The 60,948-nt window shown below is 36.7% G+C and overlaps 1 protein-coding gene across 1 annotated transcript; it reads right to left on the reverse strand.

Annotated features, from left to right (window-relative positions):
* Positions 1–32,089: 32,089 nt before the first annotated feature.
* LOC149302774 (contactin-1-like) lies at positions 32,090–60,706 on the reverse strand. Its single transcript, XM_089481947.1, has 22 exons — positions 60,655–60,706; positions 56,679–56,805; positions 55,636–55,808; positions 54,764–54,859; positions 53,478–53,684; positions 51,975–52,074; positions 51,400–51,581; positions 50,343–50,467; positions 49,438–49,555; positions 49,201–49,351; positions 47,811–47,938; positions 47,075–47,250; positions 41,310–41,445; positions 40,961–41,119; positions 39,920–40,069; positions 39,360–39,430; positions 37,800–38,034; positions 36,967–37,070; positions 36,170–36,356; positions 35,520–35,632; positions 34,586–34,742; positions 32,090–32,169 (listed from the first exon to the last, which is right to left on the reverse strand). The coding sequence occupies exons 1-22, from the start codon at positions 60,704–60,706 to the stop codon at positions 32,090–32,092; spliced, it is 3,027 nt and encodes a 1,008-aa protein (XP_089338073.1).
* Positions 60,707–60,948: the final 242 nt, after the last annotated feature.

Raw genomic sequence — 60,948 nt, forward strand, 5'->3', positions numbered from 1 at the left:
CCTAGGCATATTACTTAAGACAAATTAATTTATATTTTGAGTGTTTTTTGCATTTGCATTAGCTGTTGTATAATGTATAATATATATAAAATAACTAAAATCCATACATTTTCTCAATTTTGTTAAAATGGTGAAAATCCTTTTGTTCTCAAGCCCTCATTCTTAAAGGGCTTAAAATATAAAAATCTATGCAAATTGGGTTTATGTTACTAATTTAATATAATTTCATAGGACACATTTCTTTGTAGAAAAAGTATGAACCGAATAAAACTGGCAGGAGTTTACTTGACCTAAAACAAAACATCTATACTTTGATGAAAGTTGCCATCATCAAAGCAGACTTTTACCGCTTTGAAGTTACAGCTGTCTCAGGTCAGTACAACATATTCCAAACATCTGACTTGGAGCTGTTATCTTTTTTGTTATGCTTACTTGAATGATTTTTTTTTTATTAAGGTCAGCATTTAAATTTTCAGAATATTTTGTTCAAGAACTTTGATAGTAGAATGAAAATGTATCTGCATTACCTTTTGGCTATATAACTTATAAATATAATTATTTTATATGAGACTCATTATTTTATTAAAAACAAACATTCATATGCAACCATTTTTTTCACCTTTTTATATAAATGAATAAAAATGGATGTATGGTTATTGCCTCCCCCCCACACACACACAATTGTTCAACATTCTGTCTTTAACTCTTTTTTAAACACATCAATTTCCAAATTTTCTAAGGTTTCTAAGAAAACTAACATTCTGCACCTGTTCTGGTACATTTTTATTATGCATCCCATTCATTTAACCTAAAATATTAGGTAACTGTTGAATACAGTACAATAGCCCATTTTCATGCTACTTTAATATATATATATATATATATATATATATATATATATATATATATAAATATATAAAAATTCAACTTTCTTCTGTCAATACAGGAGGACCATAAACTGTATTGAGAAAATCATGATGATGTAATTTTATATTCCTTCCTATGTACCATTGTCCTTTGTTGTCATTACCTCACTTTTCACCCGAGGGCACAATATACACCAAGAAAATACAATATATTCTCACTTCCAAACTTAGTGGTCTTAAATTGGCATTTGTTACCTCCTCTGTCCTTCACATGCAATTTATTTTTTATTAAATTTTACACCCAAGAGATACATATGTCTGTACTTCCAACAATTACCCATACTGTATAAGCAGTATTGTTCAAAAATATATTTTTATAATTTACTCTCAACAATTGCGTAAAGAAACATTTGGCAGCCTGCTATATATGCTTGATGCATTTTGACTTAGAAAATAATTTTAATTATTGTAAAAAATATTAACTGACATCAGGATTCAGGAGCAATGATATGATTACATAATAACCAGTATACCTAGCATAAGGTAGAGAGATTTATTAAACACCTGAGACAGAAGATAATCAACCCATATGGTATGCTCTGAATATAGAAAAAGAACTCAAAAAATTGTATACTAAGCAACCCCTTTGGCAAATGCATTACTAATCTTGAACTTTAGAAATTGTTTTACCACAGTTTGTTGGAGAGAAAGCAGAGCAGGCAGGAATAATAATGGAAATGCATTGTGGGCGTTAGGTGCTACTGTAATAAGCTTAGCTAGTTACATGTTAGCATTTTGCTAGGGATCATTTTATTTCATAAAATAAAGACATGACACAAGAAAATGAGCAAATAAAATGCAGCAACAGGTTATACAAAAAAATCCAATTAACATTAAAACTGTAATTGTATACAAACAATGCATACAATCATAAATAATCAAGAGCTACACCACACAATCATAAAGCCCCATAAAAAAACTTGCCCATATCAGATGTGAGCTCCATTTAATTATCTACGAAAGAAAATACACTTTATCCAGGCAGAAATTTCTGAACTTCCCTATTAGGTTTCTTTTTAAATTTTTCCAAAGGTTTAAGCTGTCTAACTTTTAACCAGATAAGCCTTGGAACCACTTCTGAATACACCAATATTGGATTTTGAAAACCCATTTTCAAGTGATCCAGATCCTGTTTTAACAAGTAAATCACTTCTATAATTCTGAATGAATAACAATTACTTCTGGATCACGAAATGTATTGCTACACTTTTTCTGGAATCCCTAGTTTTCATTATAAACCCTACACCCCATGCCAACATACCTGAAATGCTAAGTTAAAAGAAATACAAACCACAAGGCCTTAATCTTACCCTGTTAATAAGCCAAAAATGAATGGCTTATGATCCACACCATGCAATACACAGATAAATAATCTTGCAAAAGTTTAGGCCTAACATTAATATTATTTATATTAGAATCTTATCCACCTAACTTCTTTATTATGTCCTCACCCATACCCAGCTTTGCTGCCTCAGTAGCGCCCCCAACCCAACAGGGATGCAATGAAAACCTTTATAGTGTGATAAATTCAATTTTGTCAAACATGTTTGATTGTCTTACTAAACTCAAAGCTTGTTTCTGGTATTCCATTCTTTTGAACTAGCAATTTGCCAAAACCCTAACCCCCTTGAACTAATAAATTGTTTCCAGGGGCATAACTAGAAACCACGGGGCCCTGGTGCGAAAAATTGCCCCTGGCCCCCCAACTTCAACAGCTAGTCTTTACCATCATTGCCCCCACACAACTGGTCTGTGCCTTCTTTGCCCCTTGCCCCCCCCTTACAAAATACAACATATTTAAACACACAAATTACACACGCTTACTCATACTCACTAACACACACTCCATCTCACCCCGCTACACACAATTACACATCCATGCTCTCACACACACACAAAGTACACATGCATGCTCTCTCTCACACACACAAAAACACAAAGTACACATGCATGCTCACAAACACACACACATACACACAGAGTACACATGCATGCTCACACAAACATACACACACACAAGTACACATCCATGCTCACACACAAACAAGTACACATCCATCCATATATACCATATTGGCCCGAACATAGGCCGCACTTTTTCCACCCACTTTAGGTCTTTAAAGTGGGGGTGCAGCCTATATACGGGGTTTAGCGCAGGACTTCCACCTGCATTGCACAGATGTCCACCGGCTGGCCCTGCTAGACACCAGGGACTCTGGGGGTGCATTGGTAAGTCGGGGGGGAGGAGTGGCACTTCTAGGAAGCAGAGTGGCATTTTAGGGGACAGAGTTGCACTTCTGGGGGGGCAGGTGGGCATATCTAGGGGGCAGGTGGGCATATGTAGGGGACATAAAGCATATCAGGGGTTATAAAGCATATTAGGGGCAGAGTGGCATATCAGGGGGCATATCTTTAAGTAAGGTGTTAAAATACATGTATGCCTGTTCATTAGATAGAATACTGTTTTAAAATTCCACTAATGTGTATTTTTTCTTTAAAAAAAATTTCTTTAAAATAGCACCAAACAGTAAGCCTATATTCGGGTGCGGCCTATATTTTAGCCAATACTGTATATATATATATATATATATATATATATATATATACATATATCCCACCCCCGCTTACCTCTCACCGCTCCTGCAGCTTTCCCTCTGGATGCTCACGCACAGTGTGCGAGCAGCCTCGATTTCCCCACCGGGTCATGTGACGTCACGTGACCCTGAACACGTTTCTGGCTCCCTGTGCCAGTTCAAAATATTTTAGAAAGGGCCCTTCCGACCTGGATTGGTGCGGTCCAGGTCAGAAGGGGCCTTTCTTAACAATTTTGAACCTGTACTAGGAGACAGGAAGAAGGGATCACATTGGTCACACCGGGCCCCCTAGGGCTGCGACCCCTGTAGTTATGCCAGTGATTGTTTTGTTACTTACAATGAACAAATTACAACCATAGGATTTGTAGCAAATTATAGACCCTTCCATTTTTGATCAGTATTATATTTCCTTTTTTAGCAATTACCCCTCACACACACACACACACAAATCTTATATCTGATGCTCCCTGCAGTATCTGTTTAGACCCTGCTGGGATTTCCGATTGCTCCTCTACTGGCACTGTATGATCAGCACAGGGGAATTGCAGGTAAGAGAGTGAGAAATAATGTATCCATATTATCCTATTGACCTAAAGGTTACTATGTAAGACATGGAGCACTCACAATTATTAGTTTTTGCATTTTTTTCTATGGTTTTGTATGAAAGCCCTATTTGTTCTGAACAAATGATGAGTAATTTGTGTGGGTGCACCAAACAGAAAAGAGCAATTTTAATGAAACCAACATAAAGTAAAAATGGCAAAATAGCTCCCAGACTTGAGGTACCAGATACCCTTGGGAATGAAGGAGTTAATAGGATTCAAACCCCACCACTGGTATATACTTTCAAAATCTGTACTAGTCCTACAACATTGACAATATTGGGCCTGCAGGACATTTAATAGTTACTACACTACTTCTCATTAAAAAATGAATGTAGTGAGATATGAAAGAGAGAAAAGTCGATTTTTTTCCAGGAAATGTGGAAAGAAAAATACCAGACAAAAAGAAATGGTAAACAAACAATGTTCATCTGCCAAAGAACTGCTAAAGTCCGATGTCATGATCTTGTCTAGCATGTGATAATAGGAAAGACAAAATTTAGGGATTCCTGGAAATAAAATTCACTGCTTTTTCTAGAAGCCTTTAATACTGGATACCACGAGATTTTTTTTGTTCTTTCAAATTGGTTATGGAACATTTACAGACTGATTTTTCTAAACTGGTTGGACTCTGTAGTATAGTAACATCTATCATCTCTCTAATGTCTCGTGAGCCTTAGTTCTGTACCCTATCCACCGTTTCAAAAATATTAACACACCTCTTTTAACTTTAAAAAAACAAAAAACAATAACTTTTCAGATTGAAACCATAATATAAATTATATGTGGTGCTGTATCTCAAAACAGCCAACATGGAATAATAATGTTAATGTAAAAAATGAACATCAGTGTAATATTTTTTAAAGAAAAAAATTATCGGTCATTTGATAGATACATATAGAATAGAATATGCTAAATCTAGTCTATTGATACAGCAAATTACAACATTTAAAGCTCAAATAGGAATGATTGCCTATATACAAGTTGGCCCTTGAAATGCCTGGCATTTCACATAATCAGAGTAGTATTGTAGTTAATTTATAAACACAAATTGAAGAACATGAGATTACAAAATTAGAACTATAAAAGCTGTGATTAAATGATCTTAAGGTTTTAGAATAATAATTTTCCATTCATGAACTTTAGATTAGTGCTAAAATGTAATATTATATTCATTTAAGGAAAGTATTGTATTATTTGAAACCTCCTATTTGAAACCATTATCAAAGTACAATCAAGCCAACGTGCAACAGCTATAGCCTATATACCTATATGACTTTTTAAAACTTCTTTAATAGATTTTCTCTTTTTGTACATACATAACATAAGAAATACTTAAATAGTTTTTGGAGGACTTCTGGGCTGTATCTGAATTGTTGGCGCAGAAGAAGGTACTCAGAGTCAATTTGTAAATTAATGTAGAATCTGCTTTCCACATACTATCTTACACTTCTGGATATTAGCATCTCAGATACCCTTTTTACATAAGCATGTGAACATATTTCAAGATACAAGTTGATTTCTCCGTTTCAGAATACCTGGGAACCAGTAGAGAGCTGGCACCTAATGGCTTGGGGAGCAAGTACAGCTGATTGCCCACCTGACCTCCCCTAAAACATATAGTACACACACACACACACTCAATATAACACAGACACACATTAGCAAACACATACCCCTATCTTGCTCAACGCTCTTCCTTTTTTGTCCACTATATGGACAAAAATATTGTGACACACCTTTTAATTATTGAATTCAGGTGTTTCAATCAGACCCATTGCCACAGGTGTATAAAATCAAGAACCTAGCCATGCACTCTGCATTTACAAACATTTGGGAAAAAATGGGTAATTCTGAAGAGAACAGGGTTGGAGGAGTTTGGTATGGAAGAACTTTACAGGCCACAAAGCCCTAACATCAACCCCATAGAACACCTTTGGGATGAACTGATTGCGAGCCAGGCATTCTCACCCAACATCAGTACCTGACCTAACAAATGCTCTACTGAATTAATGGGCAAAAATTCCCACAGAAATGCTCCAAAATCTTGTGAAAAGCCTATATATTAATGTCTGTGTATTTAGAATGCAATGTCATAAAAGTCCCTGTTGGTGTAATGGTCAGGTGTCTCAATACGTGACCCCACTTTGCCCCACCTCTGCAAATAGGCCGGTCCAAGTCAGATTGGCCCTGCTTTAAGAATTTTAGGCAATTGCCCCCTGTCCCCAGGCTAGCTCTCCCCTCCTGAGAACATCTGCATTCCACTTGAATTTCTAGACATGACAGCGGTATTTGGTCTAAGTTTTAGTGGTTGCAAGTTTACGAGCCTTACATTTAATTATGGCACAATCCTTGCAACAGAGGTGTCTCTTGAAGTATTTGAAAAGGTTTATTGGCAATTAGAAGAAAGCTGCAGGAATCACTAGCCGTAATTATTTTGAGAATCCAATAATGCTGTTTGATCTCTATTCTCTAGATACAATAAGCTTAAAAGAATTGGATGTGCTCTGTAACCTACAGCAATCTAAATACACATTTTGCAATATGGTTTCACAGTATGTATTCCTGTTCATGAAACTGCTATCTATATTATGTAGCTGTGTATTTTTTATTCATGTATTCACCGATATTTTACTAAATTTTTGGTTTTAAGCTACATATAATAAGATTTTCCATTTAATATAAAATACATAAGGGGTCACTTAATAAACACAAGACTCCATATTCTTCATTATTACAATTCAAATGCATAATTGCGAGAGACAGTTTTGTAAAATCCTATAAATAATGACATACAGTCCACTGACATGACAGGGCAACCGGGCCAAATGACCAGTGACAATCCAGAAGAACAGCAGCTTCTTAACTGCTAGAGGCACAGGCCATTGCTAATGGCAGCAACTTGATGGCCAATTTAAGCAAATTACAAGGATGCAATTCTATTTTGCACTTGAAAATATTTGTGATTTTTACCTATATCATAGACACAGACAATGCTGTGTTTTTCCACTGTTATTAATTTGAAGTCCTGAAAACATCTTAAGTCATAATTTCATTATATTTTTAAACATGATCACATAGTTATAAATATATAAATGTAAAGGGCTGACAAAGGCAGCAGATGTTTATTACCTCATTAGGGGAAATATGCCTATTTTGTATTAAAATGCGCAATATTTGTAGTGTGTAAGTTAAAACTATTTCTGTGTTCTAGTATATTGTCTAGAACACAGAAATAGTTTTAACTTACACACTACAAATATTGCGCATTTTAATACAAAATAGGCATATTTCCCCTAATGAGGTAATAAACATCTGCTGCCTTTGTCAGCCCTTTACCACAAGCAACAATTAATTAGAAGGTATGATGTAAATACTTTTATAAGGCACTTGAATATTTACTCATTTCTCAGTGCCATAAAGCCTTCTGTGGTATTTTTTCAGCAAAGCTAAATTAATCTGTTGTTGACATTTGGCATTTCATACCAAAAGAATAAGCCTTGTGTATTGAACTCACATGGATTGATATTTTGCTGACAATACACAAGCTATTGTGTGTAAACTCAACTATTAATAAGTGTCTGGTATAAGGATATACACATTAAATGTGTATGGAAAATGAACGAAAATGTGAACACACACAAAAATATCCTCCAAGTACCACATTGCAGTATTTATTTTATGTGTTCTATTATACCATTAGCAATACACTGACATCAGCAGGAACTCCCACCGACGTTAGCGGAACCACTCGCTGGCGACAGTGGGCAGTCTTGGCCACCTCCTGCAAGGGAAGGCTCCTGATAGCTGGAGTGAAGAAGTTCCCAGGTATGGCCATACCCCTGAAGGCAAATATAAGGACAAAGTGACAGCGTGCAAGTGCCTAGGGGCAGTACACAGGAACAGAAATGCAGGCAGGCATGGAACCGGAGAGAGCCATGAACTGCAGGAACAAAGGTGACTTCCACTGGGGTGCTGACATAATAACACCTTCATAAAATAGCCAGTCAAAAACCATACCAAGCCCAGATTTCTTGGGCCAATTTTCTCTTTCTCTGAGTAAGCATGGGAGCGGCATTTAGCCATCTGGTCATCTGGGTCTAGCTCTACCTCTACACAAAGCCACTTCCCCAGTAGACGGAGAGCTCTGCGTAATCTATCCTGGGATGCTCCTGGAAAAATATCTTCATCCTAAATCCATAGTGTAAGGCTGGAGAATTTCATGAAGCCTCTGGTTAGGGATTGTGGGGAACAGTAATATTTGCAGTTCTGGCTTTTTTATAACACTTCACATAATACTATAAAATAAAACATATTAAAGAGGCCCAAGGTAACAGTTATAAACATGGTATGATACCAAGATGTCTATCATAAGTGACACTTTCTCTGCCCTATTGGTCTAATCAGGTCAGCTTTAAAATAAAAACCTTGCGTATATTATAGATACTTCTGCTTCCGTTATTTTTTCCTTCTATTATAATTTGCTTTCAATTGTAAAATTATTTTCAGTAAATGCGATATTAACCGCAAATAGCAACACAGATACCTGTAAAGCACTGCCACTTGTTATCTATCTAGCTCTCTCATGGAAAACATTACATTGGATTACACAAAAGAATCAAAGCCAGTCTAAACAACTCAGAAGTCATCCTTGGCCTTATGGCACCGGATTTCTTCAGACCTCATGAGGCAAAGTTAGCCAAAGCCTCTTGACAAAAGCAAATGATTTATTATCGGAAGGCAGAACTAATGCATTCAGCTTTACAACTCTCCTGATAGACGGGGAAGAAGCTGCATTTATTATCTCTATAATGCCTGTGCTAGCCTGTGTATTATTCATAAAGCAGGGCTTCTTTTACCACTGTAATGTTGATAACTTATGAAAAACATACATATTGTACATCAATATATAACCTAGTTTAGTATACATATCACTATATCATGTTGAGTACGCGTTAACGTGTTCAGCCTAGACAAAATAAAGGATTACAGGAACACAACAAATATCCAGCGTCCTAGATAAAAGTCTATTTTTCCCCTGAATATTTAGACAAGGATTTGTGGAATGTCAGCTTTTGCAGAACGCAGCTTGGTGATCATCACCATTTTAAATTCAAATGAAGTGGGATGCGTTTAATCACTGGTATGTTATGAATGAAAAAAAGATGAAAAAGAACTATGGAGAGTATGAGGGAGAAATACTCATAAGCACTTCCTCATTTCTCTCCTGTCTCAAAAGAAAGATTCTACGCTGATGGGACTTGTACTAAATTAACAATATGATTGTAAACTCTGGACTGAATCCATTCTTTTTCTCTTCCAGATACACACCTGCTCCTATCTCATTTTAATATGTTAAACTGTGTTATGTGTTTGCATTTCTATAGAAAAGAAAGCTTTGCAAAACGAAGAAAACATCCAATTATGAGTGAATCTGCAGCTATGGTACCTGCTGCTTTAATAGCGTCTTCACAAACTATTCATAAAATAAATATTGGAGGGTCTTTCTTCTTTCTACCACCCTTAATTCCCATCATCACTCTTCCAGGCACTTTGTTTTTCACACTCCCCCTCCAATGTTTTCCCTCTGGCTTCAGCAAGTCTTTTTTCTTCCACCTGATTCTCCACTTGCTTCACACTTGATATGAGGGAAATTTGCTTCCATCAGCCTATCATGTGTGTGGTATATCGTGGTGAATGAGAGGTCTTGTCCCCTACACAGCTCAGGAGCAGACAACAAGCACTGGTCCAGCCCACCTGAGCCACAATCAGCAGTTCCATCTAAAAATTCTATCCTCATTCCCCAAGATAAGGATATGAAGGAATGAATGAGTGCCAGCCAACCTTTCATCACAAAATGTTATATTTTTGCAACCAAGTTGAAAAAAAAAACATGGCACTTCAAGTCCCACTATAATCTATATGATTATTTACCTATTTAAATGTTCATGTGTTCCATTCTGCAATGCTCCAGCAATGCTCAGGACCAGTATTGGCTTGTATGAGACTTCCAGGAGGACAAGGTCCCCACACCATGCATACTCTTACAAAAGGAGTATGTTTCTGTCAATTATTGACTGCTTCAACCAGACAAAGCATTGGGCATTATGCTGCAACTCTAGAGCTGGAGGTAGACTATATAGACAAAAGTATTGGTCAGACACCATTACACTTACAGAGACTTTGATGACATTACATTATAAATAAATAGACATTACTATGAAGTTGTTCCCCCTTTGCAGCTATAACATCTTCCTCTCTTCTGGGAAGGCTCCCACAAGATTTTGGAGTCTTTCTGTGGGACTTATTGCCCATTTATCCAGTAGAGTATTTTGTGAGGTCAGGCACTGATGTTAGACAAGAAGGCATGGCTCGCACTCTCTGTTCCAGTTCATCCCAAGGTGTTTGATGGGTTTGAGGTCATGCTGGAATAGAAAAGGGCCTTCCCCAAACTGTTTGTACAAAGTTGGAAGCATAGCATTGTTCAAAATGTCTGTCCTCTTCAGTAAAAGTGTGGAAAAACCTGACTGGCCTTCACCTTTGGGGTGAACTGGAATGGAGATTGCTAGCCAGGCCTTCTTGTTCCACATTAGTGCATGACCTCACAAATGCTCTACTGGATGAATGTGCAACAATTCCTAAAAAAAAACGCTCCAAAATCTTCTGGAAAGCCTTCCCAGAAGAGTGAAAGCGGTTATAGCTGCATAGGGGAGACCAACTAGATAGTAATGTCTATGTATTTAGAATACAATGATATCAAAATCCCTGTTGGTGTAATGGTCAGGTGTCCCAATACTTTTGCCCATATTTTTTTTTTAGGTATTTTAGGTAAAATAACTTATATTAAAGTAATCACAAAATATATTATTGGTGGGACACTAAACTGTCCCTTTAACGCAATTCATACATTATACATGGAGTACCATATTAGTATGGACACCAGCTGAAAACAGAAATAAAAGCGATGCTGTGCTCATTATTAAAAAACACTTTTATTTACAAGCTGAATATTGTAGTTCTCTATAATAAAATATCCAGTGCATCATAGGTATCTTCTGTGAAAGCATATTTTACTATGGTTTGCATACAACAATAGATTTACAGCACAGCCAGAAATAATAGAAAATAAAGTCCACAACCTAACATTTTATGCAGTTTGTGAAACCACCGCTTAAGGCACTAGAATAGGCATTGTGATTGCTTTTTCTTTTTAAGTTTCCAAAACAGTTATCCATGATGTTTTGTTGTTAAAAACATTTTATACCTAAAATAAATTAATTCACAAATAAATATGGAGGAAGAAAATTCTCATGACAAATGAATAAATTATATGTCATGACATTTGCAATAAAGCATTAGTCTTCTTTTCCTTTTATACTGTACATTTCATTTTTAACACAGTGTATTTAAAACAAGGCACATTTGATCATGTTCACAAGAAGACATATCCCTTTTTATGCCATAACTGCTTTAGACCAGAGTATAGAACAAACCCATATTCTCTCATACTCAGTACTATACTAAGGACAATGTAGAAGGCTGAGACATTCTCAGTGGGGGGGGGTGGATGCCAGTGCTTGGTAATCAAAACAATAAGGCATGTACACAGTATATAGAGGAATAATTAATTTTTAAATTAAATATGGCATAAACAAAACATTCCTTTGAGTCTATATATGGTGGAATACCCAGAGCAGGGTATTTTCTCGTTTTTATTGTATTAGCTGTTGGAGCCCTAGCTTCTCTGCACACCACTTCCACTTCTGCATCTTCTTCTCCTTCATCTTCTTTCTTCTATATATTCTTTCTTCTATATTCTCCCTTCTCTACTCTGTTCTCCATTCTATCTTCAATAATGAATTATCTTCTTTCTTCATCTGCATCTGCCAAAATGCTGGCGCTGTAGCGACATCTTCCCCAATCCGCCAATCGGGGAAGAGGACGTCACTGCAAGTGCGGTCATTTTGCCCTCAGGTGAACTGTTACAGGGTTATATCCGCAGAGATGCGGATAAAGAAAGGAGATACCAGATTAAGGATTGAAGATGGAATGGAGACGATAGAAGGGAAGGGAGATGATAAAAGACAGAAGATGAGGAAGATGCAGAAGTAAAAGTGGTCGGCAGAAGCTGAAGTGGTCAGCAGAGAAGGTAGGGAAACATTTAGAGAGCTTGAGAGAGAGTGAACAAGAATGAGAGTGTGAGAGAGTGGTTGTAACAGTGTAAGATATTGAGTGAGAGTAAATCAGAGTGAATGTGGGCACTGGGCAACAAATTTCGTTCCCGTATTAAAAATGCTTCAAATTTTCTGCACAACCGAATGGGCAGGGAACGAAATTTGTTGCCCAAAAACAAATCGGCCAAAAAGGAACCGTAAAAAATTGTCAGAATCGTTTTTTAATCTATTTGCACATTTTGTTACCCCTTATATTGACACAAAAAGTGTGTGGATACATATTTGATAGTATATCTGGAATTTAATCACATTAGGTGATTCTTTCTTCGAGTATATTTGACATGGAAAGTAGCATGATACTGAATTGAAAGTAACTTCAGCACTATACTGCTTTACAAATGATAACAAGGTAGAATGTCTTAGTCTGTTTTTAAAATTACAATCCTTGTTCAAAAATATTCCCAATGGTTTATCCCCTCCTACCACGCTTAACAGCTGTATCATTTGTGATTGATATGCAGTGCTGTTTCTGTGAGATAGATTAACAAATACATAACCCTGATATTCTAAATATGCTAAACTAAACATCAAAAGACTGCAAGTGGAAACATAACACTTTTTGTGTTGGGTAGTTGTTGTTCAATGCTGCCATGGTGGTTTATTGCTTTGCTCAACTCAACTGATATTTAACCCTGTATGAAGCACTGCTGTGTAGTATAAATGACTAATTCAAATGGTAATGTTACCCTATTTCATTGGTAAGGTGATAGAAAAACAGAAGCAGGCCCACCCAGGTCACAGCACTATATTCAGTATAAGATCATTTCACAGGGAGGGGAACAGAGACGGGAAATAACGCATTACTGGAATGAGTTTAAACATTTAAACACATCACAAATTAAACACATACGAAATATTTATCCAATTTCTTTGGACACTGCCATTTTAATTACCCTTTTATTAATGCATTTAATTTCCTCTCTAAGACAAATTTTCATTGTCTGATTATTAATAAAAAAAACCCATATTGTTTAGGTAAGTGTAAACCTTTCCTTGACCTCTTCAGACAGTTCAGCTCTGCATTAATAAGTCTATTTCATAGATACACCATGACACCGATGCTCCAATCGACCTTTACCATATTAAGATCAATCCTTTCATTACTTCTCATACGTTATGTTTACAAACCCCAGCCACATCAAGTTTCTCTTGCCAGTAGCATGCTTGGCTGTTTCTTTACAATTGTATACATTTATTATTGAACGAAAACAAGCTCTCTACAGTTTTTGTTGTTCTTTTTCCATGGTTTCATTGTGTTCTGCTGTAACAAACAATGTCATAGAAAAATGACTACGTAATAGTATTAGCAGGATCTCTCTTGTCGCTTATCAAAATCTTTATGACAACCTATCAGCATACCTGGAAACTAGCCAGGTTTTACCAGGAGTCTCCTGGTGATCCCTTCTTCCCTGGGAAATCTTTCTCTGGGTAGGGGAGCTATATGTGGCCATGCTCATTTCCTACCCATGTTTCCTCCAACTAAAAACCGTCATAGGCCATAAACAACCCTGGGCACAGCTAAACCTAAACAAAGCATCTCCTCTAGAACAGGGAGAAAAGGGGTAACCGGGCTAAGCAAAAACTGGCAAGGCTAGAACTGGGGGCAATTGCTCCCTGGGGTGATCTGATTCAAATATTTTGGGCCACTATCTGAAGCTTTGTATTGTACTTGCAGTTGTATTGTACTCAACTAGGGCAAATCAGCATTTATATCATTATTGGCTTTCTATGCATTCTCTTTCTGTAAGTCATTCAGACTGTGCTGATGTGTTATCTTACATACTGTAGCTGTCTTGGGCTGCTGTATTATTCGACCACTTGGTCAGACTTGTCCACCTCAGTGTAAGTGCTACCAGCCCACCTCTGCTTCACAGTATTGATGCAAATGGTATGTCTTAGTTTACTCAGGTTATAATATAACCTAGGATAGTGGTTCCCATATTTGCTCCCCTAGACCATCCCCTAGTTGATGATTCCATGTCAACTTTTTTTCTGACAAATACACTTTCACAAATCAAAAATGAACCTAGAAATTTGGGAAGTCCAGTTCTGTCAAAAGTTACCTTAGATGTGGTTAAAATTAAAGAAATATTCAAAGATCTTTTTCTTTGCGTCACTCTTTGTTATTACATAATAGTCATAGAAATCTTACTATAATGGTAAACATCACAATTGTAATATAAGTAATTATTTCACATGTTTGAAGAATATTTCATGCATGCCTTATAATTTATAATTTGTGCTATCATTCGACTGTAAAAATAAATACATAAAGAATTGGGTAAGATTTAAAATAAAGTTTATGATTTAGTTTTCTGCATAAATTACAACCTCCCACTCAAAGAGGGTTATATTTGAAAAGTTCAGATGCATTCACTCCCCTGCAACTTATACTTGGCCATAAACACTCCTACTTGACAGTGTGGTAATTTAATTTCCAAATGTAAATGCTCCAATAACATTTTGGTTACAGTTATATTCTGGATTAGCATATGTTCTATTGCTGTCCACATGTAAAAAGTCTGCTCCTATAGATACTAGTGCATGTAAACCATTTATTTTGAATATGCCTGCCTTACAATACACACTGTCAACCATACAGCTACACCATATTTGACTAAAAGAAAACCAAACAAAACATTTTGAGAAAATTAATTTGAAAGCACCATGTTTTTCACAAACTGGTCTATTCTGCCACCTGGTGGAAAACACTACAATAGTCCTGCTTTGTACAATATCTGTGTCCATCAGTTACATTTTTCAGTCATTAAGTACCCTTTGGTACCAATCAAATGTGGTCAAAACAGAGATAGGCATAGACATGGTTCATAGCCGACATTTTTTAAAATTACCTGACTCAGTGAAAGACACTATATTTTAAAATGTGTTAGAATTAATCATTCTGTTCCTTTTACTATGGTTCAAAACAGTAACAGATAGACTGTCAAGATACACACGTCTCCTTACATACACACACACAGTTTCTGTCGGAATTGAACTCCAGACCCTCTGGCACACTGCCAACTTGCCACAAGAGACTATTGAGTCTATTGCTAAACTCTAATTAGGGATTCTACAACTGATCAGAGAATTAGCCCCAGCTGCTCACCTTTAAATAGCCAGTAAAGACTGCTCAGTGCTCGGTTTTAAACTTGCTGCTCGGGGGACGCCCCGCCTCCGAATGTGACGTCACCCGGACGTGTTCCCTGCCGTCTCCAGTCGGGGACGCATAAAGCTGTGTGAGGGCGCGCGCGTGCCCCCAGAGGCAGCCACGTGGGACACGGAGGAGAGGACCAGAGATGTAGCTCTGGACCCAGTACCCGCGAGTAGCGGGTACTCAGGTGAGTCAATGCGTCGGGGTCTGGTACACGGACCCTGACAATATGGCAGTGCTTGCGGTGACATCCTCTCCCGATCCTCCAATCAGGGGAGAGGACGTCACTGCAAGTGCCACCATGATCTCCTCTTCCCTGACCATATTGACAGTCTATCTGTTACTGTTTTGGGCCTTTATAAAGGGAATAGAATGATTAATTCTAACACATTTTAACCTAGGGGAATTAAAAAATTAAAAAAAATTATAGTAACTTTTCAGCGCTTACAATGATTGGAGGATCAGGGAGGACGTCACTGCTGTGCCGCCATTTTGACAGAAGTTGCCAGGTTATGTCTGCCGAGAAGCGGATGAACTAAGAAGAAACCAGATTAAGGATTGAAGACTGAAGATAGAATAGAGAAGAGAAAAGAGAAGATAGAATATAGATGAAGAAGACAATGTGGAAGAAGATGCAGAAGCGGTCAGCAGAAGCAAAGTGGTCGTCAGATAAGATAGGGAAACATTTTGAAAGTGTTAGAGAGAAAGTGAACAAGAATGAGAGTGTGAGAGAGTGAATGTGGGCACCAGGCAATGAATTCCGTTCCCCAATTAAAAATGCCCCTGAATTTTCTGCTGAGCCGAATGGGCTGGGAATGAAATTCCAAATCGTTTTTGGCCCATTTGCAAATGTCTTAAAATAATGACTAGAGAGGTGTATGCCTAAAGCTTGAAAAATGAATAATGAAATAGGAGGCCATAAGCTCCTTTACATAGGATGCTTCTGGCAAATGCATCATACAGGGCAGCAATCATTTTTGACAAAGCCCTCTAGTATACATTTTCCAATTAGATTACAAGGTCTAACAGCAAGGGCCTTTTGACCATTGGCTCTGCTTATATTTTTATTGTTTAGACAATCAGTTAAACAGTGCTATGGAATTTGTTGGTGCTATACAAATGAAAGATATAATAAGAATGGGCCTCATTATTATCATCATCATCATAGTCTTTATTTTGTAGTTATCTTTATATTTGGAATCCGGACTTCATTTATTGCAGAAACCTCTTCAGAACTATTGTAACGTTTATAATGTCTTAACATAATTAGGGCCATAAAGCGGTAAACTAAATGCAAAAAAACAATAACTTTGGCATTCAGCAACCTCTGATTAAAAAGACATTCACTATTAATTAAAACTACAATTAGCAAATCATACAATGTTATTTTTTGAATTATTGGCATTCCTAAAAGGAAACTTAATTTGAATCCATTCCAATCTAAGGGAGGTTATGGAAAATACTACTACTTTTGGATACAGTTAATGAAAAATCCAGACGCTACCTAATGAAAAAAGGGAAGGTTACTGTATGTGTCAGATTTAGTGAATGTGCAATTTAGCAGACAAATACATTTTAAATTTATGTTGGCTTAGCTGTTAAAATATTTGTTGAAATACCTATTTAAATGCTACAGTTCTAAAATCGCAATAACACAGTGTACCACCTTTGTGATCATATCAACCAAAATAAGTAACTAATAATATAATAAATATCTTTAATATTTAACATCAGCACATTCTACAGAAAAAAAGAACATTTGTTTTCACTTTAACAATAAAAAAAGGTAGAGAAACCTGACAAATACCTATATGTAGCAATTCCAACAATACTTTCCCTTCCAGCTACAAGTATAAAATGTCGGGTTTGATTAATGTTCATTAATCACTTGAGCCAATGCAAGTGAGCACAGTTATGGCTTCCAACATGTAAGCGGCAGTTGTGATTAATCATCGCTGATTGGCATTTTAACTCATATCGCAGGGTGAGCCAAGTCACTTTATTGTTCTGTGAATATGCCGCACAGCGGGGAAAGAGTTAAGCTTCTTGCATCTATTAACAACACAGATGTGGGCTAAGAGTCCTGGAAGAAAGATGCCAAGAGTGCTTCATAATTGGCAGAAATGTACACACAAAACAGCTAAAAATTATAACAGTTTTGGGAGATGTGAAACCAATTATGCAAATGCACAGACATTTACAAAGCCAAGCACTTCTAGCAAGTGCTATACACCCATGAGCCAATTTGACAAATGCCGTTAAAGTATTGTCACGGATGTTACCGTGCATTCACCATGTGTAGAAATAGCTTAAGCTGTTTTTGTTTTTTTTTACTTTTCAATTTTATATCAAGATAAAGCTAATCTTATTTTATGCACACTTCTGTTTAAGCAGATTTGTATATTAATGGCAGCTTCCTTGTTTATACACTGTAGGTTTCTCCAAAGCTAATACAAGGATTCAAGTCAGATGAAGAAAAGTGTTTGTCTACACAGGTGCATTAACCTTGGGTTTTTATGAAGATTATGAATCTTTAGAAAATCTCTACTTTTAACGCTTGGATTGCCCAATACACAGGTCTTTAATTCGGCTTTCCACTATAAAATAAGGAAGGAGAAACAAGGCAACCGCCAATGGTCCAGAATTTGTAAATGTATTTCCAAATTGTGCACATTGTTGCTATCCAGTTATTATAGGCAGACAATGGCATGATGTTGCATGGTCTTTGTTGGAAATTACAGTCCAATGCACTGCATAGGGCTAAGGATTACTTCTCGAATTTTCTCAATTATCTCTGGGGGTAAAAGCTTTTGAGACCTGCATACCCCAACCATATAGTATTAGTGACCCACTCATCGGTAAATGGCTTTTATACAAACCTTGCACATAAGGTTTGTAATCATGTCAAACTTTAAACCTTGTGAACCATAATTTCCCTCTCTCTCCTTAAGTGTAACCCCCAAATTATATTTTTTTTTCTAGAAGTAAAGTTTTTAAGAAACCATTTTGTACAAAACGTATTTTTTAAAAAAGGGGAAATTTTAGAAAAGGGGTTTTTTTGCTTTAGTATTTGCTGTGTATGCGCTGAATTCTTGCTTTGTTTTGTGTATTTGTTGATCATTATTATTCTAGCAGCATAGTAGCAATCGGGAATCTGAATGTTTATGCCTTATGCTTTTCAGGTTGTGCGCTCCCCTTTCTGTATATTTTGGTTTTGCTGTATATATAAGTATTTGTCCTGTGGCGGGGTTAAAATTTGATCGTGTATATCCACCTTTTTAATTTGTTTTTTAGCTTAATTTTTAGGGATTTTCTACCCATAATCCATGCATCTGCACTAATAAATGTCCCTTTAAACCTGCTCTCCTCCCAACCCTAGCCACAACCAGTGACAGTAGCAGAGGACGTAATATTAAGTCATAGACCCTAAAGGCATGTTTTGTGGGGATGTAACTTTACATCATCCACCCTTTAGAGATTAAAAAACATGTTCAACATATTGAAAAATATGCTTAAAACAATAGCAGTTGACATTTTTCATAAGTGGCAAAACATCACTTTATTGAATGCATTACAGAAAATGTTATTAAAGCGTTCAGCCTTCACATTTTTATAATACCCTAGGATTACAGCTTTACATTGCATAATTCTAAGAATTCAAGAAACCCAATATACACATAACATATGAAGGGATCAAACATGGTATTCCCTTATACAATCTAATGATCCTTTTTAAATGTATGCATACTTTTAGCTTGCAATTTTATTGCATTTTCCAGAGCACCACTTTATCAATACTCAATCTGCTACCTATATCCAGATACAATCACACAGTAATAATATTGAAAAACTAATTTAAAAACACCCTTTTGCAAGCACTTTTCTTTGTACCAATGCTTTTGTCATCTGTAATAATAATGATGTGCCTTTTTGCACTTTTCTAAATTAGCTACATTATTGTTTTTCCAATTACACCCACGTAGACCTATATAGAACTACAGCCTGATTCAGATCCAAGCCACAGGGAAAGCACACTTCAATACATTATTTGACTATTCTCTGTGGATCTGCCATGTTCTTTGGTCTCATGTGCCCTAAAAAAAAGCCTGCAATCTGATTTTTTAATGTAGTAATTTCATTGAGAAATGTGATATAAATGCCATCAAGAAAAAAATAATCATAGTCCAACCTTAAGATGAATAATACAATTGCATAAATACAAGCAAATGACCATTCTAACTAATGGCACTTCTAGGCAGACAGTCCAGTTAATAAGACTTCTCACCCAATGCATACTATCCAGCCATGTCCTTATCCATTGACTGAGAATGTGGAAAAACACATAAAGAGAGCACTAAAACAAACCTACCATGGTCCTAACTGTCATCGCTGCTTTGTGGACAGTAAGAATTATGGGCTGATTGGGGAGATCCTCTGATCTTCCATGACTAACCCAGGAATCAATTAGGGTATGTACTATTGATGACACTCTGAAGCTGTATGCCCAAAGGTTGCTCTTCAGGTATGGTGGATAGGTGGTCCCATGTCCCATCATTCTCTCTGTTCCAGGTGTGGCCACAACTCCCAGCATTTGGACATCTGAAATTTTGGGTGGTATGCTGAAAGAATCCAGTCAGGATAGAAATGCCATCTAAAAACCTGGTTACTCAAGACATCCTGGTGGTTGCATGTGGAATTGCAAATGAAATACAAGATAAAGTATCAGGTAGTTTCCCTAGATCTTTAATTCATAGCAACCCGTAGAGTCATTGCCTCACTTTCCAACACTTCCCTGATAAATAAAAAAGCACAGTTCTATATATGATATTGTCTTTAATAATATAAGCTAAGCAGCACACACAGGTTGACTGTCTTTTTGTTCCTGCTTGGTTACCTCTGCTTGATATATTGATGAGCACTGGTGGTAAGCATGTGCTGGAGGCTATCTTACAAAATAATTGGATCAAGTCTGCTTTTTCAATATGGTTGGTGGCCTCCAGCAAACACAGCACAGGCTATAGTGTTATAAGCCACTGAACAGTAGTTCCACAGGCCATGAAAATGAAGATACGCTATAAAATTATCTGACAATATAACTATAGTTTATAAAACACGTCAATCAATTAAATTTAGGCCATTAATCACATTTACACACCTGACAACTGAGTGACAGTAACAAATGTTGCAATGAACCAGATGTGGACCTTTGTGTTATTTCTTGTTTACTGATGTCAAACAAGCGTCTCTGTAACCATGTTTGCAGGCTTCGGTTAATATTATATATGCATTTCACTATTACCAGATAGAAATGGATATACACAGAGCTCAATTTATGTATAAATATATAGAAAGGGTGCAGAGGCGGGCTACAAAATTAATAAAAGGAATGGAGCACTATAGTTATGAAGAAAGGTTAATTAATTTAAATCTGTTTAGTTTAGAAAAACGGCGCCTCAGAGGGGATATGATAGCATTATATAAATATATTCGGGGCCAATACAAACCATTTTGTGGAAATCTGTTCATAAACAGGACTATGCATACGACACGTGGTCACGCGTTCAGACTGGAAGAAAGGAGATTTAGTCTAAGGCAGAGGAAAGGGTTTTTTACAGTAAGGACAATAAGGATGTGGAATTCTCTGCCTGCAGAGGTAGTTTTATCGGAGTCTGTACAGACGTTTAAACTGCAACTGGATTGATACTTGGAAAAACATAATATTCGGGGATATAATCTTTAATTATGGGGAAATAGCTTATTGATCCAAGGAGAAATCTGACTGCCATTTTTCCCTGGTTAGTGCAAAATTGGAAAGAGCCAAACTGGGTTTTTTTGCCTTCTTTTGGATCAACAGCAACAGATTAACAGATATAGGAAAGGCTGAACTTGATGGACGTATGTCTCTTTTCAGCCTATATAACTATGTAACTATGTAATATACAATTCATTTCAATCACCGCATCCAAGTTAAGTGTTCACCTTCCCAATGCTTCCCTTTGCTAGTGGAATGTGCTATGGGGACACTGAGACACTGATCTGGACTGTAGTAACAGTGGGCCCCAACTTTGTATGTTTATTGGCAACGCCCTATAGTTCTTCTAAAATATAAATAGCTCAAGTGAAAGTTGTCAGAGTTATGTTTCAGATCATTGACTTCACAATACGTTATATACTCAATAATCTTCTGCTGTATGAACAGATTTGCACCAACATTTCTTAAGTCTCTTTACACATTGAATTATCCATTACACACAGCCAGGTCAGTCCTTCTTGCAGGAGAAGATTGGCAGAAGATTGTAAGCAATAACGAAGCGAGGCAGTTGAGTCAACAACTATCCTGTTAAGTCTCCCTTTAATGAACACACCGCATTGAGAGTCTCCCATAGAGGTTGCAGTTGAGATTAGCTCAACAGTTGTTGAGATGGTCATCATGTTTGTCAGTCATGAAATGTCGCTTCTCTGGGTCACTAAGGGGAAAGGCCAGATCAAGGGAGCACCTTTGCTGCATCCCACACTCTCTGCTCACTTCTGAGGCTGTTTGAGGCAAAGATGCCACAGGGAAGCCGTTTGGGGCAAAGATGGCAAGTTCTATGCTTCCGGTCTGGGTGCTAGGCAGGTCCTGGGCTGACATGATACTAAAGGGGGGCTGGCTGGGTGGCATAAATACACAATCTGGGGCTGGCTTGGAGCAATATGCAATCGTGTGGGGCATTAATTCACAAGGGGTGCTGGCTGGGGGCATCACATAAATCAGTACTATAGGGGGTTGGGATAAATATACAATGTGGAGCTGGATGGGTGCAATACACAAGGGTGTGGGAGGCAATGGGTCATTAATTCACAAAGGGGCTAGGGGCATCACATATATCAATAATTTTGTACGGGACCCCCTGCAAATAATTCAAGAGTTTGCCTAAACCGCCATCACATTGTGGGTAATGATGATGCTCTGCAGCCAGCAATTGTGTACTGCAGAAGGCAGCCTTTGTTGGATAACCAAAGAGTTACCTAGTTAAATACCGATCACGGTGCTTAGAGAGTGAACCAAGGAACAATGCGGAGGCCTCATAGTCGGAGATGTTACTGAACATACACCATGCTTACATATGTGGAAACATTCACCAATGTGCAACATTTTACAGGGAAAGGCCGCTTTTTATAATTGATAAAAAATTCACACAGATCAATATATTTGTTTTATGTTGACCGATTTGGTGGTCAGTTGCCACTCATATTTTTGTTAGTATTCATTTAATGTAGAAGCTTATGATCACGTAATTCACAAATTAGATGAAATACTAAAACATTAACCATAATAAGGACAGAGCTTTGTGAAGAATAGAGTAAGAGGAAGAGTAAGATGAAAGAGTATGAATGCATTGCCACCTACTGGTGTAATTTAATAACTACAACATGTTTTTTGCTCAACGCTTGTTTCACGGCAGCCAGCACGTTTGGGCCAAAGTAAACACTTAGCTCAGAATCTGTTTTTAATTCAGTAGCTCATTATGAATTAAATATATTGAATGAAAAATGTCAGGATTAAGGTCCAAAAGTGCTTACAGCAAAACAGATATTTTGGGGGGAAAAGAAAATGGAGTGGAAATTCTGATGTTGATGTTGCGTTTGCTTTCATGAGCAGTAGTTCTAAGCTAACAAGGTGGTGAAAGTATGTTTGGATTTAAGAGAGTCGCTGGCATTACTACAGGGGCCACAGGCAGGGTGGGCAAAGGGCCCGAAACTCCAAGTGTTTCAGGAATAGACGGTCTGGGACGTTAAAATAAGCTGCAGCCACCATATATCTTCATATATCTGGGTTAAGTAACATAATATGTATATGTAATAACGTATTTGCTCGATTATAAGACGAGGTTTTTGCAGCTGCAGCGGAAGTTGTCTACGCGAATCGCGTAGAGCTCTACACGCTGCCCGGACTAAGCACCGGGGACTCAGAAGCACCGGTAAGTTTGGAGGAGGGAGGGGGAGGGAGTGTTAAACGGGGGGCATAAGGCATTTCTGGAGCCAGAGTGCTCTGTGAAATGCCTTTTAATGCCACTGTGCCTCCAGAAATGCCTTATACCACCCAATATGCCACTCTGCCCCATAATATGCCTTTTAACCCCCTAAATGCCAGAGTGGCATATAGGGGTATAAGGCAATTCTGGAGGCAGAGTGGCACATATGGGGTCAAAAGGCGTATCATGGGGCACAGTGGCATTTAGAGGGTTAAAAGGCATATCATGGGGCACAGTGGCATATAGGGGGTATAAGGCATTTCTGGGGCAGAGTGGCAAGCCTGGGGGCAGATGTGCATAACTGGGGGGGCAGGTTGTAAAAAAAGGAAATTAAAACAAAATATTTTTCTCAATCATAGCTTTTATTAACAAACAATTGTTCACATAGTTTACATGAATTAACATTTACTGGTAAAACTTTTTTCCTATAGGGTCGTCTTATATTCAGGCTTTTTCTTTTTTTCCTAAATTAATATTCAGATTTTGGGGGGTCGTTTTATAATCCGGGTCGTTTTATAATCGAGCAAATACGGTGCTATTTTACTTTGTGTAATGCAACTTTTGCATACATTAACTTTTCTGATAGACATTGTGAATAAACCGTTTGTGATTAGAATATTGCAGCATTTCAAACATTAGTATTTTTCTGCTACAGTTACAAAGTTACCTTTTCACTTTCAGACTTAAACGGCATACGGCATTGACTTAATAGCTACAGATTTTGATGTATATTGAATGAAATCAGCAGACTATTTTTGTTCTATCCCCAGGATATACACACAATAATAGCTGTCGTCAATGCAAATTTTCCACTCCAGTTTCTGTTAATGTTGGGGGAACGACTGACAAAATATAGATTCTACCTTTGGATAAATTCACAAGAACAAACATTTAAAAATGAGTCAGCATTTTTATACTCTTTATGGCCAAGGAATGAGACTACAGGACAGAAAGAACTTAACGTTGTAATAATTTACTTGCAAGAACATACAAAACATTGGATTTTAACCCACACACCACCATACATTCATATATAACAGATGTTGCACATATACAAATCTAGAAATAGATATTATTTATACCTAGCAGTCTTTTGTAAATTAAAGTCTGCTAACAGTGAAGGCTATAGTTCCACAACCTGCTAAATAATAACCTCTGAGTTTTCCATGCAAACTGAACAAAAAACTATATATAAAGCTTTGGAAGGTAGACATGACTAGAAAGCTACGCTTTACTCAAATTTAATAGAAAGTTATTTTATGAACAGGATATTATTGTGTGGAATAAAGTTAGAATTATTTTCAGTTTCTACTTTAATAATCTTTAATCGAGGCGCTAAGATATATTTCTCATTCAATATAACTCTCTCGCAGAAGGCTAGTTGTCTGCATTCTGATATGCACAAGTCATTCGGAACATGCTGCAAAAAGGTCATATGAAAAATGTTCATTTAGTGATTAATTGCTGTTTTAATAATGCATGATAATAGCAGGATGTATATATCATTTACAGGGATTTCTATACATTTCCTGGGACGTATATTGGTAAATTATGTATTTTTAAAGATCTTACCTTGCAGTCATCATCTACATTTAGTGAATGTGCTTACCTTGCAGATATCATCTAGATTCTTGGTGATCTTAGCTATGTGTTCCATGCAGTGCCTGGCCATCATCTGGTACCTGAGAGCTGTAAGCTGCACTTCATTTCGGGCACTTGTGAGCTGAACCATGAGTAATTTCTCTCTCATGTTCCATTTCATAACTTGTTTTTTCAATTCATGTTCCAGACTGGCATTCTTACCAAGCAATGTGGTGTTCAAGGCTCTCAAGGCCTTTAAACAAGAATGGATTCCCTGGGTTTGATCTCTTTGGAGTAGCACTAGACCACATCCCTCATCACATATACCCACTGTTCTATAATCACAACTGTCTCTCACATGGGTATCCATGTCTTTTAAATGCAGCACTTCTTTGCAGCCCTTATTGTGGTATTTTTCTGGTCTGTAATCGCACATCTCAACATGCTCTGCCAGCTCCTGCATTTTAATAGTCTTCTCACAGCCTCGGCCTTGATAATCACACCTGATGTCCAGTTTCTGAATTAGGTTTCTCAGAGGAAGAACCTGGTACAGCTCTTCAGCAGTTACAGACTGGCATTGCAGTGGGCATGATTTTCGGCTCATGACCCAAGGTAAAATACAACTGGCACAGAAAACATGCCCGCAGTGTGTTGAAAGAGGATCCTCCAGAACCTTGCTACATAACTTGCATGTTAAATCAGGATCCACTGGTTCGGAAAAACGTCCCAATTCAAAGCCCATAGTTCTATGACCTTAAAGAGTTGAGCTACAAGCTATACTTCAATCTGCTTAAAATGTTTCTTCAGGCAGCAGAACCAGACAAACTGCAATGAACTGCTGGAAATAAAATTCCAAATCTCCTTGTGCAGCAAGAGAATGAAAAGGGGGGAGTGGTCTCTTGGTTTATTTCAATTGAAGTTTCCAAGTCATAAAAGTTGTTCTAAACCGCATTCCCTCTAATTTAAGCTCTGGTGTTGGTTTGCCAAAATACTATTACTTTTGTAGTTTTAAATGCATTGTTGTGTCATGTTGGACATTGTATTAGCAAATACAAGTGATATTTATTTCTTTATTAATTCTGAATAACTATGTTTAAGAAGTTACTTGGTTAATATAAATACTTTATACCCGCAGCCTGCTTTCCCTTTTATGAGGTCCTTTGTGACACCTAATGTGAAAATAATAAGCATGCATGAAAAGTCTTTTGGAAATGCAATATAGCAATTACTCGGCTTTCTGGTACGTGATTATCAGACCTTGATTTCTATAATGAATAAATAGAAGGCCAGCATGGGCTGTGAGGCCAATAGATGTGTGTGAGGTTGAGTGTGAGCTTGAGCCCAGACAGAACCAACTATGAGCAAGACCTTCCCTCATGCCATTGACCCTTGTGGCGATATTTCATACTTGCACAGGGACCTGTGTCTGCCAGTGGGATTGGGTTTGTCTTGGCCCAACTCCATAAACAAACCTAAGTCTTTTGGTGGTCTGATCTATCATCTAATGAATACTTAGCAACACAGGGCATACTGGGTTTGCCAGTCTCGTTAACAAGTTGAGCCTTAGTTACGTTTTTTATTACCCCACAGTTGCGATAATCATTCTAAACATTTTTCACTCAGGTCAAAACCTAAGCACCAGAGCTCTAGTATATTGAAGCCATGGGCTTCCTGTACTGTGTATTAATCCTAATTAATAATTCACATTTTGTGTGTTTGTAAATTGTTTTGTATGTAAATGGCCACTTGGCAATAAAGCATTAAATAGCAGCAACACAAAACTATATAGCTGTCTTTGAGGAGTTGCTGGATGTTGACCTTTGAGAATTCTTTCCTCGTTGGCATATGATGACTTGGGCTGATAAAAATGCAGGAAGGTTATTCTTAAATTACACCAGAACATTCTGAATGAATACTGAAGGAAATAAAATTGAAGGTGAATAGTGTGTCTAATAATGGAAAATAATCCTTAGCTTAAGGCTGACTGCCAAATAAAGCTAAGAGAGTAAAATAACATTTGTTCATATAGCAATGTCGATTGACCACCTACATGGATCTTGAAACATAAAACTAATGCAACAGAATACGGAATGCTCTCAGCTTTATTTTTGCAAAATAGAAATTGTACTAGGGCTAGCTTAATAGAGAAATTCAAACTGCTTTCCTTAGTGTTATTACGTTGACCTTGATGTTCACGATCTATCTTATTTGCCCAGCTAAAATGCGGTGCCATCTTTTGTTAAAAACTATACCCTTAGTAGACTTTGAGAATATTATCATTTCTCTAACCATACCCTCAGTTGTATTCCAGTTTATCCCTGAACCAAATGCGTACGCTTATATACATCTTAAGCATCCTTTTTTTTACGCTTGCAAATTAATATAAAAATGACCTATCCTTTGCTGTTGCCACCTTGATGCTGCATGATGTGTCAAATCTGTTGTACCCAAAGATATCTGTCATAATGGCTTTATAGAGTATCTCCATGTTGTAAATAATTTCTAGTGCTAACAGTTCATGTGCTGCTTGTTAAAATGATGCAAGTAGAAACAGAAAATGTGTCGACCTTCCTACTTGTCTTGGTCTGTCTAAATGAGTGAAATCTATGTGAAGTAGAAATTCTATTAAGAGCTACTGAAGCATGTTTTATTATAGGCGATGGGTTTATTAAAGCTAAGATATAATGTCTTTTGACATGACTTTCTGTGTTAAAGACATTACATTTCACAGTCCCTCTTTTACAGAAGCAATGATTATGTCCAAGATCCCTGTAATACGTGTGTGTGTGTGCAGTTTAAATTATAGTCTGCAAACCCTGTATTCAGCAAAACCAAAGCAGGCAGGGAATCAATTTGTTGATAAAAAAGCTTCTCATACAGTTAGAAATAGAGCTTCTCATACAGTTAGAGATTGCTGCTACAGCAAGATATATCTTAGAATGATTCAGATGAGAGCTGCATCTCCTTTATGTAATGAAACGAGAAATAATCAAGATTGTTTAATTTCTGCAGTTGTCCGTTTTAAAGCTTGTAAAACATTTTAAAGTGATCTTGACTCAGGAATAAGAAAGGTGTTAATGACAAACTTAGAAATATGATATCATCTTTCTATAGTAGGGACTGCCACATGGCTTTTATGCAAAGGAGTAAGCAGTTCAAATTATATACTTTGGCATTATGTAACTTTTATTGTGTCCTTTGAATAGCTCCATTTTTTAACCATTCCGTTCCACTCTGCATTTAGGTATTCCTGTCTTTCTAAAACCTTAAATGCATTACATTATACATTATGCATAATGCAGAACCAGCTCAGCCTTCTTGCAGGAAAAAGCTGGCCAGTGTTGGGATTTTGTAGTGAATAGTGAAGTGAGGGAGTAGAAACTAGACTTGGGCGCCGGCCAACTCTTAGTGTTCGTCTTCGTGTTCGTCTTCGTGGGCAAAAAATCTTCGTATTCCATGAATATTCGCCTGTTCTTGTGTTCGGTTCGGGCCGAATATTCGTGTACATTCTTCGTGTTTTTTCTGTAGAAGAGGTTAATACGAGGTTAAGGCCGTACACACTATGCAGCAGCTTTGGCGCCAGGATTTTAAATGTCCGTGCGAGCGACCTGCACTTCATTGGTTTATGTCAGACGATCCCCCTGCTGGCGACCAAGAGTCGCTCATACAGACTTTTAAAATCCTGGTGCGACCAATAAAGTTGATCTTATGGACCTTTAACATATGATGTCGGAACTTGGCCATGGTTTCCCTGCTCCAAAAGTTAAAGGTCCATATGAGCGACTTTATTGGTCGCCGGCAAGGGCCTCCTCTGCCATCAACCAATGAAGTGCAGACGATCCCCCTGCTGGCGACCAATAGAGTCACTCATACAGACTTTTAAAATCCTGTTGCCGAAACTCGGCCAGGGGAGACCACTGGTCCCCCTCTCCAAGATGTAAAGGTCCGTACGACCACAAGAGTCACTCGTACGGACCTTTAACTCTTGGAGTGGGGAGACCAAGTTCCGCCATCAGATGTTAAAGGTCCGTGCAAGCGACTCTATTGGTTGCCTGCAGGGGCCTCCTCTAGCATCAACCAATTGGCATTTGCAGCCGCCATGTTCGTTTCTTCGATATTCGGGCTGAAGAACGAAAACGCACCCTTCCTGCTCATTTTCATGTTCACAACTTTCCTGACAACTCTCACTTTTGTGTTTGTTTGTTGGGGTTAAGATCTGCTCGCCACAGTGGAAACGCCTGCACTGGAAATGTTTTATACCTATTATAAAACATCTGAACAGAATACATGCATTTCTACCTCTAGAGAGGAGGGCAAAAATTAACTACAACTAAAACACAAATCAGTGTCCAAATCACCTAGTAATCTTTCTAGAATGGTTCATGAATTTATCGTGCCTCTTGTGTTGAAAGGTTACCTGATTAGGTTTTAAGACAATTTAAAACATGACCATCAATAATATGTTTTGTCAAATACTTTTTTCTAAATATAAAAAAAGGTTTGTCAAACGCCTTTTATTTGGGTGTTTAAAAAACCAAAATATAACATATGGGTAAAAGCCAGCAGTTACATTGTGAGTAATACTGATAATTGACATTCACTCTTAAAAGTAATGACATATATATATATATATTCCCTGCCTACTTTATTTAGGAAAACAAAACAACATAGAAACAAATATCCAAAGTAGCAAAAAAAACAAAAAATTCATGTTACCACATGTGCAATAAAAAAAGATACAAAAATGATCTTACTATGAACCTGAACAAAGTCTTTGCTTTCAAACTGAAAGAATGTTTTTAAATATCTCAATTGCAAATTTAGATAGCAGGTCAAACTCTATGTTGTAAAATTGATCAAGAATCATGCTTTTATTCTTTATTCCATACTTCTCAGAAAATAAATGTGCTTTTAGATGTATCTAAGTACTATTCAAGCAAAAATTGTTAAGTTTTGCTTCATTTCTTTAATATTTTTTTTTTTTAATTAAAAGGCCGTCATGCTTTTTGGCAAATAAAAAATGTTTGAAGAAATTTATATTAAAAAAGGAAATAGTCAGTACACAAATGAAATTATGTGACAAATGTTGAATAAACTTGCAGAGGGATAATGTACACAGAGCACATAATATTAAATATATATAATATTATGTGGGTAGGTTTATGTATATATATATTTGTCAGTGTGTTGTGTTAATCTATAGTGCTATATAATGATATATTTAATGTTACTTGTTGAAGTACACAGCACATACTATCTTTTTGATAAATATCTGAAATCAACAAAATGCTACAACTGATATTCTTTTTGAACGTCTAAGCATTATTCTGTATGTAGAGAATACAAAAAGTAAAGCCAGGGTACACAGTAAAATGAGAGCTTTTTTCTTTTTTTCATAATATATTAATAAAGACCTCTATGGTATTGCATCTATACAGATATTATAGCTATACTCAATCAGCTAACAAGGTTGTGCTAATAATAAAAATAATGAAAAGGACCATTCCACTATCACTGGATCCAGCTTAATAACACTGTAGAGGGTTGACCATTCACACATAAACAAAAATTTTCGTGGCACACCTAGAAAAACCTTATGGCTGAACAGTCCAAAAACAAAATAGATATAGACAAAGTCAGAACAAACACATTCATTATTTTCGGATGTGTCCATACCACGGCAATTCAGAATGTTGGTTTCATCGTCATTCGCCATTTTTTTCTCACTGTATTATTTAACACAACTTCTGCTACTAAACCACAACTGGACAAGTGTCTCCACATCATCAACTGATACACAACAATTCTGGTACAACGACAACAGTAACATTTACCAAACCATACTTCATTGAAAGCTTTTGTTTGTGAGTCTTACGGTCTCTAGTGACAAATAATAAAAAAAAGTAATATAGTTCCATTATGTCCAAGCATACACCTAAACAAAAATCAGCAATAAAGTAAAATCCTATTGTTTAAGCCATTGTCAGATACAGAACACACGGTATGAAGTTTGGGAATGTTCTGATAAGAAGACAATGTAGCAAATAGTTTAAAAATAGGAATGAATCCTTCATTTATTTCAGCATTCTTAATTTAAATTTGAACTTCAAAAAAGCTAGCAAGATACTGCTAATCTATAGTTTTCAGCCTAGATAGATAACTAAAATCTAAAATGGTAGTAGCAGTAGCTCAAGTAAGTAACTCAAAAATTTTAGAATATGCTGCAAGCTGAATATTTAGAGCAGTGCTACTTTTTATGTTTAATAATGTTTTCTTTACATTCATTTGTGGGCTATCTATTGCACCTTTACATAATGATATAGTATATTGCCTAATGTGCAAACTTTAAACATATTTTCAAATATGTAGCCATTAGTGCTGCAAAAACCATTGGCCTCTGGTTTTCATTTTAAACTTAAAATGTAAAATTCTAGATACAACTATGTTGTCTTACATTATTGTAGACCAATTCCCCATAATGCAATGTTTTTGATGTGACTGCATGTCTGAAACTTGCTAACGACGGGGTCATTAAAAATATGCGGCACACAAAACAGATGGTACAGACAGATGTAGTACAACATTGGTATCTAATGTATTCCACAATGTTTCATTGAAGTATAATCACCAATGCTGGTGACTCTACTTTTACTGTACAGTGTAAGTTATTAAAATGTTTAACACTGTGACTTGCCCAGTTTCATCATGCAACTGTCACACATTGGCTTTGCATTTCATAAGGCATATTGGAACAAGTTCAAAATTATTAACTATGATTGAAAACAATTTGCTTATCAGAGGAGTTTCCCAATGCTTTTGTCCTCTTCGTAAGTTCTTAATAAATGTGTAGGGTAATTTTTATGTATACAGTTATATATTTTTTTCTTTTTGGCGTTTGATGGTATCGTGGTAGTCAGAAACTGATCATAGCCTTCGCAGCAGTGAAAGTCGTGCAAATGCACTCAAGACACGAGAGATTACATTCAGAATTCCATGTACATCAGGAGGCTTAGGATTGGTAGCAGCACCCCGAGAATACTGGGGAACATCCCTGTTGCGTTACCTAAAAGTAAATAAAATGTACAATTATTCTCCTTTGCATTTTATCAGCCATTACACAATAAATATGCCCTGTGAATATTTTTCTCTTCTGAAAGCTACTATACACACATGTACATTATTGTTTAGGCATTACTTAACTAAAGTTATTCAAAACTTTTCTTTCCTTGTTTAATTTTGCTCATTTGTCAATAATATTTCAAGCTGTTAAAAATGTTAAGCAATTGTCCATCACTTGCACCAATGCTATGAACACTATGACCCAAAGTATGTGGACACCTGACCATCAGACTTATATGAACTTGTTGGACATCCCATTCCAAAACCATGGGCACTATCATAGAGGTGCCAACCCCCTTTGTGTCTATAACAGCCTGCACTCTTCAAGAAAGGTGTTCCACAAGATTTTGAAGTATGTCTGTGGGAATTTGTGCCCATTCAGCCTTAAGAGCCCTTGTGAGGTCAGGCGCTGATGTTGGATGAGAAGGCCTGGCTTGCAATCGTTGTTCCATTTCATCCCAAAGGGGTTGAATGAGGTTAAGGTCAGGGCTCTGTGCAGGCCACTCAAGTTCCCCCATACAATACCCATGTCTTTATGGGCCTTGCTTTGCATCTCATTTCTCTTTGCATTAAATTATAGGGATGTTTTAGCTATTCTCATTGTGTGTTTTATTTATTATAATAGATACAACCTTGTTTTTCTGCATTATGATGTGATACCTCTCTGCATTACAAAGTGATTTACCTCGATGTTATAACTATATGTCTCTCTGCGTCATGAAGTGATATCTCTCTGTGTTATAATATAATGTCTCTCTGCATTATGATGTCAAATCTCCACTTTATAATGTAATATTCCTCAGTGTTATGATCATACCTGGGAACTCTCCGTATTTGGCCCAGAGAACTCCAGGAGAAGCTTCACTTTTCTGCAACCCAAATCCTCAGGGTTGTGGAAGCGAGGTCTTGACACACCCCACTCCCTGCCCATTTTCCTCTGGGAAAATGGCTACTGACTGATGTCAGTGGGCATCCCGCAAGGGCAGGGTCCGGGTAGCTGGAGCCCACAAGTTCCTAGGTTATGATGTGAGATCTCCCTGTGTTACAAAGTGATTTATCTCTACTTTATATGATGTTTGTCTGCGTTATGAGGTGACATTCCTCTGTGTGATAATATGATATCTTTCTGCGTTATGAGGTCATATCCCACTGCGTAATGGTGCCATATTCGTCTGCATTATGATGTGATATTTGCATTATAATGTGGTATTTTTCTGTGTTATGATGTCATACCTCTCTCTTATGATGTTAAATTCCTCTACGTTATAATATGATGTCCCTCTGCATTATGTGACATTCCACTGTGTTATGATGGGATATTTATCAGAATGATAATAAGCGCATAAAAAGATGCTAAAGTAACAATCATTAAAGGAGATGGGGTATATGGGTCAGGACAAAAATCAGTGCGGCCAAGTGGCGGCAAAATTAGGTTTTGCCTAAGGTGGCAAAAATCCTTGCACCAGCCCTGAGTATCTGCTAAAATTGTGTGGTTCAGTCACATTTAATACAGTTAGAAGAGTTATTGTTATCTAATTAGTAAAATAGAGATTTTAATAAAGGCTATCTAAATGAATAAACATCAACAGAATAAGCCAAGTATATACCGTTGAGTGTGTCCTTGCATGTGTATGAGGGTTGTCTTTACTATTGACACAAATGTAGAAATCTAATTCAGAGTTTGGTTTTCAATACACGGCCACTTTGGACAAGCATAGTTTTCCAATGTTCTGGGTGTCTAAATATAGATCAGTAAGCTGTAAAGCACATGCATATGGTCAGAGTTACAAAATGCACAGGGTGCTCATTAAGATTGGGCTGCAGCCAGGCGTCTTTTTGTAGCCAGGTTTCACAATGTAATAATACAAAAAAAGACAACCTACACTGATCCTCTATAACTATTGTTTTTATATAACTTGGTTTTAATATTACAGAAGCTGACATAGTGCTGCACTACTAAACCATAACTGTGAACATGGCATACGTGCTTAACACAAAAACACAGAGGATGTAAGGAACAGATTTGTGTAGCCAGGGCTGTCCACCTTACCTTACAAAGCGTCTTTGGCCAGACACATTTTTACATCAACTGTAACACTATGATTACAAATACATTCAACAAAGTGAAATTAATAGATTGAGCAATCTATCTAAACAACCAGTCTAAGGGAGCACTCCAGGTCTGTTTTCTTGTTAAATGCATACTGGAGTCATTTTTTCCATGATCTCCACTGTTTTGGGATTTTTTTTCCACAACTTGCTACATTTTGTTTCTGGCATTATATCCTATATATGTACACTGTTTCCTAGATTCAAACAATTACTGGCATGAACATGCAAATAACAACTAAATCACTTACTAGACAGCTTTATAAAAGCAACTGCTCCATCTCCTCCTTCACTGCTTGCTCGAACCTCAACAATGTATTCTCCATCTTTTGGGGCAGGCACTTGTACATAATGGTTTCCAGTTGAATATAATTTACCTTCTATTTGTCCGTCTGGCCTGTAAAGAACCTTAGAGATTGGAGATGTATTATATGCATGGTTCTTTTCGAAATCTGGTACATGATGTATGCATTTAATAATTGGAGATGTATTATATGCATGGTTCTTTTTGAAATCTGGTACATGTTAGAATGCCATGACAGTTAAAATTATACTACGTACACAATTTGGCACATATGGAAAAACATGTTCAGAATTGTATTACATATGCGTTAGTGCACCAAACACTGTTTCAGTTTGACCTTTTCAACCAATTGCAAAATTAAGCAAGAACGGAAATGGCAGTCAGAAGAGGATGACTCCAACAAATTCTGCAATAATGTTTTGGCTAAATATATTTTAACATCTGGATTAAAACATACATTTGTGGGTATGTTCACTAATGTAAGAGTTGGGGAGCACATTTTTCAGGACAGTTGTGGTTTACTGAATTCACTATGCATTATAAGGGGGATATCCCTGGCAAATGTATCTGTAAAATCAGTGACTTTGAAGAATCTCACAAATTTAAATATGTTTTATACAGGGTTATCCAAAGTATTCTTTGGGTTTTCCTCCATGTTGTAAAGTGAAGTCAGTGGAATGAACCTGCTATTCCCCTCTTTTGCCAATTCCTTCTTTAGCGAATAAACCCCAAAGCCAAGTTTTTGGTAGTTGGGGAGTTATGAAGACAGTGTAAAGAGAGAGAGAGGAGATATTTGAAGTGATGTGGATTTTTGTGCTTGGGTGTGTTTCATTGTATGGAAACTCCTTCTGGGAAATACTTTTGCCTTAAAAGGTACTTACTTTGTAGCCTGTAACAGGTGATTCATTGGATAAAGAACTCACATGACCCCAAGAAATAATATAATGTGAGCCAGATCTCACCACACTGGTAATCGTCGGAACCTGACTTGGAGCTGAATGGAATACATAGACACAAAAAGGATAAACATTTAGGAAAGGGTCATTTTTTAGTTTATAATTTGTGACACTGTTTTCCCTTAAACTAAATTACATTTAGAATTGGTGGTAGACTCAAGTCTTATTTTCATGTAAAATATATAGTAAAGTCAATTTTGAGTTAGAAAATTAAACCCCAGTCTACTTTTTTCTCCTCCCTTTGGCTGCCTTTCTTAAAGCCCAGGGCATAGTTAAGTATGCTTCTATAACATGCACAGTAGCAAACCTATTAAAGTAAATGGAAGATAAGCTCCCACTAAAATGAATGTGAGCAGCAGCAGCCGATTAAGTGGGCGGAAGCTGAACACTGAATGTCCTTTTAACAAATTAGTATCTTGTCTTTTTAGTGACAGAGGGTGTCATATTAACATTCCATGTGGCCCAAAGTTTTAACCCCTCAACTCACAATTCAAATTCATAAAGCATCAAGATTTGATAATGCTTTATTAGTACTAACAGCTTATAAATGGTTCAGTCTTCTGATCTCCACTTACGTGCTTTTCTTGTTGTGAACCTATGCGTGTCACTTGGAGGTCCATATCCTGCACTATTAAATGCACTGACTTCCAGGTTATAGGCTGTATCAGGCAATAAGCCCTCAAGTCTGATTGTATACTCTGATGCCTTAACTTGGACCCGATGTGCAGCTGCTTTGTTGTCTTGAATTCGCCAGTAAAGAACCTGTAGAGAAACAGCGAATTACAGAATTTGACAGCAGATAAGAGCTTTTTTAGCATCTACCGGTTTCTCAATGAGCATCAGATTTGCCTCATTAATAGTACTTATTGCATAAAGAATATTTATGATATACAAAACTGAAAATAACATTAACACACATTAAGACACACTGGTAGAGAATGAGAAGAGGGGCCTACTCTTGTTTAGGAGAGGGCAGTTTGATTATAGTGAAGGTCACATTCGGTAGTCAGTGGCATGGAGATATCAAAGGTGGAGGGAACAGAAGGTTTCTTTCCAGTATGCAGCATGTGGGGTATTAAGAGTGTAAAATGTATGACTCTCTGAACAGGTGAGTATTTAATATTAAAATAATTATGGGGGAATCTGACAGGTCAAGGTATTGCATTCTATACAATAGTGACAGCATGTGTAAAATCCTGGTGACACAGGTTGGTGTTTGGGTTTTTGCATTACAGTAATTTATAGGGATAGCAAAGCCAGCAAACAATACAGATTTATTTTAAGATATTGTATACATCATAATGTTTACATTAATTACTTATATATTACTTATAAGTAACTAGAAAAAAAATGTTAGATGTGTTTTACTCACCTGATAACCCTCAACAGACTGCACATAAACTGGGTGCCAAGTAACCGATACTTCAGAAGCTGAAAGCAAAGAGACCGAGACTCCTGAAGGAGCATCTGTTGGCACTAGGAAAGATTAAAATAAAAGGTTATTAGACAGAGTGACATCATGCACACAGGTACATTTACAGTAAAAGAGAATATCTACAGGGGTCACACATATGTGGCCATAACCCGAGTCTGTGCCTTGAGACTCCTAAAGGTTGTTGCAGCCTATCAACACACAAGAACATTTCACATGTAGACCTTTGTACAGTCAGTAATTGTACAAGATGGTTACCATTAATTGAGTCGTCCAACTGACCTGCTTAAGGACCACCACAAGCCTTACTCTGGCTTGAGTAAAATAAGATGAAAAAAGCCCCAATGCACATAACTCGCCACATAAAATCATGAAGAAAGACTAATCCCAACTAGATTATCATGCATACATTATGTTATCCAAGTTATCTATGTTCATATCAATCTTTGAGACTTGTTGAGTTTCTAAAAGAGGAGCTGGCAGGCGAGTGTAAAGGATAATGAATTATGAAGAACCAACCCCACTGAGCTTCTGCTGAGGAAAGAGTATGTCTGGCCTTGTATAGTCTATATCTAAATTGGTGGCATTTTTTCAATGTTTCCTCTCATATTGAAACAGAACTTGAAGTTAGATAAGAACCATTCGACCCACGTAGTCTGCCCATTTTTCCTGATCTTTGATCTTGTGTTAGATTCAGGATAGCTTAAATAGAGCCTCTGAGTCTATTGTGTTACATACATAATGAAAGCACTCCAGGAAACTGCTACCCTTACCATCATCTGCTGAATATATATTGGCTGTGCTGCTATATGGCCCTTCTCCTTTGCTGTTGAAGGCCTTCACCTTTACTTGGAACTGTGTTGCAGGCGTAATTGTGTCATCCTTATGCACGTATCGGCCACTTTGAATGTCTTGAACAATCACTTTTCTCCACTCTCGGTCATTGAAAGATTTAAAAGCAACTATGTACCCAAAGCCATCACCGTAATGATACTCCTGAGACAAAGGCTGAAAATAAAACATTCAAATTTAATATAATAGTATGCAAAATGCACTTTATCTATTTCCATTAAGCAAATAAAAAGCCCTTCTATGCTCCAGTGAGTTTTTTTCCTTTTCCTGTATATCCTTTGTTTCAACAAATTATAATTTGTAATTATAATCAACTTGGCACCAGGATGCATCCATGGAGGGCCCAACTCACAACTAACAGGACTCAAAGGATCTGCTGCTAACATCTTGGTCCCAGATACCACAGCACACCTTCAGAGGTCTAGTGGAGTCCATGCCTCCACGGGTCAGGGCTGTTTTGGCGGCAAAAGGGGGACCTACAGAATATTAGGCAGGTGGTCATAATGTTATGGCTGATTGGTGTAAGTTCCCCTTATGTTTCACATCTTCAGGCACACATCTTATGGGAATTTTTTTGTAAATCTGACTTTAATCAATTGCATCACTTTCCCATTTAAATGGGGGTGTTTACCACAATGTCAGTGGGAGCGCCCACTGACATCAACTGGAACGGCCACCGGGGTCAGTGGGAATGCCCCATGTCAACAGGACCGACCAACTGAGGTCACTGGGAAGTCCTGGCTGTGTCCCGCAAGGGTAGGCTCCGGGTTGCCAGAGCCCAGACATTCCCAGGTATGCATATAAAATATAAAATGATTTTACATAATTATGTACTATTACACAGAATGGCCAGGCATATTGGGCCAAAACATCAATGGATAGTGTATATAAACATATACTTGTGCATTCGTATTCGGGCGAACATGAAAATGAACACGAAGGGTGGGTTTTCATTGTTCAGCCCGAATACCGAATATACAAACATGGCGGCGGCAAAATGTATACGAAGACACACAACATGAAGAATCTCCGTGTTCGTCTTCGTTTACTAATCTCCCTGGTCCCTTCCCCATCTAGCCTACCTTATCTAGGCAGCATCGCAGGGGTTAACTGGTTAACAGGAGTGGAAATTCGTAGGTTCACCGTCAGGAGTTAAAGGGCCGTGTGAGCGACTCTATTGGTCGCCTGCAAGGGCCTCCTCTGGCATCAACCAGAGGAGGCCCCTGCCGGCGACCAATAGAGTTGCTCGTACGACCTTTAAAATCCTGGCACCAAAGCTGCTGCGTAGTGCGTACCGCGTTAACCCGTATTAACCCCTTCTACAAAAAACAAGGGGGGAAAAAACGAACACGAAAAATGTACATGAATATTCGCCCGAACTGAACACAGGAACAGGCGAATATTCGTGGAATATGAACATTTTTATCCCCACAAAGACGAAGACGAACACGAAGAGTTGGCCGGCGCCCAAGTCTACTTACCACCCATGTCACTGTTAACTCCCGATTGCTTCCACCTCCACCTCCAACATCAGAAGGAGCAACTATAGGAACTGGTGCAAGAAATAAGCAGGAGATGAGAAGTAAATATTCCACGTCTATATAAAGGTATTTGGTTTACAAGTCAAGAGGCCCATTTACTGACAAAATAATTGTTTTAAGGCATGCTAGATTAACTGATACACAAATAGGACATGCTTTTTCTACATTGAGGTTGGTATATAATATTGTGTATTCATAACATAACATCTTAAAATTTGGAAGTTTGTGCTTCACTTGTTTCAGCGTAAGACGACATCATGAATGGGACGCAGTACAATACAAATTCATGTGTCCAATCAGCATATTGTGCATAAATAACCTAGTGGTATCCAACTTCCCTGCCCTTGAAACAAAAATTTGCGTTTCCTAGAATGATCTGATTCAATTTTGCGTAGTATGTGGTCATAGTAACTATAAGGTTGTATAATTTTATGTATTATTTTTCTTAAAAAGTACATTTACGATAAAATCTTAGCAAATGATCTATAAATGGTGCTTACCAGATCCATCAGTTCTAATTTGGGGTGACGGTAGACTAGCTTCTCCCATTCCTAATGTATTTGTGGCTATAACTCGAAACTCATAGTCCATCCAAGGGAGTAAATCTATAACCTTTGCTGATTCCATATTTCCTTCAATGGTTGGGATTTCTAGAAATGTAAGGAAAAACAAATGAATTATATTCTTGGTCTGTGGTGTGCTGCAGGTACATCTACCGTATGCAAATGTCCCACTGTCCACCATGAGCATTATGCTTTTGTCCCATTCCTATTTATTCTGTTTATCTGCCAAATGTCAGTCCCTTGACAGGCACATAAAAAGACACTGCATACACACCCCCACCTAGCTTGGATGTAGACTATCTGAAAAATTAACTATTTATTTGTATTCCAGACAATCTTAAATGAATAAAAACTACAATCAACTACAATCTGATAATGAGAAGCAATCAGGACAATCTAAACATCTAACTGTATTACAGAGAAAGACATGTTATTGATTACAAACAGCATAAACATTAGTCATTTTTCTACTTATAAGAGCTTCCGTTATAAAATCATTCCACATCAGCTAAATCCCACAATTATTTATTATAGAATGGATTTACCTGGGTGGCACATGTTTACATAGGTAGGTTAGACATTTTTGTATTTAAGATGTCATTAGCTGCTGAAATTGGTTGATACTCCTAATAATATTTATTTTAAAAATATAAATGATAATGTAACGATAATAGGTTCTTAATGTTTTCATTTGAGACAACACAGACAATGAGATCGCATCTTAGCTATCTACGATTAACAATATTTTGCTATACATTAATTAGCCTCTATTAACACCCAAATTGGCTCAATTTCATTTTAGTTTTTAAAAGCTAAAAACTCTGCAAAGTCCAGCATATATGAAAGTATCATGTCCTGCTGTGGCTGCCAGATGACGGCTCAATATAGCAGTAGCCAGTTCACAGGGCTTTACTAAGATCTCGACCATTAATAATAATAATAATAATAATAATACAGTGGGGGTGGCTTATAATATACCTGTCTTTGCATCCTTCCAGTCCTCGGACAAACTGTTTTTATATTGAATAGTGTACTTGGAAATTGGTTGGTGATTGTCTGTTCCACTACTCCACAAAAGTTTCAAAGAAGTATCACGTACTTCTTCTGTTCTGACACCACCAGGAGGACCGGGTGGACCTGAACAAATGGAAAAGAAAACAGTCCAGCACTATCCGGAAATATATATTTGTTTTATACAGTAAGCAGCACAATAAAGCTGATGAAAGTTTATATATATATATATATATATATATATATATATTACATATTAATAAATATACAAGCACATACTTTAGTGTTTGATAAATTATTTCTGAGGAAATCTCACCTCTGACAACAAGATCAGCTGAAGCTGAAGAATTGTCTACAATAGTTTGCGCGGTGCACATATATCTTCCGGCATGCTTCAGTTGGGTATTTTTAATTATAAGTTCACTCCCACCTTCAATCTGCAAAAAAATATTCTTATATTTAAAAAAAAGCAGAATAAAGTGGTTAACTGTAGCAAATGAGTTATCCTTATGAATATACATAATAATTTTGCTGTTAATAATGGGTATTCTGGTTCACTGATTATGACACCCTACGATTATTAGTGTAAGTAAACCTTTTACCAATTAATTACAGGGTATCATAATCATACCGTCTACTGCTGCTTTTACATAAACAAGAAAGCATTCTGATTCATAAGTAAGTCATCATCTGTCCTGACATATGAATCATCTTCAATGTGCGTCCTTCACGCAATATTAGACTTTTAAGCAGCTAATACAGAATCAGTACAATCAAGGATATACAAAGCATGACCACAACCTACAAGTCGTTTATATGACACTACAATTTGACACAAACAGGAACAAGTGGTTATGAAGACCAAGTTTGCAACCCAAATGTAGCGAGGGTGTAATTATATTACAACAGATAAAAGTGCAATAGTTTGAAGCAATCCAGCCATACTTACTTATCCGCTTTCAGGAGGATTTGTCAAGTATACAATTTGTATCTGGATACTTCTCGTTAATACATCTATTTTTTTATTTTTTTAAAAAGGTTTGTGAATCATTTTTAGAGCACAGTTAAGGTAGACATTTTCTCCTTACTATGCCAGCCCTGTCAGCTTGTGACGTGAGATGTTTCCATGCTGAATCTGTAGTAATCCAGCCACGTTTTATAAAAGCTTATATCAAATTCTGTAATTCTGCACGTTTAGTGTCCCCAAGAGACACTCTTGTGAAGCCTAACAATTTTTTGTCAGGTAATGCAATAAATATGCGGCTAATGGACCTCTAGTACTACACAGACATGCGAGTAAAGGCAAGTAATTGGTTCAAATAGAATATGGAGAGTAACGATTTACTTTGGTCCCACCAAAGAAGTGCATACTACTGAGGTCAATAATATGATCATATCTTGTGGACAGTCAGTGAGTCCCTGACTAGATTTGTAAGCTAATGTTAAGATTTATTATGGATTTGAGCATTTAAAAATAAGCGTGGCAATTGTTAATCTGTTCTTCTGTTTTAATTTAACACTCACAAGCAATAACAGATCAACATATTATACCAACACCAGAGACAAACAGATATACTTATACATGTCAGGCTAGAATGGTTTTATAGCCTGTGGCTGTCTGATCACGGGAAGGCTTATGAAATGTGTAATGCTCACCAAAAGCGTGAAGCCATTAGTGATGTTTTTGGCACATGGAACACAAGCAGCTTTAGTAATTACACAAAGTAAATGTACCCTTGGTTCTTTTTCTGTTAGAGCGTGTCACACAAAACAATGTGCTGCCAGCTCACGTGAAACATGATTAAGCCGCAATACACACGGAGCGCTAAGAGATTCTATACAAAGCTACACAGTTCTTTCCATGACTCCATTGAGTAGCAGTACTTGAGTGCAATATACATTAGAATAATGAGAAGTTATTTTAGAACAACTGCTAGCTATTTACCGCAACCACAACATGCTACTCTTTATCATTGTTATGTTATGCTGAAATGGCCATCTTTTCTACTCAACTGGTGATTAAGTCAATTACACCAACCAGTACGTAGGAAAGTAATAGTATTTTAGTATTTTAGTTAACACAATTAAGAAGGAATATCAATACGCTGATCATTCCAAAGATACTTAGTGGTTAATATAAGAAAGCATTTGCATTCAGTGGAGGAACTATAAATACGCCCTTATCATCATCATATATGGTGACTCTTTGGATAAACCCCAAAGACAAGCACTTCATGAGATTTTCCAAAAATCATATTAATGCCCTTTGCCACCCACTTCTGCAACGATCACCGTTACGTCCTCTGCATGAGCCCGCATATTATCATAACAGGATGTGTGCATAAAGGAGTTGCCATTAAAAACCCTGAAAAGTACATATTCATAGACTTCCCTTGCCAGAACCTAAAACATTCAATAATAATCTTTATGCCTGCAAACCATTACTGATATATATACCGGTACTTACTTTATTATACAAGTGGACTATATAATGTGTGTTATATTTCTGCTTTAATACCGGATAGATTTCAGCAATTTGGTATTTTGACTTCAGAGCACAACCTGTGTGTATTGTGAGTTTCACTTGTGGAGCACTGGTGAAATGTTTCATATATACTTATAGTAGTAACCAAATAAGTACTGTGGTTAGAGTTTGAATTCCTCTTTCATTCTGTATTAACTGAATTTTGTGAGAATTAATGAAGGTCATAAAAAGCTAAAACCAAGAATTTTGTATGCATACTTTAGTCACATAGTCATTATACCCGTGCCTTAAGAAGCAACTAAAGAGCTTAATACTTCCAATGGAATGCTGAGTTAGGGGCTTTGGTCGCTAATCATACAAAGTTATCCTCTCAAAGCATAATTGAAAATTGTTCATGGTAGGTACAGGCTTAATTATAAAAGAACAAAAATTGGACTGATATCAGACAGCACTGGAATAATAACAAAAGCAACTGTTTGAACACAATCCAACTTGGAATTTAGCTTAACTTGTACCCAACTTGTAGTAATACACATTAAGAATGAGTGGACTATATTTACAGTATATGTTGCAACGTTAACAAAACATACGCCTATTGCCTGATGTTTAATTAAGTTGACTATTATTAGGACTAATAATATTCATATATTACCGTATAAACTTTGGGACAAGGTTAGCTGCAAACAGCCTTTAGTGGTAGGGAAAGTCGGTGGGGAGTAGGCATGGACAACCACCGCTCCTCCACCAGAAAAAATAAGAAACTGAAGTGAACACCTGGGGGAGCGGGCTTCACCGTGGGATTTTGTGTCAAAATAATTAAAGTTATGATTACGTGACATTCATTTGATCTTCTGAGGTGTAAAGAATTGGATGAGATGCAATTATTTGACTATATCTCTTTCTTTTTTTTCAAGATTCAGTCATAGCTCTGAGCTTCATTTATGAGCATAAAGGGTCAGTGTTTCTTCTAAAGAACCTAGATCTGAATCTGTTAAAATTGAATCTTCATAAACAATATACCCTTTAATTTGCACAGGGTCAACAAATGTTTACCGCAACAATACTAGAAAACACTGGCATCTCTGAGTTGTCAGTATACAACTTTATTTAGTTTTTTCTTTTGTGAATAATGGATACAATATTTGTGCTATTTCCTCATTACAGTAAAATGTTGAAGTCATGTAATAATATGAGGATGACCCATTTCGTTTTATCAATTGTACTTGATTTGAAAATTCTTGAGAGTGTTTGTGTTTTCACTCTCTGTACTGTACACTGGGTGAAGGCCAATTTCATTTTTAGCACAGCCATGACTATACGTCTGTAACGCCTGCCCCGAATGCCCTAGTAGTATACTAGAAAGTGAACAAAAAGTGAAACAGCCCATTTAAATAAAATAAATGGCATTATTGAAGCAAACACTGTTTTCTTCAATGGTCCCTTTGAAGAAAAAAAAAGCTCTTGCTAACTTTTTTTTCTTTTAGTTCAGCCAAAATGCATGTCATAGTCAAACTTTGTAAACTTTGTTAAAGTTAATGTAGTGCACATCACACACAGCAATATTCTAACCAGGAGATCTGGAGTATACTTCATACAGAAGAACTCTAACTATTTAAATGGAATTCATACAAAATGCATAATCCAAAAACAACAACTGCCGTGTAAGTTATAGGTATTTTCAGAGTCAAATTCAAGTGTTCTAAAAGTCTCCATTGGTTGACCACCATCTGAACATACAATTCACTAAAGACAATTACTGGCATACTGTATTGAGTAAGCAAATAAAAAAATAAAGTAGTTTATAATGGGCTAAAATATTGTTTGCGGTACAGCTAGAATTTTCTTTCCTCAAAGGAATATGCTTTAAACGGCAATAAGATCGCTTACAAAGCAAACGTGGAGACTGGACATGAGTACACAGTGACCAAAATTTCAGGGTAGATATGTAATTTAATTTTAAAAAGTCATTACTGAATGCTAACAGGAAACTATATATTTCTAGACAGATTTAAGGCACCCCATTAACCACACATGTCAGTAATTGGTTATTTGAAATCTAGCAAGAATGTGGAGTCAGAACCAACCGAATAAATCCTAAGGTAACACAATGCAAAATATTGCTATGAAAACAATATTACTATGAAAACAAATTAATATTCACTGTACACATACATGTAACATATATATATACCGTATTTGCTCGATTATAAGACGACCCTGATTATAAGACGACCCCCCAAAATCTGAATATTAACTTAGGAAAAAAAGAAAAAGCCTGAATATAAGACGACCCTAAAGGAAAAAAGTTTTACCAGTAAATGTTAATTCATGTAAACTATTTTTTTAAATAAAAGCTATGATTGAGAAAAATATTTTTTTTGTTTTTATTTCTTGTATTTTCCAGCCTGTCCCCCAGTTACGCACATCTGCCCCCAGGCTTGCCACACCAATATGGCACTGTGGCCCATGATATGCCTTTTAACCCTCTATATGCCACTGTGCCCCATGGTATGCCTTTTGACCCCCTATGTGCCACTCTGCCTCCAGAAATGCCTTATACCCCTATATCCCATTCTGGCATTTAGGGGGTTAAAATGCATATTATGGGGCAGAGTGGCATATAGGGAGGTATAAGGCATTCCAGGAGGCAGAGTGGCATTAAGGGAGTTAAAAGGCATTGTATAGAGCACTCTGCCTCCAGAAATGCCTTATACCCCTATATGCCACTCTGGCATTTAGGGGGTTAAAAGGCATATTATGGGGCAGAGTGGCATATAGGGAGGTATAAGGCATTTCAGGAGGCAGAGTGCTCTATTAAATGCCCCCTTAACGCCACTCCAGAAATGCCCTATGCCCCCATTTAACACACACACACACACACACACCCTATACCCCCATTTAACTAACACACACACACTCTCTCCCCCCCCCTCTCACCCCTCTCTTCCCTCTCTCCCCTCTCAGCCCTCTCTTACCGGTGCTTCCAGCCGGGGCAGCAGGTTGACGTCGCCTTCCGCTGCAGCCGGAAGGAGGTGGAGTTGGCAGCGGGGGTTTGTATGCGTCCGTCGCGTATACTTTCCCCGGCTGTCAGAGATCAGAGTTCCCCGCACCGGTGCGGTTCCGGTGCGGGGAACTCTGATCTCTGACAGTCGGGGAAGGTCTACGCGACGGACGCAGACAACCCCCGCTGCTAGCCACACCTCCTTCCGGCTGCAGCGGACGTTGTCTACGCGAATCGCGTAGACGTCAACCCGCTGCCCCGGCAGTACAGCAGGAAGCACCGGTAAGTGTGTGTATGATGGGGGGGTGGGGTGAGACAGGAGGATCCAGGTCCCCTGCAGCGGTGCGGGGGATCTGGATCTTAGTCTCCTAATCAGACTCTATTTGAGGTCTGATTAGAAGACGACCCCGATTAGAAGACGAGGGGTATTTTTCAGAGCATTTGCTCTGAAAAAAACCTCGTCTTATAATCGAGCAAATACGGTATATATATATATATATATAAAAACTGCAAATAATGCATTAAATACCATTGACCTATAGTTCAATTAGTCCATTTTTTAATTATTTTTAATGTGATCATGTGATCAGCTTACCCTTGTGTTCCTTTCGTAGTGGCCATCCTCTTTGTCAAATTCGATTGCAAAGCCATTCAAGGACCAGATGAATGTGAGGTCCAAAGAAGGGTCGTGGGATGCATGGCACTGCATGGTTGCATTTTCTCCAACAGTAACATCAGCATTGGAAGGAGCAAGGGTAATCTTTGTAGCAGCTATACAAAGTGAAAAGTTAAAATTAGAAATATCATTTTTAATTATATTTTAGTTTAGAAATACATTAGTAGTGGGGAAATTAATGTAAACAATGTTAAAAGATAGGATTGTTTGACATCTAAAATCGCATGGATTTCAAGAGCAGAAACCACGTGGGTTCACTTCAGGAAGATCACGCCAAACTAATCTTATTGATTTTTTAATTAGATGACTAAAATAATAGATTTAGGATGGTACAGTAGACATTGCATATCTAGATTTCAGTAAGGTTTTTGACGCTGCCCCACAGACATAGAAGACATATCAATATATTATCAACGTATATCAATATTATTGAATAGATTAGTGACTGAGTGATCCACAAGAGGGTTGTAGTCAATGGTGTATATTCAGAGTTTTTGTTACCAGTGGGGTACCTCAGGGATCTGTACTTGGATCCATTCTATTTTATACTTTTATAAGGGATAGTGCGGAAGGTCTGAGGGTAACGTATGTCTTTTTGCTGATGACCCAAAGATTTGCAACTCCAAGTGAGTGATTTTTGACCACTCAACTTTACCTGTAACAGAAAGAGTTGCTGTGCTGTTTGCCTTTCCTCTGTCATTCTCTGCAAAACAAGTGTAGCTGCCTTCATCCAGTTTTGTGATATTAATGATTTCCAGGCTGCCATCCTCCCAAATTAATATCCTAAATACAACATTCAAAAAATCAACATACTGAGCAAAAAAATAATTTTACAAATGAGGACATTTAAAACAATGGTTAATACTTATTTAAAGCTTAGGGGACATAGTTTCTGAAGTTATAAGGTCCCAAAGCATGTTGCACAACAGGTGACTTGCTATGTACCTCTTATACCCTGCCTTACCTAGCTATACATATTTTTTTTGGCTTGTGCAATATTTGCATGCTTTTAGGCAATTTTTATTATGTTTTATTATCTGATTGCCATTATACAAACATCAGATGGCGCTAGAGAATTTATTAAATGTTTATTGCAGACACCCAAACTATTCTCCAGGGAACTTGGGATTTGCATGTTTATTCCGTCCATGTCAGACAGTGGGTAAACTTGATGAGACATTAATATTATCTGATTTCCTGTAGCGGTTTCATTTTTATTTCTCCCCCCATACAGTGTACATAAAAGAGTGCTCTGCATAGCACCTGAGGCCAATTTTATTCAACTAGAATGACTATGAAAATACCGGAATACCCAAAAGACCATTTGAAAATAAGCCCTTCGGCAACAGAAGCAGAACTCATTAAATGAGTGATCAACACACTTCTGTGTAGATATTAAGTTGTGTACAGTAATTATTATCTGAATTATCAATGTTTAGGACTAAAATGTGAAATGTGTCAAAAAAAAGGCATTTTTAAAATGTCTGCCACAAAGCCTGTTGCTGTCAATGTCTGATATGTACTCTACAGCCTATACTATACGAAGTGTGTTTTTTATAGTAATAAAAGTGATTCTACATTTTTTTTATGTTGGCCCAAAAAACATTATCAACTTCAATAAAAAAAAACTTCATTTTGCTTTCAATTAGAGTTTTTCAACCCAAATATTTATAACACATTTACAGTAACTAAAAAACAAAAGCTGGATACTATACTGTGACTGTGTGTACTGACAAAGTCGGCAGCTGTCTTTGGAGGCAATAATATCACATAAAGTACATCTGTGGTCGCTATTTTGTAATACATTATTACAGCTAATTATTGTGAAATGACGCATGGAGTCTTTAGTTCAAGTTGATAACTTTTATTAGGCCAACATAGAAAAAAGATGTAAGTTTGTGGGGCCGCAGAAGTCTCTTTTTCAGATGGCATAAAAAATGATGCATGCCGGTGCCATACAAATAATAGCATTTATTCTACATCTCAAACACATTTTCTGTATGTGTCCTACTAAATACAGAAAATGGACAAGATGTTATACAAACCTAGAATTATTTGTGAGCAATTCTGTTCCTTTACTCCATGAAAATTTGGGTTTTGGTGCAGCTTTGGGTTTACATTCAATGATTGCACGTCCTCCTTTAGCAGCTAAAGCCTTCTTTCTCATAGGATTTAATTCAAAAGTAGGGGCTAACGCTGAAGAAAAATAGAGATCACGTTAGAAATCATAATACTCTTCCTATTAGGGTGTCAATTATATTTGGACAATAAATGAGACTGACCGATGACTTTCAGCTCTGCATTAGCTTGTATGATCCCATAGTGGTTTTCAGCTATACACTGATACATTCCAGCATCTTTCAAAGTTAATCCCCATATTTTTAATTCACCCTTTCCATACTGAAATAGAAACAGAAACATAGAATTATAAAATGAGATTTATGGAATATTCAGTCAAAGTGCACTTCTTCCTATTTGCTTTCTTCTGGATCGTCCAAAACAAGTTGATTATAACAGACTCTTTTCATAGTTTTAACCTAATATCTATATAACTATGAACTGCTCAGTCACAAATTTCCACAGTTAGGCAGGTTATCAATTACACTAATCACAAATGAACAGAGCTCAGCAAGCTGTCCTTATAGATGTATACAGTATATATTATATTATCAAAGGTATGTGGACACCTGGCCATTATACCTATATAGGCTTGTTAAACATTTCACTCAAAAACCATGGGCATTAAGGAGTTGAGCACCCTTTTAGACAAAAAGGTCGCAATTTAAATTCCAATTCATCCCTAAGGTGTTGGATGGGTTTAAGGTCAGGGCTCTGTGCAGACCACACAAGTTTATCCACAATAAACTCATCCAACCATCTATTTACGGACCTTGCTTTGCGCACTGGAGCACAGTCATGATGAGAGAGAAAAGGGCCGCATAGCTGGAAGCATACAACTGTCTAAAATGTCTAAAAGTCACTGAGCTCTTAAATACAACCCATTCTACTGCCAATGTTTGTCTATGGAGGTGGCTCTCTACGTGCTTGATTTTATACACCTGTGAGCAATGGATGTGGCTGAAACACCTAAACTCAATAACTGTTTATGTAGAGGTGTCAACATACTTTATACTTTGTTGGTTTTTCAAACAATAAATGCATGTTTGAAAGAAGATTGCCCACTTACTGATGTTCCATTTTTCAGCCATCTAATGGTAGGCACTGGCTTTCCTTTTGCAATACAGGGCCAGTGCAGATCACTGCCGATATCTCTCTCTGTGTCATTTATATGTTCTACCCATTCGGGCTGAGCTAAAAGTAATAGAAAGAAAACAAAAGAAAACAAAACCCAATGTTATCATGATTGTATTTTCTTAATCTTACCGTATAATTAAAACAAAAATACAGACAGGGGTTGCTTCATTGACTGTTAATATCAAATACGCTACTACAGACAACACACATAGACGAGTAATCCCAAGCAATATTATGATTATAATTAATTTGGGTCAATTCACTAAAAGACGAGTCTAGATGTACTTTTCTGCAACTGAAAAAGAAGCTCAAATACTCATCATCACTTCAATTGCTTTTGAAATGATGCAAGTGCTTGCAAGTTGAACATGTGCCAGCTGCAAACGAGGATGTCACCCACCTTACCCCCAACCATTCCCACCCTCTATTCTACATACAGTGGAATGAGGGGGTTAAAACTAAGAACTTACCTAACCCCCTCTTTATCTGTTTCATTGAAAATGAAACAGATAAAGAGGGGGTTAGGTAAGTTTCACTGAAAATGATCTCAAGGCAGCAAAGACATAATAGCATCCAATATCAGCAAGCCCTGTTGTAACACACTAAGGGCTGTGAGGGAGACTGTGGGACATATTGACTACTGACATGTAAGCTTGTACTGGGTAAGATTTTTAGACTGCCTACATCCATTACATTTTTCTCTGAACCCCCAGCAAATGGTTATTTTCCACCCTGTATATGTACATGCATGTAACCAGCAGCATCTAGTGGCTGAAGGATGAATTGCATCCTATATCCACTACACTATGCTGTACAGTACACAAACACACACACAGTAGAAGCATATGACGCATGCCAAATGTGCAGTTAAGTTGGAGGCACTGCAAACAACTGACTCTAGTAAATGACTCCTAATGAAGTGAAAGGTTTGACCTTTGGCATACCCCTTTAAAGGAGATTATATTTTACAAAAATAAGTAAGTACCTACCTTGTACATAAACCCGTGCTTGATGATTGTCTTTTCCCTTTATGTTTTCTGCTTCACATTCATATGTTCCTTCATCTTCAGGCTGAATATTGAAGATTTTCAGGACAGCTCCAGACATGCTTACCTCTGCCGTAGCTGGCATTGGCTCATCAACCTTCCTCCATCGAATTACAGGAACAGGACTGGAATAATACAGTGAATAAATAGCTTAGAAACTGTGCTGGGAGACACATTTACTTTGGGTTTTTAATATTCACTAATGTGCCCTTACGTACCAAAACAATCAACCTTTTCTTGATGCTAAACCATTTGCATGCGGTATGGCAGGACACATTTTTCCTGGTGGAAGGCCAAGCAAAGTTTTGTATAATTCCTGTTTTTAAATTTAACTAACTTAGAAAGAGATTAAAGTTTAACAATGACTAATAATAAAAAACATAATACTTATATAAATGTGTCTCCCCTTGTCTTTTATGTTCATTTTATTAGGAGAGAGAGTATTTTATAGTGGAGGGGGGACATATGATGTTACAGTCCCTGATGTGTGTATTTTACACAAGTAATTATATACTTACTTTCCCAAAGCAAAGCACTCCAGAGTCACATTTTGATCCTTTAATGCATACGTATCTTTGAATCCAACGCTAATATCTGCTGGATATCTTTTAGTGGTTGCTATAAAAATATATATGTATATATTAGAAAAATCCATAGTGATACAAAACATTACAGTTTAATATATCTATAGAACAGATACATCAAACCCATTTCAAAATAATCCACGTAATTGATATATATATATATACAACAGAGCACCTGCTCAAATATGGGTCCTTTAGGCAACCCTCTTATTTGTTAAAAAAATAAATATATATATATATATATATACAGCATTACAGTATATTATAATATAAATCTATATATATTATAAATGATAAAAACAAGAATTCTGAGCCAATGTTTCCAGAAATGATTTTGAATGTCAATTACATGACCATGAAACAAATTAGCATTTGTATCAACCTATGATTTCAGTAGCACACAACAAGCAAATGTTATTAAAAAATCCCACACATATTGTGATGAGGTAAATAGAAATGCCAGTGATTACTAAACCACTACTTAAAAAGTCCGGAGCAAATGATTTATTGTCACTTTCTTACTGTTTTTTTAATATACCTTTTTTTCATGACTGCCATGGTGCTGCTCTAACAGCAAAGCAACTGAGCAGCTTCTACATAATGTGACATTTTCATTTTTGGGGAGCTTCCCTCAAGATGTTTAATCAGAAATAAAATAGATTGTGAGTCTGAGGCATTTGACATTTTTAAGATACTTCGTAAGATATTATCAATACAAAGTCAATAAAAAGATATATTCTTGCAACTAGGAACCTAAAATGCAAGTAGTTAGTACATTGGAGGCTGTAATAATATCATTTAGTACAGAATATTTGTATAATGCGCTTTAAAGGCCTCAGTCCCCTACTGTATGTATGTATGTGCAATTGTTTGTACAAAATAATGCAGACACTTTTTTAATAGTTACATTATTTAGTGCAATACCCTCTAGTCACTGTAATTATGTAATAATGAATTGTATTGTGAGAAATGAGGGGCCTGCAGGAAAGTTGCAGTTTCGCCTCACCGACTTAATTATGCGTCTTAAAGAGCTATCTATTTTGCAATGGGGAAAGTTTATCTTCCAAGAAAAGCAGAGCCACCCCTGTCTCAGTATGATGACTTTCAAGAAATCTCACATCTCACTGCACTTTACATTATGCAGGTCCAGCACAGTCCTTCTTGCAGTAGAAATTTACCAAGGTTGGTCCTACATAGTAAACTTGGCCACCCTTCTTCAAATGCACTCACAAATGCACTTACAAACTCCTATTTTAGCAAGTAAACTCAATTAAACACTAGTGCACCAGTTTGGGGAAAAAACATTATTGCAACATACATGCTGTCTTTTACAAAAATCTTATGTTACACGGGAAACTAAAGTGATCTGCCATATTGGGAAGAAAGTCTTGGTACACCTTCTATTTAAAGATATCAACAAAAGCGTTTGATACTTACTTTCAGACTGTGGTATGAGGGGTATAAATTTACTGAATACGCTTTTTGTTATTGAAGGGCTGGTAACAAAACAAGAGTAATTTCCTCTGTCAGATTGTTCTACTTTAGCAATATACAAATTTCCATTCATTTGTGATACAAATCGCCGTTTATCCATTGCAATGAAGACTGGGAACTCATTTAAAAGCCATCGGTAACTAAGGTCATCTAAGTGGAATAAAAGAGATACGTTAGAAGTAATACCCTAAGGATCAATATACTATTTACTTATTAGAGACAAGTACCCCTAATTGTAAATGTTGAACTTATAAACCATTGACTGATTAGGCATATGTATTGCGAAGGTTTGTGTTTTGCGTTATGTTGTGCAATTGAAAGTTTTGGTGTCTGCTTTAAAGAGATATACAGTACAATAGAAACTAGACAGGCAGTATATAAAAACTTAGACACAAACAGCCTGTATTATTCTGATCTAGTTAGTATTTCATTCTGTCTACTATTTTGAACCTTCCCATGTGCCCTCGGAAGAAAGCATAGGTAAACTTTGCATTGAATTACCCACTAGGGACATAACTGGAACTTTTAGGTATATTGTAACTAACAATGTATTTTTATCCCTTCATTTATAAATGTCAAAACCTTTTTTTTTTTTACAATCTCTTTCTTTGTTTAATATAAGCTAGATGCTTCTCCAGCATTGGTATGCCTACTGATTTGGGCTTTTTAATGTGTACCTCTTCTTATACTATACTTTTTTTATTCAAAGGTTTCATTCTTCTAATAATAGCAGTAGCTGAATCATCAATATATTAGGACAGTTCCTTAAAAGCATAGGTTTAATCTGTTGCATACATTAAGACAGCTTAAAGATATATGAAGATACAGGAGCTATTGTTTTACCTCGTATAATAACAAGCTTTTTTATTAGACTTTAAAGATCTCTGGGGCAACAGTACCCAAACATCATTTTGAGCTATTTGGAGCCGTAAGAAAATTGTAAAGATTTTTTTGGGACCAAGAAGTACTGATTCAGAAATCAACTCTCAGGCCTTTTGCAAGAACAAGTGGTAAAAGTGGTCACCATATCAACCAATTCAATGTGCCTACTGTTGATTAAGCTGCACTGAAACTGCTTTCTTACCTTTACATATATATCTGTAATTGTTTCCATCTGAACTTCTGGTGCTTATTTTTTGTAAAGGATAAATGTAAGTACATTTAAAGAGCTACACAACTTAAGTAGTTGCCCTACTGAAAATCTGTATGTACCTTCTGCACTTATTTACCTGGGTAGTGTGGAGGGGGGTCACATATCAGGACTGCTCCAATTCCTTCTTTTACTCTCACTTGATAGCGTTCCTCTGTAGGAAATGTATCAAGATCTATGAAAAAATTATGAGTGAACAGACATTTATTGTAAGGTTTGACAATTCATTCATACATTCACACAATTCATTCATACATTCATACAAGCTCAATAAATCTGAGGACTTCAATGTCTAGAGCTGAAAGACATCATTGCTTGCCCAAACCACTTAAAATCATTGCTGTTGCTGGCAACAATATCAGGAAGTGATAAGGGATATGATTTAAATACTGATCTAGATTCAACTTAAAAACTATACAAACTATAAAACTATATACTCAACCCCATCGAACACCTCGAACTGGAACAGAGATCACAAGCCAGGCCTTCTCATCCAACATCAGTGTCTGACCTCACACATTCTCTACTGGATGATTGGGCAAATATTCCCACCAAAAGCCTATAGGTGCAAAGGGAGGCCCTACTACATATTAATCTCTATGTATGTAGAATGCAGTGTCATAAAAGTCCATGTTGGTGTAATGGTCGGATGTCCCAAAACTTTTGCCTAAATAGTGTATTAATGGAGTCGGGCCCCATAAATGACATTCATTTTAACTTTTAACTGACATAAGCAGTTAGTCACAGGGGTGATAAAACTTAAAAACCTGTCTAGTGAAGCAATGTGATTCAAGTAATGCATAAGGAGGATACTTTAGTCTATAACAGAGAATCAATAGACAGATGATTCATATATTAGAAACTCAAGTCTTGTAGGTATTTTTTATCCAGGCATAAAGTTACATTAACCAAAATGTTGTAATTTGTACATGTAAATTGTATGGTGCTTACATCCAAAACTCAGTGTGGCTTCCAAACTCATGATTTTTCCATAGATGTTTGAGACAATGCATGTATATTTCCCCTGATCCCTGGACTTATCTGGGTTCTTGATAACAAGGTTACCCCCAACCATGGTATAATGGTCATCTCCAAGATTAATATCCCAGTTATTTAGTCTCCATCTGAAAAAAAGAAATACAGATTGTTAAGAGATAATTCAGAAAAACTGCATTTCTGTTCCTAAATAGTTTCTGTAAATCATCCCTTTGTTGAATTGAATACAATGCATTTTTCAAGTGTGATGATTATTGACAAAAAAATGAAAACATATTGTAACTGAAACAGTTGGTGTGAATATAATAACATACAAACAGAAAATATATGTTCTCCCATTCGACACCTGACCATGTGTTTCAATTCTATGACTCATCTAAAAACAAGAAAGATTGAAAACTAAAATAAGACTCACTAGAAAAGCCATCCGACTGTCACCACTCTTATCTTAATAACTGTTCAGATACATATAAATGTGTCTAATAAGATCAAAGCAACCCAGCATGCTTCCAGCAAGATGAACAGTTCAATTATATCAAAAAAGTCATAGATGCTTAGAAATTATTGTTCATTTATTCTTGTTATAACTATGTGTGTTAAGAATGTCCAAAAATGAAAACATTTTCTAAAACTTGCAAATATGCAATGATTTCTAAATTATACTTTACATACTCCAGAGGCAGATTGGGTACTGCAACATGCGGCCAGCCTCTAGCTATTCCCACGCATATCCAGCCAGTTATGTCATCAAGCGGCTACCGGCCTTAAAGTAGCAGAGACACCTTGTGATTGTTAAACTTTTTTAACTTTTTGCATTGGATAGGCAGAAATCCATCTTGCCAAAATGAATTATAAATGGTCAGAAAGAGCCATTGCAAATATAAAATGTACTTTAACTAAACCTGAGCATCAAGTAGTTGATGAGCATATGAGCTGGTTTTGGTTTTTTTTGTATACGTTGAAGATAAAATAAGGAAAGCATTTTGTTGTAATAATACCTGTACTCTGGGGGAGGATTTGCTCTGGCCCTGCAGTTCATTGACACCTTTCCTTCTTGAGATTCTTCTGGATAAATTGTGTCAGTAGGCTGCTCTTCAAACACTGGCCCATATCTTTTTCCTTCTTCTGCAATATAATAAAACAGAAATACAGATGGGAATTATCCATATAAAAATGAAGCCAATGTCTAATTATCTGTGACATTGTGAACAAAAGATAAAGATTGTAAGCTCGCAAGAGCAGGACCTTCTTCTCCTTTTGTATTAGTTTGTTATTGTGTGTGATTTTAAATTATTTTACTGACTCTGTAGTAACAGCGCTACAGAATCAGCTAGTGCTACTGTAAATAAATGTAATGTAATGTAAAGGTGACCGAGGTGAACCCCTTAGATATTGCCTTATTAAGTACTATTGCAGGAACTGTGTCAGACAGGGAAAACTGTGCAGACTTTAACCTTCAATGGGGAAAAAATATATGTACAATCAATCAGCTCTTATCTCAAAAAAAACAGGGCCAGGGTTTCACATTGATCTCTCCAAAATCAATGTATGTTTTGATCAGAGCTGCCCTTCCAACACTGTATGAGCAAAGCCGTGGACACCTCTCTGGTGCTGGACATGTAAAGTTAAGCACATGCACGAGGGTGCAATGCAAATTATGCACTGCTTTCATCTTCTAACATACTGTGGCCAGCCGGAGTTTCAGAGAGCTTAACATGATTGTGTGACCCAGAAAGGCATTAAAGGCTTTGGAGGATTTAAAAAAAAAATCCATGTCGAAAGGTATATTTTAAACAAGCTTTGGCTGTTTGCCACTTTACAGTCACCATGGCCATAATAAAGAAGGTACTGTCAACTTCATTTCACATTTTGAAATGTCACACACACACACACTTTAGGGTAATGACCTTTGCCACATAGGACGGATTTTGCCAGTCACAAGTCTAATTACATGTTCCAAGAAAAGTGAGAGACTCTTGTGAATGGCTATAAACACCTAGAAATGAAAGGGATTTCCACAATTAAGAGCACATAGATGAGAAGGGCTTTCAGATTTTATTTCCTTATTTTACTTTACCAATGTTCTTAGCACAATACACCATTTTATTGTTATTTACAGAGTTCCTAACAATAAAACCTGGCCACTGACATCATCAGCCCCTACCATCCTCAAAATCTAAGGACGATAGTTTGGCCATATGTGCAAAATAAAATACAAAAAATAAACTGGTGCCTCTAATTCTTCCAAAATTATAACCTACAATAGATATATATTGTGTGTATATATATATATATATACATTGTATATACGTGTACTTTTTAAAGGATTGTTCCTTGTTTGTTCTCTGTGCGGCCATCGTTTTGGAACGTTCTTGCTGTCATTTCACTTTGCACTGGTTCACACCGCCTATGTGGTCTCAGTATGCTAGCTGTCATTTGGAATAAGTGTACTGTTCATGCCTCTTGCCGCCAATTGCTTTTGACCTTTTTAAAGCTGTTCTCTACTCCAGGCAAAGAAACAAATGCACAGTGTGATATATATGAAAGGGAAGGTCGAAAAATAACATTTCTACATTGTAACTACATAGACCAGCATCATCAGGTATAACTACCCATGTTCCTCTGATTATGTGCTATGAATAGCTCAATCACATGCAATAAGCAGCTTGCATGAAGAAAAAAAGTTGAAAAAAGAGCTCCTTGTTGGTCATCGGAACAAATGGTACATCATACAGAGGAGGTCCTGGTATATGAAATCTTAGGAACCCTGGAGATTCATTCTATTATTTTAATATGCATCTACTTTGTACTTTAGTGTAGGAGATTAAACTCCTCCATGCACTTTAAATTTGAAATCTCTAATGTAGAAAAAGGAACAAAAAACACAAGGTTTAAAGTATTATTTAAGCACACACTCCTTTTTTATGCAGGCATAATTGAAGAAATGTTCTAAAATATATAATTATAGTTATTGCTTTTCTGTATACGCTAGTATGGGACACTTTTTTTTACATTCACTTAATATATGGGATGCTTGATTGAACTGGAAATTCAAGAACAATTGTGACTCAATTCTAACAGTAGATTTCAAAGCTTCTTCAACAGTGCAGCTAAAAATGAACACTTGTTTTGACTTATTGCGTGCAATTTGTCTTTCTTTCTAATATACCGGTAATAAACCCTCTTGGATCAAGAAGACATTTAACCAAACTCAACAGTGTTCATTTTACTTTTATGCGAACAGAGATATTGCTATAGTGGTTCCATTGAAGATTGTGGCTTTAGTACAATTAGTGTGGCATCATATCAAGAGATCTGTATATAGGGTAACAAACTTTCAAGATCTCAAGAAAAGCAATATTAATGAGTGACTTGCCTTTCCTCCTCTTTCTGCTGCTCAAATAATTATATGAACAAATGAAGAAAGGAACCAATATGGCTTTCTTCCAGAATTGCCTAGTTAGTATCACATAGTAGGAGCAGGAATAGAAATTGTATACAGACAAGCAGGATGCCATATGAACAATAAATATTTTGTAATTGTTACTTGCAAGAATGTGGTGGATGGAAGTACTATTTGTACTATAAATGTATGTATCAAAAATATAGTTATTTAATTACTAGTTGTTTACTCAATAAATTTGTTATCTGAAAGAGAATTTAAATACAATGTCTTTATTTGTATTTTTAGACATAAGCTAAATGTCCAATTAGAATTAACAGGGAATTGTTACATCACATCTTTTAGCATGACTAAAGTAATGTATTGTTTAGGAGATATTTTAAAAGGCCACATCATGTTGCATGTGGCAGGGCCAACACACACAACAACCTGTAGCAGCTCAATTAGGAAAAATGATCATGCAGATCCTAGGAAATGGAAGCTGTGTACAAATAATATGTTTCATATATATATATATATATATATATATATATATATATATATATATATATATATATATATATATATATATATATATATATATCTTATTTAAATCTGTAAGCACCCTTGCATATCTTTATTCAGTGTACAGATTGTTGTTGTCTAGTTCATTTAAACCAATGTCTGTTGAACTTTTATCAGGAAATTCTCATATGGGATAAACTGTTTGGGGAAAGGGGTTATTAGTTCTACATGACTAGGAATAGGTTCAAAAGCACTGCTTTTATGAAGCTGGCTCGGTGTGGGATGTACTTGGTTGCTGAGCTGATTCATCTGGAAGTAAAGTGCTCAAAGAACACTCATAACTGTGCTGCCATAATACACTAAAGTAAACATAATGAGATATATGTGACCTTGTGGCCCGTCAGTTACTATTACAAAGGCTTCTTCAGCTCCCAGCTACTGTTCTCAGTTCAGCACAGTTACCATTTAACCTCTAGACTACTACGTGTAAAAACTACAGAAGACGTGTGTCTGCTCTATCTGGCAAGGATTAGTGGTTCATGCTTTGTGTCGAAAAGGTTTCATCTTTTGTCAGCCTCTAATTTTGTGTACAAAACACAGACTTCAGCGGTACAGCAAAGAGAATGTGCTTTATTTTAAGTATTGTAAATTCCTTCTTTGTTTACTAGAACTACAAAATCATGTTTTTTTCATATTATACATATTCACCCAAAAATGTATTTAGGGAAATATCAACTAATGAGTACAGTATATATATATATGTCTCAGTTTAGTAGAGGGAATGAAGCTTTTTTTTTTTAAAGTGGAATTTTAGGAAGGGAGCGGTAATTTAGAAAGCAATGTTTTTTGTCTCTTTCTTTCTTTGAGGGATACTGTTGAATTAGTATGAATTACTAATGTGAACTTAATTTCATATAAAAAAGAAAAACACTTTGGTATTCTCAGAATATTGGTTTTAATTGTTTTAAATTCAAAATACTTGGTTCAGGTTACCAAAGAGAATTGCCATTATTGTATGTTGTATTCTGCAAACATGTCATAGATATATAATTAAGGAATCATCTTACCTGCCCAGCAGAAGAAGATGTGTATTACAAGATGAGTTAAAATTGGCCACATTTTAGATTACGTTCAGTCCTAAAAAATCAATTTGCAGCAACTCCTGTTGATCTAAGCTTCTTTCATGTACCTGTGGAAATTGAAATGAAGATTTGGTCACATCACACGCTATGAAATCAATTATAAGTTGGGAACTGTACTCAGTATATGTCTTACTCTAGCACCAGACATGTATAATAATTATTAGAAGTATCATGAACAACCATAGTTATGCACTAAACATCAAACAGGGTAAATAAGCG

This window comes from Sceloporus occidentalis, unplaced genomic scaffold (genome assembly GCF_023333645.1).
Source record: "Sceloporus occidentalis isolate IW3139 unplaced genomic scaffold, rSceOcc1.0.p SCAF_17, whole genome shotgun sequence".
In the NCBI taxonomy this organism is placed as follows: Eukaryota; Metazoa; Chordata; class Lepidosauria; order Squamata; family Phrynosomatidae; genus Sceloporus; species Sceloporus occidentalis.

Excerpts from the sequence above, each read along its gene's own strand:
- LOC149302774 (XM_089481947.1), bottom strand. The coding sequence starts at position 60,706 with ATGTGGCCAATTTTAACTCATCTTGTAATACACATCTTCTTCTGCTGG. Across the intron at positions 49,352-49,437 it reads TGCAGAGCTGAAAGTCATCG|CGTTAGCCCCTACTTTTGAA; the intron begins GTCAGTCTCATT and ends ATTTTTCTTCAG. Across the intron at positions 39,431-39,919 it reads AATTAGAACTGATGGATCTG|TTCCTATAGTTGCTCCTTCT; the intron begins GTAAGCACCATT and ends TTCTTGCACCAG.